We start from the raw sequence: 72,089 nt of genomic DNA, 5'->3' as shown, positions 1-72,089 counted from the left end.
GAAATTTTGCACAGTAGAGGAAAAATTTTCAGTGACTTTTGATTCTATTTTAGTCATTAAAGATGTTTAACGACCCTTGGTATCCGCAAGGAGAGAAATACTCCTCTCCTCACTAAGTTACTTGTATCTTTTCCTGAGTCTCCTAGCCCTTTCAGCTACTTTAAGAGGCAGAAGGAATAAGAAACAGATTATTTCCCTTTCACTTCTCACCCAAAAAGATAGGCAGCTTTCTCTATACACAAGGCATATATGCTATACAAGTCCTTGTATTTCTTTCAACATAAAGTACTTCTCATAACAGCTGACTTTCTCTCTTGACTTAGCCTCTGTTTCTCATTCTTTTGCTAATTATCCTAAAGGTAAGCCCCAGCTAGATGCTGCCAGTCCATCCACCATTTCTTTTAAAAGTCAGATGGGGCGGGGGTTGCTTGGGTGGCTCAATCTGTTGAGTGACTGGCTCATGGTTTCAGCTCAGGTCATAATCTCAGGGTCAGGAGACAGAGCATCAGGTGGGATTCCACACTTAGCACAGTCCACTGGAGATCCTCTCACTCTCATCCTCTGCCCCTCATCCTGTTTGTCGTGGGTGCAAGTACGCTAAAATAAATTAAATAAATAAATAGATAGATAGATGAATTCCTTAATTTTTTTTAAAGTTAGGTAGAGAAAGACAAATACTGTGTGGTATGACTTTTATCTGAAATTGGGAAAAACAAAAACTATATATATATATATACACACACACACACACACACACAAAATAATCGAATAGTGGTTACCAATAGCTGGGGATGAGGGTAGGGGAAATAGTACTCCTTTACCAACCTCTCCCTGTCAGTTCTAAGATGAGTAAATTCTGAGGATCTAATGTATAGCATGGTGACTGTAGCTGGTATTACTGTATCATATAGTTGAAATTTGCTAAGATAAAAGAACTCAAGTGTTCTCACCAAAAAAATAAATATCTGAAGTGAGGGACATGCTAATTAACTCAATGGTAAGATCCTCTCACAATGCATTTGGATACCAAATCATTGTATAATATACTTTAAACATCTTACAATTGTATTTCTCAATTATCTCAAAGCCGAAAAAAAGAAGTTGCTTACATAAGTACGAGGAACCAGAGAAATAGAAGCAAACAAATCAACGTCAAGAGTACATAGCAAATAAGAGAAATTATCAACACTGACATTTTGAAATTGAAGTTCTTGATAAACATCACATACTTTATTCCTTGGAGTGCTGTATTAACTTTTGAGTTATCACAGATAATTTTAAGACCAGGCTCCAGAAATGCACATATTCTCATAGACATATATAGTAAACATATTCTTAGGGGAGCTACATATGTACAAAATTAAAACTATGTACAAAATTCAATTAAAATTGAATTTATGCATGCAAATTATTTTTTATATTTAATAGTCCAAAATAATTGACATATGATGTTAAATTCAAATTCACAGTAAGAATTTGAGAATTTTTCCCTATTTTTTCTGATTTACATTATCAATTAAAATATTTAGTTTTAATTACTATGTTAAGTAGAATGTATTACTTCCAAGTAATGCTTTGTCTCCTAATCCTAATTTTTTGCTACTCACCATTCTATTTTAATGGATTTACTAGGACTTTGTTATTTAGGTTTATCTCAAATATAAATAAGATTTACAACCATCTATTTGGCTTGAGTTCAGGTACTTTGGGCAAAACTTTGACCCTAAACTTTCTTTTCCGCTGGGTCTGCAGCCATGGCTCACCATCATGAGTTAACACATGGAAAGTGACAATATGTCAATAAGAGATATTCAAACTTCTGAAGGAGACATTTTCTAGTCAAAAGCAATTAATGTGTCTCTAATAAGTTATATCTTCATATCTCCACAATTTTCTCCTAAATATTCACTGCACTACATGAACTCTATATACTTTGTGATCAGTATCATTTTATAGAGAAAAATTCAGATCAAGTGAGAACTCCTTCAGCTTCCTACTCCCATCTATGCATCTGCACTTATCCTCATCACATTAAAGATTTATTTCATTTCTCTTCCTCCTATTCTGTGCTTAACAAGTAAATCTTTGCCCCACAACCCAAACTGAATTGGTCTTATCAAAGTCTCCAGCAAATCAACTTTGTCAAATCTTATAGTCAATTCTCTTTCATTATCCTACTTGACCTTCTAATAACATTTGATGCAGTTAATCACTTCTTTCTTGAAGTGTCTTCTTGTCTTTCAGGATACCTCACTATTCTGATTTTTCTCCTATTGTATTGGTGGTCAATTCTCAATCTCCTTTGCTGGCTCTTTCTCCTCTCCCCACAGCTAGATACTGGCTTCCTTCCATTCTCTATCTATTCTCACTCATTGTGTAGTCTCTTGTAATTACATGGCTTTACACTTATCCTGATAACTAGAATCTCTATCTTCACCTTATTTCTTTGTTTGTATACCATACTCATATGTTGAACTGCCTAGTAGGCATATTTGCTTTTTTTTTTTTTTTAAGATTTTATCTACTTATCCTTGACAGACACACACAGAGAGAGAGAGAGAGAGAGGCAGAGACACAGGTAGAGGGAGAAGCAGGCTCCATGCAGGGAGCCTGATGCAGGACTTGATCCCGGGTCTCCAGGATCACACCCTGGGCTAAAGGCAGCGCTAAACCGCTGGGCCACTGGGGCTGCCTGGCATATTTGCTTTGATGCTTAACAGTCCTCTCTAACCCATGAGATCTAAGAACAAATATCCCCAAGATGGCCCAATCCTGTGCCTCTTTCAAGCTTTCATTACTTCACCTCCTATTCAATTTTCAGTTTAATAAAATCCGTTTTTCTACTCAAGTGTCTATTATCACATTTTGGCTCCTGAAATCTATTTGAATCAAGATTTCATTTAAGTCATCAAAGTTTTCCTTTTCACTTGCCATTCCTTCTGAAACATTATCTTACATGTCATTAAAGGTTAAGTTTTTTGCTCATCCTCTCCTTAGATTGGGCTGGTCCTTGATTATTACAGCGTGGTTTTCTTTTATTTCTTATGCCTTTTGTTCTTATCCCTTAAATATCAATATTCCTCCCAGATCACTGTCCCTCCTGCTACGCACTCAAAAGTTATTTCACTGTTATATACTTGGCTGATAATTTTGATTATAAAAATCCAATAGCTCTATTTCCTGATTTCTACATATATTTTCATATTGCTATATTACATATTGTATTTATATAATGTATTCTATGACTAGCTTTACTTCTTATAATCATTGCTGTTTTTGATCTTCTCTCTCACTGATTATTTGCCATAGTGTCTCCTTGTACTTGTCCAGATCTCCACATATGGTTTAAACAACTATCCAAGCATATAAGTCAAAGACTCTGATAGCATCCTCAGTTCTGTTCTCTCTTAAGACCACCTGGTTCCCTTTCTTTTTCTCATATAATGTTCAGTGGATCATTACACTCTGTCATTTTTTTATAGTAACAAATGTCTGAGAGATTGGTCTCTTTATATTTCTATTTCCATTGTTGAATTCTGGCCTGAGTCTCAAAGGATTTTTTAAGTATTTTCTTTGCCTCCAGTTCCCTGCCTCTTTCTCTGTGTTTCCTACTCATTTTCTGTTCATATGGCATTGATCTTACAAACAGGTAGGCCATTCTACTGGTCTCCCATTACTCATATGGTACATTATTATAGTGTCCAGATGTCTTAATATGTTGCATAAGTTCACATGTAAAAGCTCAGGATTTTCTCTTTAATTCTCCTACATTCCACCTTGCCACAGTGCTCTGCATATACTCTTTCCTCTGCCTAAAAGACGTCACTTCTCCTCTGGAACCACTTTGACCCTGAGCTAAACAGTCTCCACACAATTTCTAGTTATTGTCTCCTATTCCTTCATTCCATATTAAATCAAGTTTTTTTTTTATGTTTTCAATATATGTTGCTTACATAGTTATTTATGATAGTACTCATTACCATATTTTAGATATTTGCTTAGGTCCTCTCTCTTTAAGCTGAGATGTCCAAGAGATAAAGATAATGAAGAGATAAATTTCTGAATCCTTTATTATGACACAGTTTCTGGCACATGGCAGACATCAAGTATTTTCTAGTTATAAAGTAAGTGGTAGCACATTATGTTCTTTATCAGCCATTAACAGCCTAGCTTCAAATAGCTATTTCAGTAACTAGCCAGCTACTTAACAGGATTGAAAGAGTAGGAGACACAGTGTGGGATACTTTGAATGGAGAAAGGGTCTTGAATGTGAAAGAGTAGGCCAGAATGGAAGAAAAGTACAGGAGTAAAGGGTTCTGGTATTCAGAGATCAATACAATAGACGAGAATAAGGGAGAGAGAGAATACAGAAGAACAGGAAGGGAATCACACAGAGAAGGATGGAGTGGTGCTAATGAAACACTCAATGTGCTTTTTCTACTTCACAATCTCCCAGACTGAACTCAGTGGCCATCTTCACTTGAATTATAAAAGTCACAGTAGGTATCAGTGATTTACTATTCACTTACTTTTCTAATTCGTTGCTAACCACTGAGTTATGATTTATCAAGTCAAATCTAGATAAAGGCAAAGACATCACTTTTAAAGCTGTATGACTTTAAGAATGGAAAGACTGATACATCAATTGATGGATCTTTGGCTATAATCCAGTCCTCAAACTACAGATGCCGATGTGACAGATGGCACGCTGAAACTCTCTGTTAGCCATGCATCGTGGGTCACAGTAAGAACAGAGAGGTCAAGGCTCAGCATTTGATGAAGTACTGTGCTGAAGTGCTCGGCTCTACTCATTGTTCCATGAGCACTGCATGCCTCATTGATTAGTAGAGTGGCTACATTAGGTATTTGTGATACATTCTTTTATTTACCCATAGGATATCAGAGTTAGAAGAGGCCCCTTAGAGATTTTCCCCCCTTTTTGTTTAAAGATGAAGAAACTCATGCAGAAAGTTACATTTCTTATCCAATATTAAGGCCAAGTTAGGGCCAAGATGACAAGCAGAACAGTTGAAGCACAGTTCTCAATGTCATGGTCTCCCCATTGTTTTCATTTTCATTTATAGCATTCCACCATTTAGTTTCCTGTCTCACTCACCATCAGATCATTCACATCACATCAGTCATAATAACTATTCTCTAATCCCTTGAGAGCTTTTGGCTGCAATTCTGAAAACAGTACCTTGATACTGGCAATGTAAACTTTTCATTTTGAAAAGGCATTGAAAAACTTCCCCTGAACTTCAGTGTGTCATTTTTTGAAAAACTTTAATATGAGAGAAAAATTCTTTTTCTTTAAATTTTTTTTAAAGTTCTTAATTTTTTTAAATTTTTATTTATTTATGATAGTCACACACAGAGAGAGAGGCAGAGACATAGGCAGAGGGAGAAGCAGGCTCCATGCATCGAGAGCCCAACGTGGGATTCGATCCCGGGTCTCCAGGATCGTGCCCTGGGCCAAAGGCAGGCACTAAACCGCTGCGCCACCCAGGGATCCCTGAGAGAAAAATTCTAACATCACTGTCTAACAATAATACACCAAGGGCTTCCTAGATGAAAGAGATCCTAATTGTTAGAAGCCTTCAGAATTTTGGCCACTTGTCAGAGAATATCAGAGAAAACTTCTGTATTGGCTGAGGAATTTAACTTGATGCATATTCTCTGTTTAGAGATTCCATGGAGGAAAGCCATCCTCACCCAAGTCTCAAAATAAATTACTATTAATTCAAGTTAAGGTTATTAATTCAAATATGAATGAGGAGTAGGCAAGTGGTTCCTTCTCAGATGCTGTAAGGAATCTCCAAAAAATAGTCCTAACTTTAAGTTGGCTTTCATTTTTTTACATTCCTGTTATTCTGAAGATTCGGATAATTTGCATATTTAAATTAGGACTATTATTGGGAAATAAAATAAACCAACTTGATATGTCTTAGGCAAAATGGAGAAAGATGTTATAATGACACAGACCATGAAAGCCAATGACAGAAAATCATTTGGACCACAGAAGAGTAGAACCATAGAGTTGAAAATTGCAGTTATCTTTCATAATAGTATCTCTTGTATGCTTGTTTCAGTGTTCTTTGTCTCTATATTGGCTTTCTCTTGTCTAGTCCACACTGGGGAGCAAATAGTAGCTATTGATCATTTCCATGCTTTATTTACCTTCCTTTCTACAATCCCCAAACACTTTCCTAGGGAGAGAACTCTGAGCCTCTTCGGTCTAGTCCCATAAACTATAGCCACTGACTGAGTCAGGGTAAAAACTGGACTTAGAGCTATACCTGAGGTCAGGCGATAAGCTTTTAAGTAAGTTTCTTAGGATCCTGGTAGACACTCCAAACAGGTAACTTTACTCAGGCATAGTTCTTTTACCAGAGTATGCGTTCCAGATATTAAGCCAAAGTCTCTTACATACAGGCCCAGAATCAAAATTCTAAAGAAAGAACTTTCCCATGTTATTAATATCAACCCCTCACTTAAAACCATTAATATTTTTGTAAATTAACAAAAGAGAGTAGACCTAGAATTAATTCCATTTCTTATCTCAAGCACTCTGGATGTCACGGGTGAAATGAACCAAATTTATTGGGCTTACTATGGCATAACATTTTTTACTTAGAGATGATCATTTAGCTTACATGAATCTCAGACTTCTGTCTGTGCTTGGATCAGTGGTTAGATGGAGAAGATATGGTACTGCACTAGTACCTGTAAGAGTATGTTATGAGTTAATACAAGAAATAAAAATGCTCTTCTTTTTGCCACTGAAGTGAAGATGTCTCAATTCCTTGACATTGAATTCATTTTCTTTGATAGCATATGCATGTATGTATGTTAAAACCAAAGCATTAAAACAAACATATAAAAGGTAAACTATATTAATTTTGCCTGTTTGTTTACAGGGTTCTGTCTTGTAAATAGAAAATAATTCTTTTTTAAAGAAAGTCCATTTTAACACTATTTTCCCTAGAGTCTATTTTAAAAAGCCTTTCCACTTTAAAAAGCATATTTTAACATTTTTTAGAAACATCCTGAGAATAGTCTTTGAAGGTTAGAAAAGACATTAAGCTTTCAAGAGTTGGTATAGATCTATGCAAGGTCACTACTAATTTACTCAGAGTGGCAAACATTTAGAGCAGCTAAAGATGAATATAAACCAAGGTATTTATGTACAATATTAAACAAAAAGGAAGGAGAGGAACAGTTACTTTGCAATCTACCTCAAAATATAAGGATAAAATTTCAATTTGTGTAGCATGGTGATTTGCATAGGCTTTTGTTTTTGTTTTTAATTGACTGGGTATTTAGGGGTTTTTTTGTTTATGTTTTTTTTTTTAAATAAAAGGATAGGTATGTTATTTTATCTTATTCATCTCTGATTTGGAGAGGACCTTGATGTTTTCTGGTTCCATAATACTGTTAGCAATTGAAGGAATTTATACTATCATTTACTTTAAAATAATAAATCAAAAACCATAAAGCAGTACAGAAAATTCTAAGTTTATAATCATACATTTGTTCTAAAACTTAATTGCATAAAAAATTAGCATTTCTGATGATTCACTAAAGTTACTATGGTTTTGGTTCACACAGTACAAATGGTTCCTCAAATTCAGGGTGATAGCAACATTGATGACATGTATTACTGATAGAAGAACAAAGAAGACAAGTATCAGAGAAATATCCTGGGGCCTCAATTGTTTTGAGATTATTTTTTAGGCTGATTTGCTGGGTATAGAGGAATTCATTCTATCATCTATTTTTTGGTATGCTTAGAATATTTCATAATTTAAGAAAAACGTATTTAATTGACCCTCTACTCTGCCAAATAGAAGACTTATTTAGGCTTGCCATTGTGATTATTAGGAATGACTCAACAGGAGAAACTTTCAAGTTATAACTGAAGACAATTTAAAAGTCTTATTTTTATTTCTTTCTTGATAAACCACTTGAAAGTTCTCTAGCTATATTTTTAAAAGAAATTCTAATGCTCCTTTTTTTTTTAATAAGGACAGGAATTTGCATTATAAATCAGATAGTGAAACTTAACCCTTGCTACCTTCTCTGGGTTCATGTTTATTTCTTGGTAAAGTAGAATGGCCTACACTAAAATGATAATAGCTGCCATTTATTAGGGTCTTATTATGAACCAGGCCCCGTTCTTATGAATCATTTATCCTTAAATAGCCCTGTGAGTTAGATATTATTACCTACCTCTACAAAAGAATTAAACACACACATACACTTAGGCAGAAAAAATTAATTTTTCCCCAGATTTATACAACTAGTAGGTGACAGATCCAGTGCTCAAATAAAGACCTGTCAGATTCCAAAATTTTTTCTCTTCCCCTAATAGATCAAGTGTCCTACCTGTGCTAAAACACCAGTAAGACCAAGAAATAAGTAAACGAAAGGTTTTTTTCTTTTTTTCTTTTTTTCTACTGGTTACTATTGAGTTCCTGGATGATAACTTATAAGTGCAGAGTTTAAATAAACACTAAAGAGAAGCTCTATTTGGATTTTCTGGAGAAAATTATCCCATTATAAAAAAGAGGAACATTTTTACTTCCTAATACAACTGATAGAAACAGGAAGCCTTCCCTCATAGAAAGAATGAGAGTGACAACTTTACTGCTTACTGAGATTTTTCAAGTAGTATAATTCTGACTTTCAAGGATATATATCATTATTGTTGCACTAGCATTTGAGTATTGACTATATCAGCCACCATGTTTATTGCTCTACATAAATTATCTCATTTAATTTTGAGAACAACTCCTTATAGTACATGCCAGTACTATTCTCCTGTACAAGTCTTAAAGAGGACTTGGAAGCTACTCAAAGCCACAAATCTATTGAGAAGTGTAGCAAGGCATCCAATCACAAATATTCGGATTCCAAATCCATTAGTCTGAACCATTATGATGCATTGTCTCCCATTCTGCAGCAATGTATATAGATGCAAAGAGAAAGGCTTAACAAAGAGAGACAAAGATAAGAATATCCAGTTATTCAAGCTGTCTTTATTTACAAATCTGATTAAAGGCTACTGTACAGTGTTAAATTGTTTTTACTCTTTGATAACTCTGCTTCAAGAAATCTAGTTTCAGTTTGCCAGGTAACCAAAGACTACAAATGTATGCTGTGAAAATAATTTTAGATATTTGGAAGTTGTTGGAAACGGCCACATTCTTAGTTGTAAACTACCAATCTTTTTTTTTTTTTTTTTTTAACAAGGTAATAATCCTGTTGATATTTTCTTTGGAATGTGATATACTTCAAAAGGAGAGCAAAGTTAAAATTTAAGTTTCTCATACACTATGTCTAGATTTATTGAAATTCCTCTTTGTAGCCAAGTGAGAATTTAGCTATAATCATGTGCTGAAAAAAGGCTGCAGGTTTTTGAGTCTAGTATTGTTATGTTAAAATGTTTAGGTCCATTTTCATGACTATAATTAAAAATATATATTAAAAAATTAAGAAGTTTCAACTGCAATTAACTGTGGCTCAGAGCATAAGGCAGTGAAGGATTTCTTGTTCTTGTGTAAATGTTGAATAAATGTTGAATTCCTTGGGGAAATAACTTGAATATCCATTGATCTTACTAGTACAGTAATTAAATATATTCCCTACGGAAATATACTTTAGTGTATTGAGAAGTTGCTTATTGTCTGTGCATCTTGAGCCAGGTATCTATTTTCTGGTTGTTAGCCCTGGGATTGCTCACTGTCCCTACCATTATTACCTACAGATGAAGGAGCTATGTCTTCTTTTTCTCTTTGAAGTTCATCTGTTTTTCCCTAAACATCCTTTCTGCTATTCTTAACAATCATGATTTTTAGAGAAAAGGGAAAACACAAAATATAGTGTTTTTAGGATTTATATTAGCATTTACCAAGGAATTTCCTACTGATATTAATGATGGGAATTTTAAAAACTATTTAAAAGTTCTTAATAGTGCTAAATGATTTCCCCAAATGAGAGTATGTGTCTGCATTATTCTTCCTTTTCATTCCCCTGTTGTATCCTATCTCTAAAGACTTTCGATTAACTCTGTTATAACTACTACTGGGAGAAGGGCATTGATAAAAAGATGCATTCCTTCCTTCTTGATTTCATATTCTATTATCTAACATTCATCAGTTTTCCTATATTCCCGGAGCATAGATCCTCTGACAATAAGAGGTCATTTAACATTTAACATCATGATTATTAAATGCTGAGTTGATATAGGCTTTTATTCTAATACCATACTTCTTATCTAAATTGTTTGTGTTACCCCATAATAGGAAGCCTTCAATACAGAATTGATTATTGAATGCTGAAAATTTATGACAAGCACCAGCAATGTAATACATCCCTGCTTTTGGGGATATTACAAAGTGGATAAAGATATGGATTGGGGAATATGAAAGTACAGTGGAATTAAATAAGTGTAATCAAGAGAAAAGTAAATGAGAAATTCTGTAGGAGGAACTCCTCTTTTAGGAGAGATGGCCTTTTGGAGGAATATCTAAAAGAGCCTTTCATCAGAAGAGTAAGAGAGAGTGTATAATTTGGAAAGCCTATTGAAAAGGTTGATGGCAGGGTAACAAATGAGGACATGAGAGAATGTGCCACAAGAGGACAGAATATGTTCAAAAGCTTATAAGACTTCTAGGTTTTACTCCAGGGCTTAGAAAGCTACAAAGAGCATCCTATCTACTCTTACAACAAGAACTTGGACAAACTGAAAATTCATGACTTTTTTTTAATACACATCAGGGATCTGAGGTCACAAGGTAATCAACCACCACAAAAATCTAAAGAAAAGGGGAGACAGAACTTGAGCACTTGTTTATCCAGAACAAACACAGAAGTACTTCAGTTAACAAGTTAGTAAGGGCTAAGTGTGGAGAGACAATGTGGGATGGCTGGAGGCCACATAAGTAAAGGGACTTGGAATATTTTTTGCAGATCTTTTTGCCATCAACCCTCTGAGATGTTCACAAAAAAAAAAAAAAAAAAAGTATTGAGAGTTTGGAGAAAGCTTCTGAATTAATGCACACCTGGGTGAGGAGAAGAGCTACACAAAAATCTGCCCAGATCTTCTTATCTCCCCAGTGGAGAAATGGCCTATTCTCTGAGCAAAAGGGCATCAAAAACAGACAACCTTGGGCACTTATGAAAATCCAATGTAGCCAGAGGGGGAAAAAAAGAGAAAGGGAGAACACATAGGTATATATGCTGGGCCCAGAACTTGAAATTGAGGGAGAGTCGGAAGTAATGAGAAAATGATATGCAAATGGATAAGGAAGATGTGGTCTATATATACAATGGAATATTACTCAGCCAATAGAAACTACGAATATCCACCATTTGCTTCGCCATAGATAGAACTGGAGGATATAAAAAAAATAAAAAATAAATAAAATAAAATAATAAAATAAAATAAAATAAAATAGAACTGGAGGGTATTATGCTGAGTGAAGTAAGTCAATTGTAGAAGGACAATCTTATATGGTTTCACTCACGTGAGGAATATAAAAAATAGTGAAAGGGATTATAAGGGAAAGGAGAGAAAATGAGTGGGAAAATCAGAGAGGGTGACAGAACAGGAGAGACTCCTAACTCTGGGAAACGAACAAAGGGTAGTGGAAGGGGAGGTGGGCAAGGGGATGGGGTGACTGGGTGACGGGCACTGAGGGGGGCACTTGACAGGATGAGCACTGGGTGTTATACTATATGTTGGCAAATTTAACTACAATAAAAAAACATAAATATAAAAAATAATAATATACCTATTTATACTTGAAAAGAAAAGAAAAACAAAATGATATGCTTCATACCCAGGGACATGGTTTCTACCTAAGTCTGAATCAGAACACCAGGGAACGTGACTTTTCCAGTGTTGATTCATTATATAAATAGAATTTTTAAAATCATATGATCATTTAATGGATGAAGAAAATCATCCATTATCAATTTTTCAGCAAACTAAAGACAGAAAAAAATGTTTTAACCTGATAAAAAAGTATCTGTAAATCTGTAAAATATCTACAAGAGATGTATTTAATGGTGAAAGTTTTTTGCTTAGTTAGGAACAAGTCTGCCTTACTCTTCTGTTCAACATTGTACTAGAGGTCCTAGTGTAATAATGCAAGAAAAAGAAATGAGGTATTTACACTGGAAAGGAAGAAAATAAAACTGCCTCTATTTATAGATGACAGAATTGTCCATGTAGAAAATCTCAAAGGATCTACATTAAAAAGTTCTAAAATTAATGAGTTCTAAATTAAAAAGGTCTCAGGATACAAGATCAACATACAGAAATCTAGTAGCTCTAGTAACTACTACTTAATAGTTGAGAAAAAAATTAAAGTATCATTTACAGTTATGTTACAAAAAGAAGTATTTATCTATAAATCTAAGAATGCCAGGATCTATCTGCTAAAAACTACAAAACGTTGATGAAAGAAATTGAAGACCTAAATAATCAGAGATATGGTATCTATGTGACTCATAAGATTCAATAGTTTAAATGGAATTTTTTGGCCAAATTGATATATACATTCAACATAATCCCTGTAAATACTACAGCAGTCTATTTGTAGATATTGACAAGCTGTTCTAAAATTCACAGAAAGGAATTTTAGGAGAGCAAAAATAAAAAAAAAAAAAACAAGGAAGAAGCAAAGCTTGAAAGCTCACGGGAAGATTCTAAGACTTATTATAATTCTGCACTAATCAGAGCAAGTGGAAAAACACATGGAACAAGAGAACAGAATAGAGAATCAAGGAAGAGATTCACCTATTTGCTGTTCATTTATTTCTGACAAAGATGAAATTGAATGTGAAAAGAATAGTCTTTTCAACAAAACACACTGTAACATTTGCACATTTTTAACAAGCAGTACTGGAACATTTACATGTTGATAATAACAATAAACTTTAACTTCTATCATGTGTATCTCATATATCTTATACCAAAGATTAGCTCAAAATAAAATAAATATATAAAAGTATAAATATATTAGAAGAAAACATAGGAAAAGTATTGTAATAATCAGTTAGATAAATAGTTTTATCTTCTTCCTTACCATAGGATACCAAAGCATGAAAAGACAAAGACTGAAATAAATTATGTGCAAGTCACATTTCTAAAAACGTGTATATTTCCCAAATATTTAAAGAAGTCTGAAAGCTTAATAAAGACCATCACAAAAGCCATTAAAAAATAGGCAAGACATTTAAACAGGTATTTCAAAAAACGATAGACTAAAATAAACGTAGGAAAAGTACTCAACCACATTAGCAACTAGAGAATGAGAATCAAAACCACATTGAGATAGGAGAATTCACTTAATGGTTAAAATGAAAACTACCAAGATATGGCAAGGATGTGGAACAACAGTAACTCTCATATACTGCTGGCACAAAAGTAAAACATATGGCTACTATAGATAACCATTTGGCTATTTCTCATGAAGTTAAATACACACTTACATATTGCCAAACAGCACAACTTCTAGCTATTTACCCAAAGGAAATGAAAACTTATGTTCACATAAAAACCTGTACATAAATATTTATAACAGCTTTATTCATAATCACCCAAAACTAGAAGCCCATATGTCATTCAACAAGTGAATGGATGAACTGTGGTAGTAGCCACCAAATGAATACTAGTAAGTGATAAATTGGAACACATTATTAATTCATGCAACAATATGGATGAAACCTAAATGCATTTTGAAAGCTTTGGCAAGAATCAGAAAGTCATATAATGTAGGCTTCCATGTAGATTATATTATGGAAAGGCAGGACTGTAGTATTGAAAATAGTTCAGTGCTTTCTAGCATTGAAGATGGGGGGAAATTGGTTAAAAGCGGGCAACTCAGAATTTTGGGAGTGACAAAACTGTTTTGGTTCATAATAGTATTGGCAAATACGCAACTCCATGCATTTGCCAAAATCCGTAGGGACTGTGGATCAGAGTATATTTTGCTGTATGTAAATAAAAATAAAAACAAGATATAGAGATATAAAAGGAAATAAAAACTGTAACAGATGAACCTCACCATTACCTGAATAACAATGAAGGAAGTAGTGAAGAATATAATTGCCTATGTTTGAAAAACATTAATTTGACATCACACTGTAAAGATGAAAGACAAGAAGTGTATGCAAACATTGTACTCTTTTTTTGTCACTGTGTTTGTGTTAGTAATTCTAGAACTATTTTATGTGTATAGTAGATTTCAACATATATACTTATTTCCTATCTGCTGAATCAGAGGGACTAGAAGGAGTATCATTGTAACAATGAGAGTATCTAACATTCAGATATTGGTTTCCAAGTGCCATCCTCAATGAAGCAACCGAGGCCAAGTTTGAGAAGTGGTTGAATATAAGTCAAATAAAATGCAAGACAAATTTTTAGCATCATGTAAATGTTAGAAAGGAGAAAAAAATAATTCAAAAAAAGATAAGAATGTGGAAAAGACATAGGAGCCAATCTGTAGAAGTTGCTAGTGGCTAAAGCCCAACAACTATTCAACAATCTGAGCAACACATAATGAAACAACAGTATTGATTATAATCCCTAGAATAAGATAGACATCCATGAATTCATAGACCTATGAATAAATACATAGGTGAATAAGTGGAAAAGACAGTTTTTTAAAACAGAAAAAGTAATATAGGGTTGAGGAAAATAAAAAAATAACAATCAGAACTGATTTTTAATTTTTCAGGCAAGTTCCACCAGTGGATGTGAAAGTTTGTGGGCAAATCTTTGAGGAGCAATAGTATATTTGTAGTCTCAAAATCTCTCTCAGATGTTTATCTATTACAAATGGAAAACAATTACTTTACCATGAAAAAAATCTTTAACCAAACAACGTTAAAATATATCAACATCATGTACTCCTTCATGTGATGCACTGAGAAGGACACATCACTTCTGTGATATTCTTGCTGAGCAACATCAAATCTCAATTTTATGAGGACACACCAGAGAAGTTCAAATTGAATGAAATCCCATAAAATAGTTGACTAGTATTCTTATAGTATCACTATATTGAATGATATTAGAAGACTGAGAAATTGACAAAAATAGACAACAGGAACATGACAACTAAATGTAATTTGGGAATCTCGACCAGGTTTTGGAACAGAAATAGGGCATTAGTGTAAAAACTGGTCAAAACAGTTACAAATACTGTAGTTTCCATACTAGTGCTGTTAATTGCATTGCTTTAATGATTATGCAAGCTGTTAGCATTAGGGGAAGCTGAGGGAACAATATATAGGACCTCGGTACTCTTTTTGCAAATATTCTGAAAGTCTAAAATTATTTCAATATAAATAAGCTAAAGCCCATAGTCAAGAGAGCATGAGATGCACTGAAAGACCAGTGAAGTTTGACATAGTTGGAGTGTGAAGTGTGAACTAGAAGGTACGAAGAGGGGGATCCCTGGGTGGCTCAGCAGTTTGGCGCCTGCCTTTGGCCCCAGGGTGCGGTCCTGGAGTCCCGGATCGAGGAGTCCCGGGTAGGCTCCCTGCATGGAGCCTGCTTCTCCCTCCTCCTGTGTCTCTGCCTCTCTCTTTCTCTCTCTTTCTCTCTCTCTCTCAAATAAATAAATAAATAAATAAATAAATAAATAAATAAATAAATCTTAAAAAAAAAGAAAGTAGGAAGACATGAAGCTAGAGAGTTAAGCAGAGACAAGATTATACAAAAATATACTATACACTCAGGAATGAGGAAGTATTCAGGGAGTTTTTGCAAGGAATTAACATAAAATTTGCATTTCTGAAAGTATACACTTAATGACATTTACAGAATAATTTAGAAAGAGCCAGACATGATGATACAGAACCAATTGGAAATAAAGTTCACATGGGAGAAGAGAAGGTAGCAATACTGTCAGGATAGAGAAAACAGGATACATTTTAGGAGAATTTGGGGTAAAATAAGTAATATTTGTTGACTAAGAGAAAGGAAAGAGGAAGGCAAAGAGTCTAAGAGTCCATTCAACATTTCTACTTTAAAAGCATTAGGCATTTTTATGTGAACTGGAAATAATTATTTAATGAGTAATTCTTTTAAAAATTGCCCAATAATCTAAATTACAAATTCTCTTTCCATCTGGAGACAAGGTATTTATGCCTTCTCAGATATCTCTCCTTTTCTCAACGCTAGTCTCACTTCTAAGTTGGGACCAGAGGTACAATTAATGGTGTTCCGAGAGGCAGATAAAAATGAATTCTATGTACGACAACAACAAAAAATTACTCCCAGGAAGAAATATAGTTTAGTGTTTAAGAGTCTTGGCCCTATAGCTCAACAAGGCTCCAAGGATACTCCCTCCACCTAGTTCATTATTTATCTTTAGTGAGTTTCTCTCTCCCACATTTCCTTTTACATATCTACAAAATTAGGATAGTGAATGTAGCTATTACCTTTGCCATCTGAGGTCTAAATATATAAAGGCCTTAGATCAGTGCTTGGCACACAGACACTTGAAGTAAATTGTATTATTCATGCGGAAGTTGTTACTGTTAACTTGGTTGTATTTACCACTTTTCCTCCTAAGTGCCTGCTTAGTCTGATATTTCATTTATGTCTTGAAATAGTTTGGCTGGGGGAAGGGAGCAATAAAGGGACAGTGTTTCAGTCATCATGTAATTATTTTATCTCCATCCCAGACTGCACGGGAAAAAATGGGTTATGTTACTAACAGTGATGTTATGGATATTAGCACTATGTATACATACCTTACTGGTATGTAACACGGTAGATTTTCCTGACAGACTATTAAAAAAATATATATATATATATGTATATATGACATATTCTAGTAAAAAATACAAACAGAAAGATTCAAAAGCATAAAATCCAAGTGTGACTTTAAAGATGGAATGATGCAGTTAATATGTGTTATACACAGTTCTTGGCAATTAAAAAGTACAGATATTTCCTTTTCAAAACATTCCTTTTATTATCAGACATATCAGAAGATATATTACCCTGAGTAAAAGAAAGGTACAGGAGTAAACACAGATTTAGGGGAATTATTTAACTTTTAAGTATTTATTTTGGGATGCCTAGCCAATATTAGAATGCAAATATTGGGGAAGCGGTAGAAGGGGCAAGTCTAAATACAAGTTAATAAATTAGGTCAGTGGTATAGATTTAGAATACAGGACATAAAGAATAAATGCCAGAGATACCCCAGAATAGAAGGCAAACCCAAACTGCATGGCATTATCCCAAAAGGGTATGTACAATTAATAACAAGGTCTACAATAAAACCCAAATGCATTGCTAATCAAACATGAAAATAATTATTTTATAGAACTAATGTTCTATCTGGTATTATAAATAGATCCTAATTTAGTGAATTCCAATTATTTAGTAAATATGCAATCAGGAATAAGCTCATGGAATGTAATAGCACTTTATATCCCATATTAATAATTTGTTTTAAATATTGATATTCAATAAAATTTAGATGGTCATTCAACATTAAATTAAATGGCTCAATCTGGCCAACCTAGAAAATATCTGTGCTTTCCTAATACAGATTATTTTCTCTATTATTTTGCATTAGTGATTTGGTAAATTCATTTTTATCTTTCATGAGAGCCTAATAACTATTAGATGTATTAATATAGAAATAAATAGGCATTATATAACCCATACAAAAAAAAAAAAAACTTACTTTTCCAGGGGTTTTAATTGAGGTTTATTTCTGTAGCTCACCAATAATATTTTGAACAACTGGTGTTTTATAGGATTTTATAGTTATGGCCCTAACTCTTATACCTTACACCATTTGATTTGTTTTTTAAACTTGTTGAGCAAACATTTCTTCACATTTTCTTGTCCAGGCTTCACCTATCGGCTCACTTGACATTATCAGGATAGACTGAGCCTAAAAAGCTTCTTATTCTTATTAGTTGCTTTTAATGAGACTCAAAAAAGTAATATATCTGAAAACTAAATAACTGTTTGGGATTAAGACTACTTACAACTCAATCTTAACAAGGTGACCAGTCTGAATTAAGTCCTGGTATACAACTGTAGGAAAGACATTTCTGATCTTTTCTGATATCAGAACTTAAGATTTCCTACTTCCTAGGTTTAAATGAAACTTCACCAGGGTTAACAACACTTTTCTCCAAAATATAAGATTCCGGGATCCCTGGGTGGCTCAGGGGTTTAGCTCTGCCTTCGGCCCAAGGCGTGATCCTGGAGTCACAGGATCAAGTCCCACATCAGGCTACCTGCATGGAGCCTGCTTCTCCCTCTACCTGTGTCTCTGCCTCTCTCTCTCTCTCTCTGTGTGTGTCTCATGTATAAATAAATAAAATATTTTTAAAAATTAAAAAAATACATAAGATTCTCAGATTTTTCCTGAAGCTTATGAAAATGAAATGACCTTGGCATAGCTTTTACTTCTGGTGTCTAGAGGAAATGGCATTTTCTGAACATTAAAAAAACAACAGCAAAAAAATAAAATAAAAAAAAAAACAACAGCAACTTTATTGTGTTAATATCTATCACCCATGGTTGTTCATCTTTGGAGTGTTTGAACAAAATTTGAAAATACCGATGGAAATGAAGAGAAGATTCATGGCTCACTAATTTATAGCCCATGCCCTGAGCAGAATTACTTTTTGGAAATCTAGTCAAAGAATAGTTCTGTGATCTGAGAGGTCATATTTAATCATGCCACAAATTATATCATTGGTATATTTGAGAAACTATGGTGACTACTCCAATAATTTCCAAGGTGTTTTGTGTGTTTTCTTGGTTAGAGTTTCCTGATGTTCTTTATCTTATTTGCATCCTATAAATAAAAAGTGTTAGGGCCCTAACTGCATATTAAATCTCTGCAGAGCACTGAGGGATCAAGGTTTACAGAACCTTGATGTTATCAAGTTTGCTAGCAGCGGGAACTGCCGCAGATTGTGGCATCTCAGCCATGCTCTGTGAGAGTTTCACACTGCTACTTCTGAAAGGCAAATACGATCATATCACTCCCTATTTAAAATCTTCCAATTCTCCCTACAGCTTTCAGGATAAACTCTTAACATGACCTACCTACAAGACATTTCACAATTTGGCTTTTGCTCACCCCTTCTCTCATCTTCCTTTTTCACTCCATTCTAGCCTACAGATATGCTTAAATATTTTCAGGTCCCTGAGCAACACCATGTTATCCTCTCTGATTTGGGCCTTTGCATTTGCTGTTTGTTTGCCTGTTTTATGCCACCTCTAACCTTGTCTCGGTATGTTCTGTTTTTACCTTACAGCACTCATCATCCAATACTAAAGTACATGTTCATAAGTCTCTACCCCCATCTGGAAAGACAAGGGTAATATCTTTCTTCTACAGTCATGCTAGCACTAGGTCTGAAACAGTGCCAAACATTTTAGAACATTTTCACAAACACTCATTCACCTGTTGAATGAATGAATCAATACATGAATGAATTAATAAAGTAATTGTCTCCTGAGTATAGGTCCCAGACCTTAACCTTTCCAAAATGCTATTGATCACATTTTGACCTACCCATGCCCAAACTCATGCTGGCTCTATCTTAAACCAGCTTTAGCATTTCATTCTTAGGGTAAGTCATCCATCCATCCACCTGGATCACATCAAAGCACAGAGGTGGGTTACAAAGTCTTCCCCAATCCATCACAGCAAAGCAGCTTTCTTTAGGTTACTATATAAAAGCAAGCAAGCAAGCAAACAAACAAACAAACAAAAAATAATTCTATAACTTAAAAGCTGATATTGAGATAGGCTCAACTTTTGACCTTTTGAAAATCTGAGGGTATGTTGTAGTACATGATCTGCTCTTAGTCCAAGTGATCTTACATGATCACTTAAGAAATCATTGCCTATTTTGAAGGGAGAAAAGTTATTTTCTTTCTTCAGATTAATTCTTTGGAAACAAACTTCAAGATGAGGAGTTGTATGCAGAAAGTTTATTGGGCCTTGTTCTAGAGAGGAACACCTAAAAGAGAGTTTCTGTTTCTACAGTATTGGGTAGAAGGAGAGGTTGAAATGTGGTATGGTTTCCACAGGTATCTCAGTTGATCTCCATAGAAAGTCCTGGAGCTGAGATGATCCTTCCTAATGCTCTCAAGTTGAGGAAAAGTGTCCAGGTCTTTGTACTCCCTCACCAACCATGTTTTTTGTTTTTTGTTTTTTACTTCACTTGAGTAAAATGCTAACTTTTGGAAAGGCAGCACTCTTCTGCTAAGGACAATTCTAAAACAGAAATTAACAGGATGCCATCAGCAGCTAACACCCTCAAGCATCGTGCTGGAAAATTTCCCAGATGGAGCAAAAATACATGAAGCAAATGTACTGAGAGTCGTGGGTAAACTGTAGTGGATACTGAAGTGGCTGCCCACTTCCCTCCTTTAGGGCAAAGACACTCATTCCAGGTGCTGTAAGCCATGGCAATTCAGGCATAAATATTTTACCTTGTACAGGTCATTCATCCCTCTAGTACTATATTAGCAGCATCTCACAGGGTCCTTGCCAAGGTGGTATATCCTGTTTCACGAAGGACTGCTGTGTTATTGTAGCAATAGAAAACTAACAAGTCTCCAAAACCTAAATATCTTAAACAATACAAATTTATTACCTTACACTTGCGGATAGAGAGCAGAAGTCTAAAATGGGTCTCAGTAGGTTAAAATTGGCCAGACCTGTGTTACTTTCTGGAATTTCTAGGATAGAACTTATGTTCTTGCTTGTAGCGTTCAATAATTCATCAGTTGTGTATAACACTGAGTGCTCATCACATCATGTATCATTCACATCTGTATTCTTAATGCCCATCAGCCAGTTACCCTGTCCCTCCACCCACCTCCCCTCCAGTAACCCTCAATTTGTTTTCTATAGTTAGGAGTCTCTCATGGTTTTTTTCTCTGCTCTAATGACTTCCCATTCCATTTTTCCTCCCTGTGTGTGTGGTTCTTTTTAAAGATTTTATTTATTTATTCATGAGAGACACAGAGACACAGAGAGAGGCAGAAAGAGAGGCAGAGACAGGAGAAGCAGGTTCCCTGCAAGGAGCTCAATGTGGGACTCAATCCTAGGACTCTAGGATCATTCCCTGAGCTGAAAGCAGATACTCAACCACTGAGCCACCCAGGTGTCCCTCTCTGTTTTGTTTCTTAAATTCCACATATGAGTGAAACCATATGATAACTATCTTTCTTTGATTGACTTATTTTTGTCAGCATAATACCCTCCAGTTCCATCCACTTTGATGTAAATGGTAAGTATTCATCTTTTTCTGATGGCTGAGTAATATTCCATTGTGTACATGTACATATATATATATATATCACATATGTGCATATATATCACATCTTCTTTACCCATTCATCTGTCAGTGGACATCTCAGCTCTTTCCACGGTTTGGCTATTTATTTTAGAAAGATCAAGAGGGAGGGAGCATGTGTGCACAAGCAGGGGTAGGGCAGAGGGAGAGAATATCAAGCACACTCCCTAATTGGGCTCCATCATGACCTAACCTGAAATCAAAGTCCCATACTTAACCAGCTGAGCCACCCAGGCACCCCCTGGCCTCTTTATTCATCTGCAAAGCAAGCAATGCCAGGTTGAATCCTGCTTAGCTGGCATCACTCTGATTGAATCACATCTCCTTTTTGACTCTTGTTTTCTACTCCTCTCTTATAATGCTAAGAACTTTTATTGAAACAATCAGGATAACTTAGAATATCATCCCCAATTTAAAATCAGCTTATTAGCAACCTTTATTCTATTTTCTATTTTTAATTCTTCTGTGAGAGACACCATGAAAGAGAGATGTGAGAGACATAGATTAGGAAATGGAGGTTTATGAAGGTCAAATGAGGGCACTATTTTGCCTATCACAACTGCTAATATGTTCACACAAACAAAATCTCTCCCTTTGAACCGTCTTAATCCAGACCTTCAGGACCTATATATACTTTACCTGGCTCCTGACAGTAACTTTTGTCTCCATCCTATAGTTTTTTAGGGTGGGGGTATTCTTTTTCCTCATTTTGTAGGTCCAGCACTGCTCCACTTGGGTTATGATGTGACTTGACCCAAGTTATCAGTATGGCAACCAAGAGTGGAAGTGGGGATAGAAGCAGAGTGTGTCTGAATCCACTTTATGTAGGAATGGAACACTCAAGACAGCAGTGGATCATTCTCAAAGGGCCCTGTGTATTTAAGTACTTTGGAAATTCAAGTGCATTAATCCAGTTCTTACCTTCACAGTGTCCCATGCCTTTCTAATTAGGACTTTAACCTTAAACACACTTGCAGATTTCAGAATTTGAACTTTTCTAGAGCTTTTTTTTTTTTTTTAATTTTCACTTATTTATGATAGTCACAGAGAGAGAGAGAGAGAGAGGCAGAGACACAGGCAGAGGGAGAAGCAGGCTCCATGCTCCATGCACCGGGAGCCTGATGTGGGATTCGATCCCGGGTCTCCAGGATCGCGCCCTGGGCCAAAGGCAGGCGCCAAACCGCTGCGCCACCCAGGGATCCCTAGCTTCTTTATTCTTATGATTAAGTGATGGGCTTCATGCATAGCTGTTTTTACCTGTCAGTGATGAAAATAACTTTATGCTGCTTACAATGTCATCTAGCTTTCCTACTTCACTTAAGTTGGTAATTAATTATCTCTAGTCTTTCTTTTCTTTCCTTAATGCATTGGATAGGGCACTACCCAACAAAAGAAACTGATTTCAGAGCCCTTTGAAATACTACTTTCTCTGAACTCACAGATGTCTCTGACATGTTGCAACAGCCTGTACATTCTCTTCCACGATGATTCAATCCCAGTTGGACACTAGCGAAAATTTCAAAGTTTCACTGCAACAGCATACCAGGGTTTCGAATTGTACCTACCTCCTGTTATGTGGTCCTCATTTACAGCCAGGCAGTAGATAACACAATCCAGAATACATTTTAGTATGTGATTTCCAAGGTTATTTTTGGTACAAACTTTCCCCAATGAAACAGCTTCTGAAATAGAAATTTATGTGCAGAGATTTTACTGGAGAGCATTCCTGGTTGCAAAAACTCAAAGGGAGTAAGAGAAATAGGAGTAACCAAAAGGAGGAGTTGAAAGTTTGTACCTTTATGACAGGGGCCACTAGCAATTCCATAGAGAGATCCATGGAATTAGGCTATCCCATTCCAAATCAAACAAGAGGCTGGGTTTTTAAACCCTGCATTGACCAGCCAATAGGTATCTGCTGCTCATATGAAGGAGGTATATGCTTGGGCAAATCATTGCTCTCCAACTGAGAATAATGCTTGGAAAAGAACTTATCTATGAGCTGCCACCAGCCAAGATTCCTTGCAGCTGGGACTCTTGTTGACTCACCACATACTTCACTATTGTTATTTATTTTCTTTCCATGATGTATGTCTCTAGTTTCATTATTCACCAATACCTAGCCCAAAGATTCATTTTCTAGTAAAGTTTCTGAATTTCTGTTTGATATAGCATTAAAATTTTATGCTACATTTTATTCAAGAATTGTCTGTGTGCAATCTCATTGACTATTAAGTATGATGAATAGGGATATGACCTCTGGGCACTATTCAATAACTGATGATAAACTGTGGATAGGATAGACAATAATAATACAACTCTTTGCCAGGCACAATAATCTGTTGAAAGTCTACCCTATGTCAGGTGCCATTCTAGGTGTTTGGATAGTATCAATGAATCCAGCAGATACAGAATCCTGGCTGGGATTCATTTTACTGTGAAATCAGTGGCTAAATGAACATTTACTATAATACACAAAGCAAATAATATAATCCATTAAAAGTTGATAAGTGTAACGGAAAAAAAATCAAAGATAAAAGTGAATGGAGATGGGTAAGATAGATTGTAATTTTAGTTTTTGTTTGTTTTTTGGTTAGGGAGTTTTTTATTGTAATTTTAAATAGATGATAATGGTACGAATCAATTAAAAGATACCAGCTAAGCAAAAAATTTAAGGAGATATTTGAATTAGTCATAGATATTCTTATCATGGGGAAGAAAATCTCTTGGCAGAAAAAAAAAAAAAAAAAAAAAAAAGGTGTGTAAGTCCTATGGCAAGAATGTGCCTGTTACATTAAAGGAAGAGCAAGAAAGCTAATATGGAATAAGGAGAGTAAAAAAAAGATGATAACAAAAAAGTAATGGGGACTATATCATGTTGGGTCTTACAGGCCATTGTAAGATCTTGTCTTTGACGTTGAGTGCAATTGGGTGCCACTGCAGGTTTTTGAGCAGGTCATAACACAATCAGGTTGCTAAAATGATAAAATCCTTCTTTGTACAGAACGCCGTTGGAGGACAAGAGTGAAAACAATGAGATCTCTTAAGAGACTAAATTAGCCATTCAAGTTCATGGTTAATAGGAACAGTGTGATAGGAGATGTGATCAAGTTCTAGGGTTACAGAATTTCCTGAAGGATTGGATATGCAGTGTGAGATCTGAGTGGCTGGAAGGATGAAGTTTCTACCAACTGAAATGGAGAAAGCTCCATGCAGATGGAGCAGGATTTGAGGGCAAAATCACATGTAGCAAATTGAATTTCAATTTTGAGATTTCTAATAAACATCCAGCTTTAGAGTAGGTACCTAGATAAAAGTGGCCTGTGCTGTAGATATAAATCTAAAAGTCATCAATATATAAATAGTGTTTAGTGCCAAGACTGAATACAATCACCAAGACAGTGAACACAAATTTAGAGGAGGACCAGGAACTTAAACCTAAAAAATTACCAATGCTGAGAAAAGGGCCAGAAATGAGAAGCTCAGTAAAGAAAACAGAGTAGCCACCAGTTAGATTTTTTAAAACTATAGTATACTGTAAGCCAAATAAAAAGTGAATCCCAAGGAATGTGATTAGCTTTGATAATGCTGATAAATTAAAGGATTGACTCCTGGGTTCAACACCAAAAGCTTCTATAATAGTCAACATACGTTGTCTTGAATCCTCAAAACAATACAACTAATTTAAGTAGTACTGTATTTATTTTCAGATGTAAATTTTAATCTTAAATTAGTTAAATTGCCTGGGTGAATATCAGCTTATAGAGCTAGATTCTGTGGACTACAAAATGCATGCTCATTTCACTCAAATATGGGTAATTTTTTAGTAGTATCATTGAAAGCAAAATCATCTTTTCAGGGCAGCCCTGGTGGCACAGCGGTTTGGCGCCGCCTGCAGCCTTGGGTGTGATCCTGGAGAGCTGGGATCGAGTCCCACATCGGGCTCCCTGCTTGGAGCCTGCTTCCCCCTCTCCCTGTGTCTCTGCCTCTCACTCTCTCTGTCTATGAATAAATAAATAAAATCTTTAAAAAAATCATCTTTTCATATGGCACTATTGAGAGTTCAAGGAAGAAACAGCTGTCTGAGCATGTCAGCTGGCTGTTCTATGACCTTTAATGGTACCATTTTCATGATTTTAGTTTCTAGATTTACATATTCAGAAATCATTTTTTCTAGTATTTGGTAGTTGATTATTTAGAGAGGTCAATATGTTGAACAGACACATGGATGAATATCAGAAGATACATACTTACTTTATAATGGAGGATATAAAATTTTTCTCTTTATGGCAAACTCTCTTCTCTGTGACAAAATACCTGGGAGATTAAATTACATATTTGAATGTAATTAGTCGAGTTTTGATTGATAACAAAAGTAATGGGATGACTTTGGAGATATTCTTAAGTCCTAGGGAAGTCCAGGAACTATTATTTCCTTTTCTTAATACAGACTTTTTTTTTTTTTTTTTTTTTTTTTTTTTTGTGAAAGGTATCAGGTAGACAAAGAGTAGAATCACATCGCAGTCAAGAACATTAGCTCTAGAACCAAACAATACTGGTTGAAATCTGAAACCATCTACTTGTAGAAATTTGAGATTTTTTTTTCCTTCAATGGTTCTTTGCCTTTGTTATATAAAATTAATACAGTTATTGTACCTTGCACACAGTATTACAACAAAGATAAAAGTAAATACTGTACATAATACATTTGCAAGTGTGATTATTTGAATTGGCTTGATAGAATCCAGGAGATTTCTTTCTCTGAGACATTGCTAGATATTCACTGACCAATTTCTTTTAATCTCAATTTTTTCTCATACTTTCAGATACAATGTCCCTCCTTTATTGGGACACTGTGTTTTATATATGTAAATGTGTTAAAATGTTTTTTTTTTAATTTTTAAATCTAAGGAAACAATTTGCCTATCACCACTTTGTTTTGAATTTGTAAATTAAGTTAGGAAAATCTTTTAGTTTCTTTTTCTAGGACTTTGTGCCTACAAGGGAGATGAAACAAGAGTCCCGACTAGAAGTACACATAAAAATAAAAAAAAAATAAAAAAAAAAAAGAAGAAGAAAAAGAAGATTTGATTGAGGTTAAGTACTGGGGTTTTGTCTTTGTGTCAAGTGAACGAATTAAGTGTAGAAAGTGAATTGCTCACCACACTAGAAAATATTTTAAAATATTCTGTAAAGAGACCGTTATGAAATAACCAAGGAGAATGACAGTAGAGATTCTTTAGATGATGCAATGAAGATTTCTATGAAGCTTTTCTGCATGTTTTACAATGTCAACCTTTTTTTTTACTATAAAAATGGGAGTAAATTATATGTATCTCTTAGTGCCTGCAGCAGCAATTCAATAAACTTGAACTGAAATAAATACATTTTTTCCCTAAAACAAGAATTTATACTGACTTTAGTCAGTGGCTTGAAGATCCAGATTATTCCCTCTGTCTCCTCCATCATTTTAATATGATCCATGCCATCCTCATGCTGGACTACAAGATGATGGCTCATACTGACATTGAAAGCAAAGAATGCTTGATAGGGGCAGAGATGGGAAGGAGGGGTGGGTGGAAATGCCCCTTGTGTCTCCTCTTAATTAGAGGAACAGATCCTTTCCCATGATCCATTTCTCATTTTTACCCATCAGACTTTTGCTTAGGCTTCATTGACTAAAATTAGGATATCCTGTCCATTCCTAGCTACAAACAGGGCTGGGCAAATAGGCAACAGAAAAGAATTTGAGTGTAAATAGTATTCTTCCAAGCTAATTACTGAAAACACAGGTAGTGGACTAAGGCGGTGAGACAAAGAAAAGAAAGAGATCCATGAGGAGTACTTATCAAGCAAGTTATCACTGTGGGCAACTGAAGCTCTATCCTGCCAGTGATCTGTGGAAGACAGTGTAGAACACATATCAAAGTTATCCTAACTACCACAAGGATACCAGGGTCTATATCTACCACTGATTGAGAACTGCTTATAGGAAGCACTTCTCTGTTTTGGGGTCCTCCCAAACTCCCAGGGACAGGTAAAAGCCCACAGGCAGAAAGCCAAGGTGTTTGCAGTAAGAAGACTATGTAGGCATTGCTGCTATAAACATGGGGGTGCAGGTGCCCCTTCGGATCACAATGTTTGTATCCTTTGGGTAAATATGCAGAAGTGCAATTGCTGTGTTATAGAATAGTTCTATTTTTAACTTTCTTAGGAACTTCTATACTGTTTTCCAGAGTGGCTGCACCAGTTTGCATTCCCATCAACAGTGCAAGAGGGTTCCCTTTCTCCACATCCTCTCCAACATTTGTTATTTCCTGACTTGTGAATTTTAGCCATTCTGACTGGTGTAGGGCAGTATCTCATTATGGTTTTGGTTTGTATTTCCCTGGTGCCGAGTAATGTTGAACATTTTTTCATGTGTCTATTGGCCATTTGCATGTCTTCTTTGAAGAAATATCTGTTCATGTCTTCTGCCCATTTCTTGACTGAATTATTTGTTTTTGGAGTGTTGAGAATTTTTTTATAGATCTTGGAAAAAAAGTCCTTTATAGCAGCAATGTCCACAATAGCCAAACTATGGAAAGAACCCAGATGTCCATCGACAGACGAATGGATAAAAACAATGTGAGATATATGTGTACATAATGGAATATTACTCAGCCATAAAAAAGGATGAAATTTTACCATTTGCAACTATGTGCATGGAACTGGACTTATGCTAAGCAAAGTAAGTCATTCAGAGAAAGACAGTTATATGGTTTCACTCGTGGAATTTAAGAAATAAAGGGATCATAGAGGAAGGGAAGGAAAAATGAAACAAGCAAAATCAGAGAGGGAGACAAACTGTAAGAGACAACTTAGGAAACACACTGAGTGTTGTTGGAGGCGAGGGGATTGGGAGGGTGAGGTAACTGGGTGATGCACACTAAAAAGGACACATGACATGAGTACTTGGTGTTATATGCAACCCATGAGCAAGTGAACTCTACATCTGAAACTAATGGTACACAATATGTTAATTAATTACATTTAAATAAAAAAATAAGCCTATGTAGATAGTGTAGAGTGCCGAGAGGGTATGAGATTGATATCTCTTAAGCTTAAAAAGAAAGGGTTAGAGGTTAACACTGAATAGGAAGCTGATAAATCTAGCCACATTAGAGCATGTTATCAATAAATTGTGGGTGCAGTCTGTTGGGAGATGGTTACAGAATTGGACTTCAAAGTGTACATGGGGTGAAACCAGAGACTATGGAGGGACCCCTGCTACACTTGAGTTGCATGAATTCAAGATGTTTTGAAAGATGTAAAAGCTTTGTCTCCATTTTAATATGCAGTATATTTAGTACCAATTTTGGGGGGACATTCAGACATGTCGTAAGCATTTATCTATCTGAGATGATTTAGGCCTCACAGCTGGTTCTACAAATACAGTATTTTATTAAATAACATAACAAGTATGTTTATAGCCCAATGATTGTGTAGCCTGCCAAATTTCTACTCAAGTAGCAGTTGTAATTTAACAAATCTATTTTTGGAAATGTTTGGGGGGAATTTGTCTCTCTTGAACGTTGAAAGCAAATTCTTAGGTTCATCGATTTTTAACATGTGATGTTGAATTTGCTTTTGTAAGAAGCCAGTCCCTGAAATGCCTGGGATTTTGTAGAGATGATACTTAAATCTCCCTTACCTATCATTTTATTTTGTTTGATTTATATTGTGTGTGATTAAACTTAGAGGTGGCTCAGCGTTTTAGCGCCATCTTCAGCCCAGGGCCTGATCTTGGAGACCTGGGATCAAGTCCCACCTTGGGTTCCTTGCATGGAGCCTGCTTCTCCCTCTGCCTGTGTCTCTGCCTTTCTCTCTCTCTCTCTCTCTCTCTCTCTCTCTCTCTCTGTTTCTCATGAATAAATAAATAAAATCTTTTTTAAAAGCCTGTGAGGGGTATATCTCATTGTGCCTCAGTACACTTCACTGATACAATCAATTAGTGCTTTTAATAAATAATTTTAAAAATCATTGATACTTCCATTTTGCCAATGGAAGCACAGATAAACCAGATTGTTCACATATACCATGTATGTGTAGAGGAGCTGAAGAACAAATGGAAGTACATAACAACCTGATCTTTGTCACATACTGGAAATGCCAAAGACATATTTCTAGCTTTGATCTTTAAAAAGTATACTTCAGCATTAAGCAAAGGGAAAATGTAAAGTTAAACCCATTGAATCCATAATCCTATATATTAGACTATTCAATGTTGTGGATTTTATATATTAAATATTGTCAAGGGAGAAATTGCACACAACAAAGCCAAACAGACAAGACTTTATTCACATCTGCTTCAAAAGGGGAGAGAAACCAGAACTTGCTGTGAGCTCAACTCCATTGAAAAAAAAAAAAAAAAGGGTTGAAGGATTTCTAAGAGCTGGAGTTGAGTTAAGGATAGGTCATCTGTGTTTGCTAATTAGCCAAAGGAAAAGTAAACTTTCCACAATCTTCTTGAAAGGGGGTAACTTAATAACTTGAAGCAAAGGGTGCATCAAAGTTAGGCTCCTACCCTTCCACAGAGACTAGGAGGTAAGGACACTCTTTTCTTTTTTTTTTTTTTTTTTTTTTTTTTTTTTAATTTTTATTTATTTATGATAGTCACACAGAGAGAGAGAGAGAGGCAGAGACACAGGCAGAGGGAGAAGCAGGCTCCATGCACCGGGAGCCCGACGTGGGATTCGATCCCGGGTCTCCAGGATCGCGCCCCGGGCCAAAGGCAGGCGCCAAACCGCTGCGCCACCCAGGGATCCCAAGGACACTCTTTTCATTGACAATTAAATTTCAAAGCGATGGCTCCCAGATCATTGAGAAAGACTGCCCTGGGTTCTAAAACCAGGCGCTTTTAAAAAGACTTACATCGGCACAAGGGCAGAGAAAGAATTTGCAATTGCATTTTCTAAAGTAAATGCTCTGTGGAAGAGATCAGGGACTGGAGGCAGGAAGAAGTCTGTCCAAAGTTTGATCAAGCTGAGAGAAATACTAAGGCAATCTTGATCAGTTTTTAACTCTATAATAAAATTAGAGAATATTAATAATCTATTCATCAGATTGTTTCATTTTGTACTTAAAAAATATACAAGAAAAAAATTTATTTAAATATACAAGAGATGGAATTTTATTCTCAACAAATTAGGTTGTTTTAAGTCAGTTAAAGTGATATCTGCTTTACTTCTGAAACTGAGAATTTTTTTTAAAAGATAAATACATAATATCAAAAGATTTTAGTAAACCAAAGTAGATAATTTTTATATTCCTATTAGAGGTCAATTTGTCCAGAATGATTTAACAAAACACCAATCACTTGACTTCACCAATTGAAATATAAGTCAATTAGGTGTCATTTAAATGTATAGAATGGAATAAGAAGAGAAAATAAAACCAATAATATTTGTCTACAGCCAGCCATCTTCATCTTGGTGCTTTCTCCTCCTTTAGACTTTGGGAATCCATTCGTTCTTGTTTTCCATCCAGGTAATCTGCCTATTCTTTCTCTGTCCTCTTCTGTTTTCTGACTTTTAGATCACATATTCTGCCCTTAGTACATTTCTCATCTCATTCTAAATGCAATTTCCTGGAGCATGGATCTACTTCAATAATTGTAATTATCTCCTATACACTAGTTGACTACAAGACGCATATAAACACTACCAATATTTATGGATTTATCTTTTTACATTTTGTCCATTTATCAGACCTCTCCACTAGTGTATCAACTATGTAATTTAATTGCAGCATACATAAATATGACCTCTCTGTCTTTTGTCCAGCTTTTCATTTTCCCTCAGTCTTCAATTATGACCCATATAAAAAGTTATCATTGATAGAAATCTTAGAGTCATTTTCAAATTCCTTACTCTTCAAATCTAATTGATCTCTAAATTTAAATATCTAGATAGATGGATAGATAGATATCTTCATCTTGGTAAACCTTATATTTCTTTATTATTTCTCCTCGGGACTGTTAAAGTAATTGTCTTCTGCATTATAGGTAAAAATATCATTCCAACTCAATTAATCATGACACGTTCTTGCATAAAGACCTTTGGTGGGGATCCCTGGGTGGCGCAGCGGTTTGGCGCCTGCCTTTGGCCCAGGGCGCGATCCTGGAGACCCAGGATCAAGCCCCACCTCGGGCTCCCGGTGCATGGGGCCTGCTTCTCCCTCTGCCTGTGTCTCTGCCTCTCTCTCTCTCTCTCTCTCTGTGTGACTATCATAAATAAAAAAAATTTTAAAAAAAGACCTTTAGTGACTTCGTGTTGTTGACAATAATTCAGGTTACTTAGCATATTATTAAGTATCTTTTACAATCTGTCTCCAAGATTTTCCTCTTCTATCTCCCTCTACTCCACTTACCGCATTTTACTGATTCCCAAGTTCAGCCACATAAAACACTCATCTATTACTCTCCTACCAAACACACACTGAACCACACATATTCTATGAAACTCTTAAGTCACACCATAAAAGATATCTACCCTTCAAGTCTTCTTTTACTCTACATGCAGCAAGGACTGTTCTATTTCTTCTTTGGCTGTAGCACTAAAATGGCATGATCATATTTAATATAATGAGTTATTCTATGACTATTTTTTCTTTGTGGACAGAGATGATATTATATTTGTTTTGGACCCATCTCCCTAACCTCCTCAAAGACTCAAGTGTACAGCACCATGCTACCTGGTGCCTGCTAATTATTTAATTGACATAATAAGAGTGTATTGTATCCCTGGCCCTCAAAGAGCTTCAAATCCTAGTAGGAAAACATTTTTCTTCTCAATTGATTTTTTTATATAAGATCCCAACATTTTTCTTTTAGGATGTACCTACTTTACACATTAATTATAGTATCCTCTGAATTTTATTGTTCTGGTGGTAGTGGTTCCTACACAGAGGATGTTTTTGTGTCCATTCCTTCCTGTAAAATCTTTCATTTGCTTTGTTCAAATTTTATTACTTTAGCCTCTCAAAGACAGTTTTAATATTTGGAATTATCCATTTTTATTTTTTATTTAAACTTCATTTAAGGATCACTTCACTGTTCTGCCCTACGTTACTCATTTTGTCTAGTTTCTCTATATTTGATGGTTAACTAAAAGACAGTTTTACATTTAAGTTATGTAGTAAATGTCTGAAACAGTTAGATAACAAAATACCAAAGGACTGTTCCAAGTAAACTCTGTATTAGAAATCTTGCTTTTATGGCTTCCTTTTAAAATTGTTTATTTTTAAAATTTCTGTTATTTCTAAACTTATAAAAAGTTGAAGCAATTATTTGTATTTATTATAAAACACTTTACTGAATGCCTAGTATAGTCATATTGTATTTTAAAGTCAGGATTTTTGTTATCACAAACAACCCTCTAACAAATTATAAGGATTATTTTTACTTTTAACTCTATTCGTTTATTTGCATTGGTATATTTAGCAGTTAAGCATTCTCTGGATGCAGGCAGTTCAATTGTACATAATGGAAATTTATTGAAATGCTAATAATTAGCTCGGAGAATCAACTAGATGACTAAAAAACTGTGGCAAAAACCTAAGAGAAACTAAGGAATGTCCAAGTGTCTGCACATCATAGTCACTGGAACTTCTGCATCAGAAATCACTACTGAGGGGCACCTGGGTGGCTTAGTCAGTTAAGCAGCTGCCTTCATCTCAGGTCATGATACCTGGGTCCTGGGGATGGAGCCTGAGCCGGCTTCTCCCTCTTGCTATGCACCACCCCTACCGTCCCTCCCCCATATCCCACTCATGCTCTCTCATGCTCTCTCTCTCAAATAAATTAATAAAATCTTAAAAAAAAGAAACCACTACTGACATGAATGAGCTCTAAACATTCTCCTATCATTGCTTCATTACACTCATGTGTCTTGATCTAGAAAAGTTGGTAGGATTGGTTTATCATCGATCATGAACCCACTCCTTGGTTAAAGAAGAGCAGGATTAATATCTCTTGAACCTACTCAAATATTTTTACTATCACTGATTACTGTCCTTACCCTGATCCAAGCCTTCATTATTCCTCTCTGAGTTTGCTGCAACAACCTAAGTAATCTCGTCTCTGATGTTAGAGAAAGCTTTCTGAGTTAAAAAATGCAATTTAAAATCACTCCTTCATTAGACACATAAATCAATGGTACAAAATAGAGAGCCTAGAAATAAACCCATGCTTATATGGTCAATTAATCTATGACAAAGAAGGCAAAAATATGCAATGGGGAAAAGACAGTATCTTCAAAAAATGGTGTTGGGAAAACTGAATAGCAACATGCAAAATAATGAAACTGGACCGCTTTTTTAATGCCATACAAAAATAACCTCAAAATGGATTGAAGATCTAAATAGAAGACTTACAATCATAAAACTCAAAAAAAAAAAAAAAAAAAAAAAAAAAAGGCAGTAAACTCATGAAAATTAGCCTTAATGACATTTTCTGGATCTATCTCCCAAGGCAAGAGAAACAAAAGGAAACATAAATAATTGGGACTATATCAAACTAAAAAGCTTTTACACAACAAAGGAAGCCATCAACAAAATGAAAAGGCAACCTATGAAATGGAAGAAGATATTTGCAAATGATATATCCTGTAAGGGGTTAATATCCAAAATATATAAATAAGTCCTATAACTCAACAACAACAAAACAGTAATCAAGTTAAAACATGGGCAGAGGATCTGAATAGTTTTTTTTCTAAAGAAGACATGTGAATGGCTAACAGAACATGAAAAAATGTTCAGCATCAGCGATCATCAAAAAAATTCAAATCAATACTGTGAAATATCACCTCACACCAATCAGAATGGCTAGTATCAAAAAGACAAGAAATAACAAGTGTTGAAGGGTGTGGGTAGAAATGGGAACCCTCATGTACTGTTGATGAGTGTAAATTGGTATAGTGACTGTGGAAAACACCATGGAGATTCCTTAAAAAACTAAAAGGAGTGGGATCCCTGGATGGCTCAGCAGTTTAGCGCCTGCCTTTGGCCCAGGGCGCGATCCTGGAGTCCCGGTATGGAGTCCCGCGTCGGGCTCCCTGCATGGAGCCTGCTTCTTTCTCTGCCTGTGTCTCTGCCTCTCTCTCTCTCTTTGTCTATCATGAATAAATAAATAAAATCTAAAAAAAAAAAAAAAACTAAAGGGAGAAGTACCATATGATCCAGTAATTCCACTTTGCGTATTTATCCAAAGAAAACAAAAACACTAATTTGAAAAGATATATGGACTCCTATGTATACTGCAGCATTATCATAATAGTCAAGATATGGAAGAAACCTAAATGTCCATTGATAGATAAAGAGGATATGGCACAGACACGCACACACATACACACACACAGAAGAATATTACTCAGTCATAAAAAATAATAAAGTCTTGCCATTTAAAACAACATGGATAGACCCAGAGGGTATTATACTAAGTAAAATAGACAGAGAAGGACAAATACCATACAATTTCAATTCTAAAAAAAAAAAAAAAAACTAACAAGAACTAAGAAGAGAAACAGACTCAAATATACAGAGCAAACTGGTGATTGATGGAGTGGGGGGATGATGGAGAGATAGACAAAATAGATTAAAGGCATTAAGAGTTACAAACTTCTGTTTATAAGAAACAAGTTAGAGGCATGAAAATACAGCATAGAAATCTAGTCAATAATATTGTATTAATTTTGTAGGGTGACAGATGGTACTTACACTTTTTGTGATGAGCTTTTTTCAGTGTATATGATCACTGAATTACTATGTGTACACCTGAACTAATAAAATACTGTATGTCAACTATACTTTAATGAAAAGAGAAGAAAAGAAAAAAGAAAAAAGAAAAGAAAAGAAGAAAAGAAAAGAAAAGAAAAGAGAAAAGAAAAGAAAAAAAGAAAAGAAAAGAAAAGAAAAGAAAAGAAAGAAAAGAAAAGAAAAGAAAAGAAAAGAAAAGAAAAGAAAAGGAAGGGAAGGGAAGGGAAGGGAAGGGGAACCACCATTTCACTAAAATTCTTCAATGGCTTCCAATATCTTTTGGCTACTGTGCAAATTTCCTTAGTATTCTGTAATGGGCCCTTCATGACATAAACTCTGTTTAAATCCTCACTCTCTACTCTCATCCTCATAGATTTAGATTCTACTGAAAATTAAGGGTTTCTCTTCCTACATCTTCACATGTGCTTTCTCTTTTGCATGGATCAGCCTTTAATGACTAACTCTTCCTGATGCTTTAGGAATCAGCATCACTTCTTCCAAAGTGTCTTTCTAATATGGGTACTGAACTTGATACCCCATTTTATTTGTTCCCATAAAACCTTGTAATTACCCATGTCCACTTTTCTCACAGCATTCATTTTTCATTTTAATTATCTTCTTGCAAATTAGAGAGTAGATATCTTAGACTATGGATCATGTATTTTTCATTTTTGCATTTCTAATACACATTTTTGTATTTCTAATGCATAGTAGGGCCTCAGTAAATCTTTGTTAAGTAATAACTTTTTTGAAGCCAAAGTGTTTTGTAGGACTTGGCCCTTTTATCTTTCCAAATTTCATTACAATATATTCAAGAATCTTGATTACATAGGTCCCTATAACCAGCTTAAAATACTGCTAATATTTTGTTATCTACAGTTTGGATGGGTACAAATGATTGACAGGTTTTGTTATCACTCTCAATAAGAGTGGTTCATATCCACTCCCAAAAATATTTCCTCAAAGGAAAAGCATGTAAGTGATGTTAAAGTAAAAAAAGAGGCGGGGGGGAGGGTGCAATTTTAGATTTCTCCTATAAGTAGCATCATGCAGTATTTGGAGCTAACAGTTATGTTTATGACATGGATTGTAGTGATGGTTTCAGAAATGAATACTGCTCTCCAGATTCATCAGGTTGTACATTAAATATGTACAGCTTCTTGTTTGTTGGTAATATCTCAATGAAGTGTCTGCTTTTTGTTTTTTTTTTTTTTGTTTTTTTTAAGGAATAAAGAGATGTTAGAAGATAAAAATAACAAATGTCCTAGTGGTCTGACCCTTCATCCAATTTACTATAACCAAGTTTTATTCTGGTTTATTTGATTTCCTCTTTTGATATATGAGAACAAAGGAGAAAATTACAGAAGGCCAGTTTGTAAAGGTTTCTGAATCCCTGGAACCCTCCAATTTCTAATCACGTGGCTCTACATAGACTTAATAAACTGTAAACACTTTTTTCCTTGATTTATACAGTTATTTTAGTGTTTTATCATACATAACCTATAGTGTTAAAAATAAGCACATAGATAAAATTTAGGGAGAAAGTAATTCACTACATTCTCAAAAAATAATTTAAATAAGTTCACGTCTAAAATAATTTGATAATTAATCCAAACCCCTTATTTAACAACAGAGGACACTAAAAACAGCATGGGATCTGTAATATGAACTATAGTATTCTTCAAGTAAAAGATGGACCCATGAGCTGCTACACTAAGCAAGCCCAAATGGTGTAGTCTTAATGCTCAAGGCTATATACTGAACCCTGCCTGCAACCCAGGTCTCTGGGCCTCCGTTCAATCTCTACTGCATGTTTACTGCATGTAAAAGTTCTCAAACTTTCTCAGTCTAAACTGTGTTCCATTCAAAACAAACATCTCGTAAACATATTCCATATCCAAGATAACTCTTTCTGTTTTGAGAATCAGTAATGTGCAAAAGAAGTAGAACTTGCTTTATGAACCCACTTTCTAGACTTCATCTTTAAAAAATAGTGACTTTTTCTTTATTTCTAAATATAAAATTATATTGTCATATTGAATATGCTTATTTGAACTTTATACATCCTTCCAGGAATGCTGAAATATTTCTCTTCATCATACTGACAGCCTTAAAAATTCTCTGCAATATATAATGGTACTGCCTATTTAAAATCTTTCGATGCTTTAAACTGTAGAATGCCATTTGAAGTATGTGCCAGTTTGTAGTTAGCATTTTATTTCATATTTCATAAAACATAAAGTTAATATCTTTGGACATTAAATGATAAGTAGACTTTAACTATTATTTTACAAAACTGGTAGCTTCAATGTGTGCATTTTATGTGGTCAACAATGATTTCTGAAGGTGATCTGGGGCATGTGTCTAATGCAGAACTGATCTTGTTATAGGTGTGAGATTATCTTACTTTAAAACCCAAATCCTGCCATTAAATCACCGACAAAGCTTTCATTTCAAATGTAGCCTCTAAATGCATAACACAGCAGAAGGACAATTAAAGATAGTCATAGTCTATTATCATTGCCATTGGTTTTGCTAATGAGTTCTGTGACTTGTTTCAGAATCAAAATGCTACTCCTGAGAAAGCTTATCAACCTAAGTAAGTGAGTCTTTATCACTTTGCCCTTAAATAGATAGTGTTCTGCGCCTTTGAGTTTGGGGAGCAGTGCTAAAAGAAACTCTTTATAAAAGAGCTATTAGTCTTGTGCAGTCTAGGATTTGACAGCTCATGAGGTTACACAGACCATTACATTACCAACATCATTTCCAATTCCTTAGGCATCTCCTCCAGCACCTCTGGAGAAATACTTCAGCTCGCTTCTTTCTTTTCTTTTTTCTTTTCTTTTCTTTTCTTTTCTTTTCTTTTCTTTTCTTTTCTTTTCTTTTCTTTTCTTTTTTTCTTTTCTTTTTCTTTTCTTTTTTCTTTCTTCTTTCTCTCTTTCTCTTTTTCTTCTCTCTCTCTCTTACTAATCTAAACATCATTGAATAAAAACATACAATCTTTGGAATTTTTCCACCTAAATGTCTATTTTTATACCTTGTATAATAACATTAGTATTTTAGTTGAAAAAGGAACAATATAAATAATAAAAAATAAATTATTTAGTTTGCTTTTACAAAGAAATCAATTGATTATGTTTATTTATTGAAATAAAATTGAGTGCTTATAATCTTTTATGTAGCACTGTTATTATTTGTAATTTTAAAAAATCACTTATGTAATAAGCTTCTGAGCTTCCAAAGAGGAATAAATTAGGCACTGAAGTAAAATTTGAATATGGGCATTTTTTAAAAGGACAAATAGCCTAAGTGTATTTTTATGATAAAAATGACAATGTCTGACATTATATTTAGTATGATCTTATTTTTATTTTTTATTTTTATTTTTTTAAAGACTTTTTTATTTATTCATGAGAGACATACACAGAGAGAGAGAGAGAGTGAGAGAGAGAGAGGCAGAGACACAAGCAGAGGTAGAAGCAGGCTCCATGCAAGGAGCCCCATGTGGGACTCAATCCGGGTCTCCAGGATCACACCCTGGGCTGCAGGCGGCACTAAACCGCTGCGCCACCAGGGCTGCCCTGATCTTATTTTTAATACTCTCTTATGTATTTCTAATAAAATGTCATCTACAGAGAGTCCCGTAAGTTTAACATTTTAAAACAGCAGCAATATATTTCCTATTTTATATTTGAATTTTGTTTGGGGATATCATTGTATCAGAACATGTAGAATCTGGGTAAAAAATGATATTCTAACTGCTGTCTGTTGTAATTATTTAAGGGTATGTTTATTTCATTGAGCAGAAGTTTTCACTAAAATTTTGTGCAATTTTTAAAGAAAAACTGGATATGTATTATTCACTGTGGTGTGGCCTTTCCTACAGAACAATGTTGTCTGTTATGATATAAAGTTTATAGATATGCTATAGATGTAAAAGTGTTTAGAGGCAATGTGAAAGCTAATTCAAGCCAAATTGTGTAGTAATCACATGACTTTCCTTTTCTATCTTCGCTCACTCTCCCTCTGCCCAATGCCAAACATTTCATTACAGATATTTTCAAAATTGTTGGAAATATACTTTTTTTTTAAAAGATTTTTGTATATTTGAGAGACAGCACAAGAGAGTGGGCAAGCATGAGTCGGTCAGGGGAAGGGGCGGGGGGAGAGGGAGATGCAGACTCCCCGCTGAGCAGGGGGCCCCACCCAGGGCTCCATCCCAGGGCCCCAGGACCTGAACCTAGAATGTAAGGCAGATACTTAACAAAGTGAGCCACCTAGGCACCCTTCGGGAGTATACTTTTAAGAACCACATAGGAAAATAGAGGAAAAGCAAAACTTCAATGCTTTGTAAGTTTCCATGGTATTGTGCTGCTAAACATATATCAAGTATGTTGAGATGGCGAAAAGTCAGAGATTCAGAAAGATGGTTCTACACTATATCTTCTTATAACATTCCAAACTTTTTTTAAAAATTAATTGTGACAAGAACAAATAGCATAAGATCTACCCTCTGAATAAATACTTAAATGTATGGTGCAGAATTAGTAACTATAAGCTTAATATACAAGCAGATTTCTAGAATTTCTTCATTTTGCATGACAGAAATTTTATACACATTGAACAGAAATTCCTCATGTTACTTTAAGGCTATTAAAATATTATCACTTTAATGTAGGAGAGTTTAACTTTTTTTTAGGGGTATTCAAGAAACTGACTAAATGTCCTCATGGCCCAAAAGGAGAAACTCAAATAATGGAGTTTTATGTAATCCCAGTTGAGGGAAGGTGTTCATCTCTGCGTTCTCTTTTGAAGGTTGCTTGGATTTATTATCCTCCCTCTTTTGGTTTTTATGTCTTGGATTCTTATTTCATGGATCAAAGATTAGTGACGTCTTTGTCTCCAAGCTCCTATGGTGGCAATAAGAAATGTTTGTGATCTAAGAGAAACCCTAAGGAAAAGAAAGAAAAAAAAAAGAATCAATCAGAATATCTTTAAAGGAATAAAGTCCTCATAATTGTATTCAGTATTTGAAAATTATATTTTTTCTAAAAAATATCAAGATAAAGCAATGCATTATTAGTATCACTTTATAATTAAGTATCCCATTGAGACTAAAAGTAAAATCAGTATATCCTTAGTAAATGTCATATCTTTATGTGGGATTTTCATATTGAAAGGAAACATTAACTCAAAGCAGAAAGAATGAACTATTTTAGTTTATCTAGGATTCTTCTCCTAAAAAGTTAGTTTAATCATTCATACTTTAATTTTGTGATTTTCTATGTATTTGTATTCAAATTTGAAGAAAAAGAAGATTAAATCCGAGATTTTGTAAATTTGACATATGGGTATCCATATCTTCTTCTTAGAAAACCTTAATTCCAATAAGCCAGCTTAAAAAAAAAAAAAAAAAAAAAAAAAACCACAAACTAGCAGCTAGATTCCTTCCATTTTTTGGAAAGCAAATACATCAAAAAGAGATTACATAATTTCCTTCATATGTTGAAATTTGAGGCAAATAGTTTTTGAAAGGTAATTCAGAATGCTTCAGATTGACTAATTATTGACCTTGGATCTATTGTGGTTACTTTTATATTTAATTAATATTTCAGGAAAACGATTAGAGTTACCTATTTTCTAACTGATAAATATTCCTAATACAGATCAGGACATCTCATAAAGATTACTTTTATCTTTTTATTTAAACTAACACTCCTTGTTGTCTACCTGGTTAATGCATGACTTTCTAATGATCTTTACTGCAACATTTTTATGAGTTTCTTTTAAGGAAATCCAAACAGACTTAAATTTTTTAATGTCTATTCTGAATTTACTATAAAAAAATAGCCACCATCATTTGGATTTGGCAGAGACATGGGCAGTCAGAAGAGAGGAAAAGATTTATACTGAAAAAAAGAAAGGCTTCAGGTAGGCTGATTGGGAGGCTCTTTTCTGAGGAAGCTGGATTGTGGACTAAGTAGAAGTAGGCATCCAATTTGATTGGTTTGGGCTACATACTTGGCTTTCTCAGGTTGGTCCTAAATCTGAAATAGGCACAAAAATTAGGGAAGTTTCATTTATTAATCAAGTCTACCTATTTAGACCAATTGTTCCAGAAGTTATTGTTCAGCTTCTGGATTGTCCCTAGATATAACAATCTGAGCAGGCTGGCTTCCTCAACTCAATATTGCAGATAAAAGGGTTCATTTCCAGGGCAGATTGTGCAGGTTGTGAGTCAAAGTTATATATATGATCTGACCCTTATCTATATGTATTCAGTCTCTCCGTGTAATAAGAGCTTGATTAAGAGAAAGAGATTGGATTAAATGACCTACACCAAGATTCTATGACCTCCTTTTATGAATACAGAGAACATTGATCTGAAGCTCACATTAATTCATAGATCAATGGCAAATATAAAAGAATGAAAATGAGTTATTTTCTTTACTACAAAGATTAAATTATTATTCAGAGCATATTTATTTAAATAAAATTAATTTCACCAAATATCTCAACTACTCAACATCTGCAAGTAAGTTTTTTCTTCTTTTCTTCCATACCACTGATCTCAGAAATAGTAGAAATCATGCTATTAAAGACTACTAATTGCAAGAAGTCTTGAGTTGTTTTTTAAACACATTTTTCAAAAATCCAACTAAATGGAAATAAGTATTCATTTTTTAAGACATTTATTTAACATGTGCCATAGGAAAGACACTGTGTACACAGCAACAACAAAGTAGAAATCATATCTGCTCTCAGAAAAACTATATTTTAATGATGAAAGGCAGACGTTAAATAAAGTCCATAATGGATGTCTATATAGTTATGACTAAATTGATTATGTTAAGAATAAGAATGTTTATAAATTGCAACGTAAAGCTTTTAGATATATTTAACTTATTCCTTCTAATTTAAAAATATTTCATCAGTTTGAACTTTATTGACATGTGACTTTAGGTTTCCTTTTCACAATATTTATTTGGCTCTCTTGATTGAGATATTTTTCAAGTAAAAGCAACACAATTCCAAACTACAAGTATTTTAAATAGTAAACACCTTCATTTTCTCAAATAACACAAAATCTGGAAACAGCTATCCAATCTGTTTTTATTCAATGGATCAATATCAACATCAAGAGTTCAGGTCTTTCTAGGGTCACCTGGTGGCTTGGGTTAAGTGTCTGCCTTCCTCTCCAGTCACGATCTCAGGGTCCTGGGATTGAGCCCCCATGAGGCTCTGTGTTCAGTGAGGAGTTGGCTTCTGCCCTTCTGCCCAGCTCATGCGTGCATGTGTGCTCTTTTTCTTTCTCTCTCTCTCAAATAAATAAATAAGATATTTTAATAAAAATAATTCAGGTCTTTCTCTTTGATTCTACACACACAGGGGAGTGTGGAAGATACAGTAGATGGCTCACTCAGTACCCCTCTCAAGAATCATTTCCCTACTTTCTCTATAATAGAGGCTGGAAAAAAAAAATTTTTTCAGACTCTTTTCCCATGAAGAGTGCTTACGTGAAAAAGTGTTTTGTGTCTTAGTGAGTCACCACACCTCCTCTTCAGTCCTGCTTCCTCTTTGGACTGCTTTGATATGGAAATGTTGTCTGGTACTGTAATAACTTTCCTGTAATAAAAAGCCAAAGTAATTTATAAATTCTTGTCTTGATATCTTTAGAATTGCTGTCCCAAAGGCAGCAAACACCAACTTTCAGATTTTTTGTTGAATGAAAAAAGTAAAACTTTCAATATGTTTAGTTCTTTGTTTCTGTTATTTACAGAAATAAATATGAATGATATGAAATAAAGACAGAGCTTCTCTCTTTTACAGTATGTCTCTCTTCATGGAGACAAAATGGCTGCAACAGTTCCACAATCACATGAATATGTAACATTATTCAGGAAAGAAGAGAGAATATGTTCCTGTGCATCTCTCTTGCAGTAAGAAAAATCTCTCACAACAGTTCGTCAGTGGAGTTTTTCTTATTTTGCATTGATCAGGACGTGGTTACATGACAATGTATAAAATGTCCACTGCCAGAAGAAACAAGACCACAATGATTGGATTGAACCAATCATGATTTATTCTTGGGGCTGGAAATAGTGTCACCATTCTTGAGCTTATGGCCTTGCAGTGGATGAACATGATAATAATAGGCTCCTAAGAGCAGGTAATAGGCAGGCAAGCAACAGTTTTCATGGTGACTCAGGATATAGAATCTCTAATAATAAGGTCATAAAATTCCAGCACAGTGGTAAGGCCAGACTTGGCTTGACTAAATGAGGGCACTCTATTTGGAATTCAAAGTACTTATTGAAAGATGGGCATATCATAGAAAGAGATAGAAAGAGAAAAAGAGAGAGAGAGAGTCCAAGAGAAAGAGAGGAAGAAGAAAAAAAAAGGAGAGAGAACCTGAGTTGTTTTGAATGTAACAAAATTATTTGAAATGAACAAGTACAGAGAGTTGAGTTCTCTATTGCCAAGTTCTCTTCCGTATTTTAAAAACCATGGAGGGGCTGGGGAGGGATAGAGAAAGAGAGAAAGGGAAGGACAGAGAAAGAGAGAAGGATGAGCTTTTCTACTCCATTTCTATTATAACAATTATATTTAGTGTCTTAAAGTTTTGGCTTGCTGTTACTGTTTCCTTTGAACAAAGAAATTGCAGGGGGAAAAAGTTGTTTTTTTTTTTTAAGACTTTATTTATTCATGAGAGGCAGAGAGAGAGAGAGAGAGAGAGAGAGAGAGGCAGAGACACAAGCAGAGGGAGAAGCAGGCTCCACGCAGGGAGCCTGATGTGGGACTCGATCCTGGGTCTCCAGGATCACGCCCTGGGCCAAAGGCGGGCACTAAACCGCTGGGCCACCGGGGCTGCCTGGAAAAAGTTAATAATTCACTGAATTGCATTGCCTCCAAGTTCCCTTCAAAATGAATCTATAGTTCCATAAATTCCTAAAATAATCTGAACTTCTTCTCTGGGTGAAATTTGTGACTTTCACATATATATAATATATATTATATGTGTGTGTGTATATATATTTAAGATTTTATTTATTTATTCATGAGAGGCACAGAGAGAGAGAGAGAGAGAGAGAGAGGCAGAGACACAGCCAGAGGGAGAAGCAGAATCCATGTTGGAACCTGACGTGGGATTCGATCCCAGGTCTCCAGGATCACACCCTGGGCTGAAGGTGGCGGTAAACCACTGAGCCACCCGTGCTGCCCTATATATATTTTTATACTGTAGACAAACTCATAAAGTTAGCATGATTCTGAACTATACTATACTAGCATATGCAACTTCCTGGATAAGTATTTGGAAGTGAGGTGCAACTCTTAGATGGCTATGTATGAGTAAAATATTCAATTTAGTTTGGATTATATGAATAGGTTCTTTGACTAATGACACCAGTTAGCTACTATATGTTATTTCTATTTAAAAGGAGAAATCATCTTCTACCCATCACTATATAAAACAGTTTTTTAGAATTTACCCAAAAAAGTAGAAACATTTTTTTTTCTTAAAACATTGATGCCCAGTGACTGGTAACAGTATAATTTATACTACTGGTCTTCTTGTGAAACTTTATTCCTAATTTGTCAGCTTAGTCAGCTCTGCTCTTCAGAGCTGTGCAATAAATTACAATAGATGCTCAGTACATTAATCAATTTGACATTTGTCCTGGAAAAATACAGAGAAAAATTGATAAGACTTTCCAGGTTTTAATGTATTAATAATAATAAAAATATAATTACTGATATTCTTCTAGACTTCTATGTTTTGGGAAATAATATATAATTTTTATCTTAATGAACACAATGTATTTAATAGAGAATTGATAATTCACAATGGACAAATAATTTAAAAATGGAGGTTAAATATTCTTTAAAAATCTAATAATTCAAGCTCTTTATTGTGTATTTTTCCATTATTAATTAAATATATTTTATTATAGAAAATACTGGAAGATAGAGGTATCTGTGTGGCTAATTTCGTTAAGCATCAGACTCTTAGTTTCAGCTCAGGTCATGATCTCAGGGTCCTGGGATTGAGCTCTGAGTTGGGCTGAGTGCTCAGGGAAGTAGAGAGCCTGCTTTAGGATTCCTTCTTTCTCTGTCTCCCTCTACCCCTTTCCCCACTTAACTTGTGCTCTCCCTCTGGTGCTCTCTCTTTCTCTGCCTCTCAAATAAATCTTTAAAAAAATATATGGGAAGGTAAATAGATGACAAATACGATTATCTGAAATCCATTCACTAATATAACTTTCCAAGATTTTCTTCTAGCTTTGTTTTCTATGGATGCTATTTTTGTCCTTAGCCATGATCATTGTGTTTGTGTGTGCATAGTATTGTGCCCATGCATGTACCCACGTGTGTCTGTGTATTTAATAGCTAGTAAAGAAACATTGTGTGTCTCTGGGCATACATGGTATGTTTATAGTACCCTGCCTACTTTAAAGTGGTGAGACCATGTGACTTGGCCACTGGCTAGCCCCTTTGATGACCTGTAATTATACCTATAGTATAAGTGAAAATTTAATATTTTCTGTGTTGAGAACACAAAATTTGGAGACAGTGTGTTATGGTATCATAGTAAGGCCTACTCTGGCTGATATGTATAATATCCTACTTCTTTCCTCAACATCAGGACCATGGTAATTATGTTGTTATTTAAATTCTTCATTAAAAAAATATTAGCTCAAACATAATTCACTTAAACAACATCTTATATTGAAAACTTAAGATCTTTTTTTACTACTAAGAATCATAAATTGATAGACATCCTTGTGAAATGGTATGTGTGTGTGTGTTACTGTGTTTGTTGTTTGTCTTATTTTTATTTCTTTAGGGATATTTTCCAGTTGGGCCATTATTGGGTCATATGCTTCCTGATGCATACTAGATAACTGCTTTCCAAAATACCTTACTGATTTTCATTTGCAATATCATATTTTACTCAATAGCATTCAGTCTATCCTTTTCAAATATTTTAGTGGCTTGATACATGAAAAGTACTAACTCATTGTTTAAATTAATTGTGGTTTTCTTTTAAGATTGTTCTCAGTTATATAAACCCATGGTTTAATGGCCTTTATGCACATGTCCTTAAATAAATTAATTCTTAATTTTGAATTTATATTAATTATCTGACAAAACTATTGTAATTTTATTTCTTCAATGCCATTCCTTTAGCAAGAGTTATCTGTCCAAATTTTTTTAAGTATGCTTTAAAAAAGATTTGCTTCTGTATACATAATCATTGTGTGGCTCAGAATAAGTTACACTTCAATCTCACTGTGTGTTAAAAGAAATAACTATAATATATGATATTGTAAACTCTATGGAAATTGATCCTAAAAATTAACTGTCTCTTTAAAAAAAAAAGCAAACCTAGCTATGTGAAGATAAATTATCTTCTTAAAATAAGATAGATGATAAATTCAAGGTAGAGTAAGTAAGATATTATTAATCATAAAGTAACCTATAATGACCTATTTTATATGAACTTTACAGATATCAAAAATAAATTAAGTCTCCTTTTATTGGAACCTTTGGCATTGATACTAAATAGCTCACAAATAAAGTGATTTTGATGAATTATCTAATAGTTCAGCTTATAAATTAGCAATCCTAAAACATGAACAATTACTTAATCACAAGAAAGCTTAGTTTCTTTATTTATAAAATGTAATTAATAATTGTACATATTTCTAAGTATGAGCTTGAGGATTATGTATAATGGTGCAAGTCAAGGACTTAGCATCATTTCTTTTTTTTTTTTTTAAGATTTTATTTATTTATTCATAGAGACACATAGAGAGAGAGAGAGACAGGCAGAGACACAGGCAGAGGGAGAAGCAGGCTCCACGCAGCGAGCCCGATGTGGGACTCGATCCCGGGTCTCCAGGATCACACCCCGGGCTGCAGGCGGCGCTAAACCGCTGCGCCACCGGGGCTGCCCCTTAGCATCATTTCTTAGAAGAATAAAAAGTTTGGATCTTCTGAGAAAATATTTTCCTTGCTATTGTTCAGTTTTAACTATTACATCTACTAGAATTTCTTTTTCTTCATGGCTATGTTCTATGGACATTGCTTCAAGAATCTTTAAAAATAATTATTTTCATTAGTTTTTCCATTAGCGATCATTTGCATAGATGATTGAAATGAGTCTTCACAATGCATATCCTTTTGTTGTTAGGTGTATTTTCCCATCCTCGAATATAGACCTATTTTGTGTTTTGCTTTGAACAACTGAGTATGGCAGAAGTCCATGGATTCTATGCCAAGGCCCCTAAAAAACAGTATTGCTTGCTTTTTTAAAAAGTGGTATCCTCATTGAGGTAGCTTTGGCTAATGTTATGTGCAGATATGTTGAAGTCCTAACTTCCAGTACTTCAGATTGTGATTGTTGAAGATAAAGTTTTTAAAGGGTAATTATGGTTAAATAAAGTCATATAAGTGGGCCCTCATCTGGCCTAAATGGTATCCAAATAAAAAGAGGAAAGTTGGTCACATAAAAATAGACATTAGGATTGCACAAGCACAGGGGAAAGACTATGTGAGGACACAGCAAGAAGGCAGCCATCTCCAAGCCAGGGAAAGACCTCAGAAAAAAATCAATCCTGCCACATCTTGATCTTGGACTTTCAGCTTCAAGAATGTGATAAATAGGGCAGCCCGGGTGGTTTGGCGGTTTAGTGCCGCCTTCAGCCCGGGGTGTGATCCTGGAGACCCGGGATCGAGTCCCACGTTGGGCTCCCTGCATGGAACCTGCTTCTCCCTCTGCCTGTGTCTCTGCCTCTCTCTCTCTCTCTCTCTCTCTCTCTCATGAATAAATGAATAAAATCTTTAAAAAAATAAAAAGAACTGTGAGAAAAAATAAGTTTCTGTTGTTTAAACTACCCAGACTGTGGTACTTTGTTATGGAAGTTAATATAACTATCTTTTTGGAAAGATACAACTACCTAGAGTAGATGAGCCATTACAGCAGGAAGAAACCTGTAGACCAACTATTCTCCAAGTCAACACCCAGATGCTTGCAGAAAAACCATCCAACTGAAAACAGTACAAATTGCTGACATACAGAATAATAAGCCATTAAAATGCTGGGTTTTTTTTAAAGATTTTATTAATTAATTTATTTATTTATTAATTTATTATTTAAGATGGCAGAGGCAAGGTAGGGGCAGTGGGAGAGAATCTCAAGCAGACTCCGTGGAGTTGAAGGTAGGGTTCAATCTTACAACATTGAGCCAAAATCAAGAATCCAATGCCCAAGTGATTGAGCCACCCAGACACCCCAATGTTGGTTGTTTTAAATCTTGGAGTAATTTGATAAATAATAATTAGTAAATATGATATTTTACTAGGGATATGTAGCATCATTTTGGTTCCTTGAGCTGAGTCTCTCCTCTCATTCAATGATTATTTTTTCAAACCACAAACTTTTTTTGAATACTAACTATATGTCAGACTCTGAAGTCAAAAAACTGAAGCTACAAAATTAAAATCTTAATTTTCTAATTCATCTCTTATTTTCTTCTATTTTAAAAATACTTTTCAGTACTTCTGCAATGGATGAATTACTATAAAAGGCCATCTTCAAAAAGCATGTGTGTGTGTGTGTGTGTGTGTGTGTGTAGCATGCTAAAGATATCAAAAAAATACCATATACCCCAGTACTTATAACAACTACATTCATGAAAAGAAAACCACCAAATCATTACATTTCAAAACAATAAGAGGCATATTAGAGGCCTGTGTAGATTAGTATGGGGGCAATGTGATAATTTTCAAGAGAGTTAAGACAACTGAAAATGAAGCAAATTTAGATATCAAATGTTCTTTTTCAGATAAAGAGACATGAGCTGGTCATACTGAACAGTGTAAAATAATTATATTCAGTGAAATGAGTGGTGAATGTACATAACATGTTAGGAGATAATAGGTATGGTTCAGAGAATGGATTCTCAAGACATTAACATTGAAATGTAGACTGGGTCAGATTGGTTCCAAGTGTCTTCATTAAAGACCGATGTAGTAAGTAAAAAAAAAAAAAAAAAAAAAAAAAAAAAAGACAGATGTAAGTACACTATTTTATGAATGAAGACACTGGGGCTCAAATAATGTGAAAGGGAATCTAGCATACTTACCAGTTAACTAGTGGCAATGGAGTAACACTTAGCATATGAAGTTCTACATATAATTTCATGATGAATAATATCATTATGGATCAAACTAATATAGAATTTTAGTACTCAATCTCTAGAGATTGAAACATGTAAGAATCCTTTAGGAGTAGATAATATACAACATCTTTAACTGACTTTGACTACAAAAAATGAGTAAGAGAAAACAATTCAGGGATATTTCTGACTTCGGTTTAAAACATAGGCTCAAATGCTATCAAGATATCTCTGTTTGTCTCTGCCTCTCTCTATCTCTCTATCTCTCTCTCCCTCTATCCCTCTCTCTCTGTCTCTCTGTCTCTCACCTCACCTATCGCCAATTTGAAATTCTTCTGTAGGCATGACTTTATTTTTTAAGAAGCCTTCCCAACATGGTTTCATTGTGGCCTTCTGATCTCTTGATGCTATGTTCTTCCAGGTTCAAAAGCATGAGAAAAATCTTTAAGTCCCCACAAGAACACCTGAGGGGTATTCATTACACTGAGGTAGTACATTTACTAACAGGCTTTGTGCCCACCCTAAGGGCTGGAGCTGAAATCCATATTTACAACTTGTCCTGACGGTGAGGTTAGGGGTAGTTTCCTCTTGTCTTAGCTCAGGCTACTATAACAAAATATCATAAAGAGTGGCTTAAACAGGGGGCATTTATTTCTTATAGTTCTGGAGGCTAGAGTCGAAGATCAGGGTGACAGTTGATTCAGTTTCCAGTGAGACTCCTCTTGCTCCCTATGTAGATGGCTGTCTTTTTGCTGTGTCTTCAGAAGGTAAGGCAAGAAAGAAGGAGAGGAAGTGCCTTCTTATGAGTACTTTCTTATAATCTTATCATAGGAGCCCACTCTCATGACCACATCTGAACCTAATTACCTCCCAAAGTTACCATCTCCAAAACTCATCACATTGAGTTAGAGATTCAACATATAAATATTGAAGGGACATAATTCAGCCCATAGTATGCTCAAAATATAGAGAAACTCCAAAGTGACAGGAGAAATAGAAAGGGATATAACAATATCTAGTAATGAGATGATCTAATGAAAACTATATTTTCTTAGGACAAAAAGATTTTTAGATATAGAGATTTTAGTAAGTCTCTACTGTGGCAGAGATAGAACATGTCCTGGTACCCAGTCCAAACAAATTTTCACATAAATAGACTGTCTCTCTATTAGAAGCTCAGTTTTTTGGGGAGTATCTATCATGTATTAGGTACCATATTAAACATTTCTACTACTAAATAAAAGTAGATGTTTTTGCAGTCTTTTAGCTCTATAAAAATATGATTTAATGAAAAGTTTTCCCAAAAAATTTCATTTAATGGAACATTGATAACAAGATTGGGTTAGTAAATAGTAGATGGTCCTCTGCAGCAATAATAGTAAGCATATGAGAGGTGCCTCTATTAAAATTTCTATAACATACTCATTGACAGATATTAATGTATTTTTTAAATCAGGTGAGAATAACATAATATCCAATAACTCTTTAGTATAGTGATCCTCTCCTTCACTCCCCTCAAAAAAATTTTTTTTCAATACCTCCTCTTATAACTGAAAAGGTCTCCAAAATGTCTCCCTTTTTAATGGCAGAATACCAATTTCACGCTAAATGCATGAGAGCCCTCATTCCATGGGAGCACATATCTATTAATCTTCCTTTTTTTCTTCTTATTTTTTAAACAGTAGGTCCATTTTGCATTGGATTTTCTTTTAGAAGCTTTATAGTTTTATTTATAAGTTTTAGTTATTTATAGTTTTAGTTATATAAACCTCAAATATATTTACAATTATACTTGACATGTTATTTCTCTATCAGAGTTAGGAAGATGGCTAACACAAGCAACTTTCTGGCCAAAGAAATGTACAAATGGAGAACAAAATTGTTTCCTGAAATTATTTGCAAGTGATTGTGCCAAAACAGAATATTTTTGCATCTTCTTTTAGGGATTGTTCCTATGGTCCTGAATCATCATGCATGTTTCATATTTCAGATGATAGCCTGGGAGGGCTGGAGGAATGAGATTCTCCAACATTGGTCTTGGTGCTACTTTACTTTCTGCCCTTGCTTTTTGTTTACTAGAGATCCCCAACACCATTTCCTCAATTCTTTTCAAGTGAGAACTCCATTGCGAAGTGACGGAGTGGCAGGAGAATCAGGGCTGTAGTCCTAATGGGATGAAGTAGAATGTGGTTCTCTCATTTTTCTCTCTCTTAAGGGTCAGTGTATGATGCATACACAGTAGTAGTCAGTCATTTTCTCTAAGAGGCAAGATAAACTGAAACTCATTGTGAAGTCCTAGTTATTGCAATGAAAAAAATCTAATTTGCAATTTGGAATGTAAAGTGAAACTCTTCAGGGGAAATTGCATCAAAATGGAGGAGGAAAAGAGGTCTGTTAATGCCAAATTTAAAATTTCCAAACTCATAGTAGTATACTGATTATTGAAAGCTCTTAAAAATACCCTTTTTTATGCCCTTTTATTTATTTATTCAAGCATTCATTTTCAATGCCCCAAACTAGACTAGTGAGAGAAACAACATGGAACACTAAGAAATAAAAATATCTCTACAGAGACAACTGGAAACTATCAGGGCAAAAATTCTCCTGGCCCAACCTCACCAATGCTCCTGCATCACCTCTCCAAATAACCACACTATCTGCTCTCTCAACTTTATTGAGGTTCTGAAACTCAGGGGTAGGCTATGGATGTGTCCTGTAGCCCATCTTGGAAAAAAAAAAAAAAAGTTTTATTGTGCCATAACCCCTCCCATTGTTTATGTACTGTCAAAGGCTGCTTCCATGCTACAGTAGCTGAGTCAAGTAGTTGTGATAGAGATCATAAGGCCTACAAAGCCAAAAACTAAAATTACTATTTATCCTTTTACAGAGAAATTCTCTTAGCTTCTGTTAGATTATCACCTTTGAACCTAATTCCACAAATGATATTATTTAGATAAATTTGGTTTCAAAAGCTATGTAGCATAAAGTACAAAATTCTTCACATTTTAAAGACAGAGATTCTGGTGGGAGAAGGCATTTAATCTATAGAATTTATTGAACAAGACAGAAATATATAAGCATCCTTTACATATAAGACTATGTAAAATAGGAAGGCATGTATTATTTTATGGTTAAAACTCTTGAGTAATCAGAAATCTTATGGATATGCATTGGTGACTGATGGCTGTATGCATTACACCAAAAATAAATATAAGCAACCTGAATACAGCAATAACCTGATTATACTAGGATCTCACAAAGTTGTTTATTTTAGAACTCAGTAACTAAACATGAGAAATAAATGTAGGAGTGATGGACAGTTAAAAACCAATATAAAATTATTAAAATTTAATTATCTGTAGTTTGTAAATCAATGTCACATATTAACACTCATAGTAAAACATGTATGGGTAAGAGGAAATTCAAAAGAGAAAAATTTGAATCATATATTAACAACAGCAAAAAAGGTAGACAACTTTGGGAAAATGCAACTTGTCTAATACTCTATGACTTGCCCTTAAGCCTTGCCAACCCTAGACTGTGCTCTAGAAATCCCTCAGGCACCACTTTCCCCTTCATCACACAGTTGTAATACAGAATGTTAGCAGAAGGCCAAGATTGTAAACTAAAAGGAATATGTGAACTTATCCTCACCTCAATACTCTGAAAACCATAAGACAAATAGTTTTTCATTCGTTTCTTGAAGATTCCATTTCTTCCAATCATGTGACATTGTGTCAACTCCTTAACTTCCCTGCTTCAATTCAACATCCATGAAATAGAGAAAATTATAGTCCTAACTCAAGAGATTGTTGTATTAAGTGAGAGAATACAGACAAGGTGTTTATAAACTCTCTTTCCCTCAAGTTCAACAAAAGTACTTCCAAATGTGCTTAAATTAATTTTGTGATAGAAATATGAATATTATAATATGTATTTTTCCTGTTGACTGTTCCATCCAAATGTTCAAAGCATACATTAGTATCTTATTGCTTGTGTAACAAATTACAACAAACTGAGTGGCTTAAAACAATACAAATTTATTTTCTAACAGTTTTGGAGGTCAGCAGTCCTCAATCACGGTGTCAGTGGGGTCATTTCTTCCATCTCCTTCTGTAGGTACTAGGGAAGAATCAATTCCCTTGCCTTTTTCAGTGTTTATAGCACATCTGCTTTACTTTGCTCATGGGGCACTTCCCTTCCCTTCCTTCTAAGTACATCTCTCCAAACTCTGCTTCTATTGTCACATCTCTTCTCTTTGACCCTTTGACTCCTTCTTACACAAACCCTGGTAATTATATTGGGTTCACTCACATGATCCAGGATATTCTCAAGACTCTAACAATTATATCTGGAAATTCAGCTTTGCCAGGTGGGGTTACTGTGATGGTAGTTTCATGTGTCAACTTCACTGAGCCACTAGGAACTCAAATATTTGGTATTTGTCAAATATTTTTCTGGATGTTTCTGTGAGGAAGGTTTTGAATGAGATTATCATCAGTAGACTGGGTAAGGCAGATTGCCCTCCTACTAATGTGGGTGGCCATCATTCAGTCATCGGAAGGACTGAATAGAACAAAAATGCTGACCCTCTCCTGAGTAAGGGAGAGTCCCTCTGGCTTGGCTGCTTTCAAATTAGAACAACAACTTTTTTCTTGCCTTCAGACTTGAACTGAAACATCAGCTCTTCCTGGTTCTTGAGACAGCCAGCCTTTGAACTGGAACTGTGCTATCAGTTCTTCTGTTTCTCAGGCCTTTAGTTCAGACTACAACTAAACCTTTGGCTCTGCTGGATTTTCAGCTTGCCAACTCACTTCGCAGATCTTAGAATTTGTCAACCTCCATAATTGCATGAACTTATTCCTTATAATCAATTTCTCTTTCTCTCATAGACAAAACACACACACACACACACACACACACATTCTACTGGTTCAATTTCTTTAGAGAATTCTGTCTAATAAAGAGAACACAGAGAATAGGTATGGACATCTTTGGGAGGCCATTTTTTTCTCTCTGATTTTAAGAAATGTCAGGGTTATTTCTCATGTGCTAGCCCCTGCAAGACTTTCATTACAAATCTCTAGAGTCCTGCCACAGAAAACTATTTCCCTCTGTCTCAACTTCAATAGGTCAACAACTTAACCAATCACCCACTTCACAAGTATGAGCACTCTTGTGCTCTGCACTGAGTATACCATTTCCATTAAGTTTCTTGGATCATGATTCTCAATATCGTTATCTTTCTCTCATTTCTTCTTCCAGAGAACTAGTGAATCCTCTCTAATCTAATCTTTTTTTGATATGATTTAATATTTAATGTTATCTATCTCTTTTTCTCTACTTCTGTCATCATGTTATTCCCATCTTTCAATATCTGCTATTAGTTACTGTAACAGCCCCTGATAGGGTTGGCTCCATTCATTATTTTTCTCTCTCCATTCTAGTCTTCACAGCATCGTTACAGTGATCTTTTGACAATACAAATATAACTCTATCACAAGGACACAAATATAATTCTATCACCTAAGGCTTATAATCTTTTAGTGGTTACTTATAGTTTCAGTAAACTATTTGAGCCCTGGATGCCTGGGTGGCTCAGCAGTTGAGCGTCTGACTCTGTTTGGCTCAGGGTGTGATGCCGAGATCCGAGATCAAGCCCCACGTTGGGCTTCTTGCATGGAGCCAGCTTCTCCCTCTCCCTGTGTCTCTGATTCTCTGTGTGTGTGTGTGTGTCTCATGAATAAATAAATAAAATCTTAAAAAAAATAAAATTTTTGAGGTCTTTGGCTTGACACACGGGGTCCTTCAGAATCAGTCACCAGCCACTTCTTGAGAGTTATGCTCTTGTAATTCTTGCTCACCCATAACCCATGCATCCCTCATTCTATCCACACTAAACTGTTTATAATTCTTTCAGTGAGTCATGTCATCTCTTATTTTCAGGTTTCAGCACACTTTACCTGTAATACGCTTCCTATACCACACCTTTATCTGGCTAAGATTAACTCAAACACCTCCTTCTTGGAGAAACCATTTGAGACTGTTCTAGGATTTCCTAGTTATATGTCTTTGTGCCCCCTTAAAATCCCATTATATAAGTATACTTTAATATTACCTTTGCTTAGAAGACCTTTAAAAATGAAACAAACAAGCAAAAGCCTGATACAAATTAACTTAGATAATGAGTAAATGAATTATTTCACATAAAGCCCCACAAAATATGTTATTGTCAAGTCTCTGGTTCTTTCTTGGGGCAAATAAATGGGTTTTTGCATGCTTCCTTGTGTTGGCTTTATTCTCTGTACTGTCCAATGAATCCAACGTAATTGCAAGAAATAATGAAGCAAAATGTCTCCTTATTCAAGTCTAAAGGATGAGAGAGAAAGCCTTTTCCCCATTATTCTGATTAAACCAACTGGACCAATGGCAGTTGCTAGAAGAAAACTATAATCTCATTCCCGAATTACTAAATCATAAGGTTACTACCCTCAATTTAGACTGGGGATTCTCAATGGTGAGAGCACTGATATTTCAGACCAGAAGATTCCATACTTTGTGCATCATAGATTATTAGCAACACTCTTGGATTTTATGCATTACATGCATCCCCCAGTTATAACAGTGAATAATGTCTTCAGAAATTTTCTAATATCTCCTGATTGGCAACACCACTGCCAATTGAAGAGCACTGGCTTGGGCTCGTGAAGGCATACTTTGGATCACTAGCCTTTTGGAGGATTTATGGATAATTCAAGAAAATTAAAGTTTGATTAGAAAAGGGAAGAATGGATGTATAGTACCCAACAGCTGTATTGTAATTATCTTTTGTCTTTGACCCCTACTAGAAAGGACACTTCTAGAAGTTTTATTTTGTTTCTTGCTTCTCCTATCTCAAGGACCTGGCATACACTGTGTTCTTAATACATTTTTTTTGAATTGATATATGAATTATGCATTGGAAAAAGGATCTCTTTAGTGCTTTTTCACTTCTGCTCAACAAGCATTATAACATTGATTCTACGAGTATCTATGCTTTCAATGGCAGAATGCTTTCAGGTTTATAACCAAAGATATTGAAAACACATTTTCCACCTATGGGGATAAAGGCAGAGCAATGAAGTAGAAGTGAGGGGTGAAGGAGAGGTGAAGTTACTATTTTTAAGCATGGAAAACTTGTTGTCTAAGGAAAGAAAGGGAGAGCAATTACCATGATGGATGTATAAATAAGAGAAGGCATCTGTCTAGACCAGTCACTTGCAAGTTTCTCTGATTTAGGAAGCAAAAGTTGAAACTGTGGCTTGTGACACAATATGCCACTACTGATTTTTCCCATGAACAAACTATTTCTAAATCATTTGTCCCAAGTCAAATCTTGCTGTATTTGGACACCTTGGACTACATGAGTAGTTTCTTCATTTCAATCTGTAACTTAAATGTAGACATAGCCAATAAACTATGAATCACCTTTTTCCTGGAGATTCACATTGAATCTAGTTTTTTTTTTTTTTTTTTGAATCTAGTTTTTCTAGTAATAAGGCAATCAGTTTTCATTCTCAGGTTTTGAATTTAATTAAAAGGTTAGTACATGACAAAATAAACTATAATTTTATAAATATTTATATTTATGCTGTGAATATTAGCTTTGTGGACATTTAAAGAAAAACTGAAATTCATTATAATCTCAGAGAAGAAATTCATATAAATGAATGTAATGTTAAGATTGTATATCATATTTAGTTTATTCTAATTGTTGAATTTCATAAAATTTCACAAAATAATGCAATTTCATCATTTTGGCCAAGCTTCTGTCTTGAAACCTAAAGCCATGTTGGCTTTCCTTCTAGGTATCTCTCTGGATCATTGTTTATGTGCCAAGCAATTTGTCACATCTCGAGTTTCCGCTTTCATTTAATAACTGAAACCTAAATGTTATGATCAAAAACCACTGGTCTGTTGCGCAGTGATCCATGTGAGAACAGTGAACTTATGTCTCTGTAAATTTGTTAGTCATCTATGAGGAAAAGCAATGCTGACCTCGTAATGTCAAATCCCATTTACAGTTGGTGAATAGGTTGGATAAGGTACTTGATGCCTTTTGAGTTGTATTAAGAAAAACACTTCAGTGTAGGGGGATAAAAGCCTTGCTAAATTAATGTGGAGATTGTAGCCTATCCAAATAATTTATAGTTGAATCCTATCTTCCAGAAGAAAAGAACACAGTTAATAAAGGTTCTGACTTGAGTAAACAGCTTCAGGAAACACATGTTTTTTAGTAAGCACTTGAAGTAGTAACCGTGACCTTCTACCTTCACTGTCTCCTACTTATAACCTTTTCTAAAATCTTATTAGTTAGAAACTGTTTATGGTTTCTGTCACTAGCAGGAATCCCAAGCTCACTGAAAGGACACAAACTGGATTTTAAGATCGTTTCATGTGTCTAGGTCAAAGAATTAGGTTACATAGCACTTTTTAGCCTGTTTTTTAAAAGCTATATTCATCAAGTCAAAAGCAGCATTTTTAGGTAAAACTACTTGTTATGCATTTTTGTGTTTTAATGTCATCAAAGGATAAAACAAGATTTGGCTTGAATTTATTAACTGTTTGCCAAGTTTGCTCCTGTGGTACATGTCAGTACATGATCACTCCCTCCATAATGGGAAAAAGGGTATTTCCCCCAAAATTGCAACCATGACATGTTTTAGAGTAGGAATGTCAAGAGAACAACATCACTTGATGCTGACTACAGAATCTGGGCTGTAGATAATTAGAAAGAAATAGTGTTATGTATAAATACTGTTTGATAGGGTTTCTATATTGAAAACCTGAACTGGGGATCCCTGGGTGGCGCAGCGGTTTAGCGCCTGCCTTTGGCCCAGGCCGTGATCCTGGAGACCTGGGATCGAATCCCACAGCAGGCTCCTGGTGCATGGAGCCTGCTTCTCCCTCTGCCTGTGTCTCCACCTCTCTGTGTGTGTGTGTGTGACTATCCTAAATAAATAAAAATTAAAAAAAAAAAGAAAAAGAAAACCTGAACAGAAATGTCTGTTTCCATTGCCTGAAGGCTCTCATAACTTCTCTGTTAGATAAATGCAGTATCCTGTCTTCTGTTTCTTTTCCCTCCAAACCATCCTATACACTTACTGTGATTAACCTTGTGATTTGTAAATCCAATTGTCTTACTTTCTGTTTTAAATCTTTCTGAGGGTGGCTCAGTGGTTGAGCATCTGCCTTGGGCTCAGGTCGTGATCCAGGGGTCCTGGGATCGAGTCCTGCATCGGGCTCCCCACAGGGAGCCTGCTTCTCCCTCTGCCTGTGTCTCTGCCTCTCTCTCTGTCTCATGAATAAATAATAAAATATTAAAAACAAATCTTTCTTTGGTTTGGTAATGGCTTCACTTGTTCCGGTTAATGTCCAGACCTTTCTATGATCTGACTTCTGCTTTCTGTTTCCCTCTCACCATCTGTCATCGGTGGGCAAACTGAACCACTCTTCATTCTCCAAGTGCACCCTGCTTGTTTATGCCCCTGTTTGCTCCCATAGTTCTATTGGTCTAGATGGAAATCCCTTCATTCCTGTTCTTCTCTCAAAGTCAGATCAAGTGGCCTTCCAAATATTCTCCTTGGGCCTCTTATATATACATTGTGTACACACACTTATTTTGGTGCCAGGTATCATAAGGATTGAAATTTTTTGTTGTTCTGTCCAACCCATTAGTCAGTGAGCCCCCTGAGGGCCTGGCCATAAAAGGCAAATGCTGGTTAAATGTTTGCTGTGTGAAGGAAAGAACAAACCACAAAATGATGGTTGTGTGCTTTCCACATGTGCTTTTCTTCTCCTGTCGATGATCTCTCTCTAGTCAGTGGGAAGCCACCACATAGCCTTCAGAAAAAATGATTATAGCAGAAATGCTTATTGTAATGTTCATTTTTAACTGCGAAATAGACTCTTAAAAATGAAAGAGAAATGTTTTGAGGAAAGCCAGGCAGAGTTTATACCAAAACATTAGATTGGAGAGAAATTAGAGGAGGAGATAAACTACATTATCCACAGGCCCTAAGAGGACCGCATAGAAGTAACCGGGGATGAAGATGGAAGGTGCACAGCAAGGGAAGAGGGGTGTGAACATTTGGGAACTTGGAGCGAGGACTGAGCGTGTAGCTTGGAACAAGTCATTTGGGCGGTGGGGGGATTGTGTTGGAGAGACAGGAGGCAGCTCTTCCATTCCTGCTCTTCTCTGCTCTCATTCTGTCCTTCCTGGGTCTGTCTCTGCTGCCCAGTTTCACCCCTTCACACAGAAGGCAGCTGTGGTATTGACAGGAACTCTCCTAACATCCTTCCCTGGGAGGGATACAAAGAGTAAAGTACACTTGTTTTATGCTAAAATGCAACACTAGGGAAGCATAAAGGAATGCCTCAACATGCGAGGTTGGTAGCATCTAATTTATATTTCATTATCTAAAAGGAGATCTAAGAAGGAGTTTGAGGTTGACATTTGTCCTAGATGGTGTTAGTTGGTTTTTGTTCCAGATTTTAAGATTTGGACATTAGAATTATTACTGAAAGATTGTCAATATTTGCAATTTAAGCCCGAAGGCCATTGAGAAGGGTGGGCGCAGTCCCTTTCATTGCTTGGGAAAATAGGCTCAAAAAACATGATAACAAGGTGAACACTGGAGCAAATGCATTTGTATCCTCTTTATCTCAAGCACGGAGCCAATCTGGAACTCTAATTCCTTGAGAAGATGATAAATGTTTTCTGCCAGTCTTTCCAACTGAACAAACTCTGTTTGATTGGTATTAATCACTTCTGGCAGGCGATGCTCAAGCCTGTTCACTGCAATCTAGGTGAAAAGCTTGTCATCAGTATCACATAATGAAATGAAAGAGTATGAGACAAAGGAAGGAATATTTCCATTTACCTAGTCATCAGAGTAAGTGTCAACTTAAATAAGATAAGAAGTATTTATTTTCACATGAACAGTTTAAAATGCAAACCTTTAATAAAATTATTTTTTTTCTTATTTTTTATTTAAAAAGAAAAATTTTTGAGGAAATCCTTTCCTTATTTTTTTATTTAAAAAGAAATATTAAGCCAAATAATAATCTGATTTGTTTATGGTAAAAGGACATTGCTTATTCTTCCAAACACTCTGTGGCTTTAGAAAATTATCCTAAAACTAAATTTCCCATGATCCAGAATACACATGTATAGAGAACATATGAACAAAGAAGGACCATCAAGGGCAGGGGTGATCTGGAAAATAGTCCTCTGTGGAACAGGTATTTGTGAATCCCCATATTCATTTGTTGACACCTATTTCTCAATGCGATGATATCAGGAGGTGGGCTCTGAGAGATAATTGGGTCATGAGGGCTGAGCTTTCATGAATGAGATTAGTGTCCATATAAAAGGGGCTCCAGGGACCTTCCTTGCCCTTCTGCTCTGTGAGGTGACAGCTGGAAGACTGCCTCAGACAAACTGGGAAGCTGGCTCTTCCTAGATACCAATTCTGTGGGTGCCTTAATCTTGAATTTCCAAGCCTCTAGCACTGTGAGAAATAGAAGTCTCTTTTGTGAGCCACCCAGTCTGTGGTATTCTCTTACAGTAGCCCAAGCAGACTAGGATAGACTTTCAGATGGTTAAGTAAGATTTAACAGTCTACAAAGGTATCTGAGGGACACCTCGGGGCTCACATGACCCCAGGGTGCCAGGATCGAGTCCCGCATCCGGCTCCCAAGCGCAGCCGCTTCTCCCTCTGCCTGTGTCTCCACCTCTCTGGGTCTCTCATGAATAAATGGATGGAATCTATAAATAAATAAAGAAATAGATAAATAAGTAAATAAATAAATAATAAAAATGTATCTGAGTTCAAAACATCTCTTTGTCATGATTTGATTTTTTTTTCATTATGCTGTGTCATATTCTCTGTAAAAATCTGTCCATTTAAAATGCAAAAGCCCCTGGGGCAGAGGGGTGGAGAGTGATTCAATCTTAGAGTGATTCAATCTGATTGTCATCCTCCTAATACCTAGATAACAATAGCTAAATTGGAAGAATAAGTTTGCTTCCTGGAGCAAAACTCAGGCAGAAATTGTAGCATTTTATTTGATAAATCAATTTACTTTTCCATCTTCTGTCAGAGAACTCATATATATATTACTCTTTGAGTTAATGATTACTTTAAATTATGGGTTAAAGGTGATTTAAGTGCATTCATTAAAATTGATATTTTCAGGGAGGAATAGAACATTTCTTAAAATAAAAACAGTTAATTGATGTTTAATAGGTACCTCTATTATTTTAGTGATTAATTAACTGTATTAATTCATAAGGTGTACCTTGAAGCTGTCACTCACATTTGCAGGTTAACTCAAGGCAATCCTTTTGAAGCCAACTGTTTTGAAGTGAATGAGAAACTTAGGCAACCCACCTAGGGGACAGAAAAAGCAGTTTTTCGAGGATACTATAGTGAACTCAGCAGTTAAATTCAACCTCTTCTCTAAAGACAACATTGGGGTTAGCCTTACGGTGTTGACAGATTTTTAAATACTAAGTGTATGGAATTATGAATGTTAAATAATAAGAAAAACTTAAAAATCTAAGAACAACAACAACAACAACAAAAAAAAAACCAAAACCCAAAAAACTAGATTTCACTTCTAGTAGAAAATAATTGTTCAAGATACCTTTTATAAGATTTCAGCTATCAAAAAAATAAAGATTTCAGCTCTCAGTCGTATGACTTCCTTCGTTCCTCTTGGCCCAGAAAGGACTTCCCTTTTCAGCATCTGACTTTCAGACATGCACCATCACCATTGTCTTAGGGCATCTCTATCTCCGTGTGGAAGTATTGGTGGCCCATTTTTAACCTGTGAAACCAGTAGGAGTGATTCTCAACCACCAAAATTTCAAGTTTTTCAGGGACCTGTTCTTACACTTGAATTATTTTATGTTTGGATAATTCACTGGATAGAGTATTATTTTTAAAAATGTATTCATTTGTAATCTAAAGTCTAGATCTAGATTCATTTACACAAGTATTCCTGAGGATTACAGGAAAGTTCTGGCAGGTACTAGAGATATTGCTTTGTGAAGAAGTTAAATGCTGTAAGGATATCTATGTAAGGGCAGACTGACATATTAACACCATAATTAACGGTGTAGCCATCCAGGAGAGGGCTGGGTCTGTGAAGGACAGAGATTATTGTATCACTTTAGCACACCCAAAAAACATTGACGTGGGAAATAGAGCAGCAAGACTGAAGAAATCTGGGTAGCCCTGGTGGTGCAGCGGGTTAGCACGGCCTGCAGGCCACGGTGTGATCCTGGAGATCTCGAATCGAGTCCCGCGTGGGCTTCCTACACGGGGCCTGCTTTTCCCTCTGCCTGTGTCTCTGCCTCTCTCTCTCTCTCTTTCTCTGAATGAATAAATAAAGAAATCTTAAAAAAAAAAAAATGAAATCTCACAGTGTGGTTTCCAAACACTTAGACTGTTCCTCTAAAAATCAAGACTTTTTTTTTTTAATTTTTATTTATTTATGATAGTCACACAGAGAGAGAGAGAGAGAGGCAGAGACATAGGCAGAGGGAGAAGCAGGCTCCATGCACCGGGAGCCCGACGTGGGATTCGATGCCGGGTCTCCAGGATCACGCCCGGAGCCAAAGGCAGGCGCTAAACCGCTGCGCCACCCAGGGATCCCAAGACTTTTTTTTTTTTTTAAATATAGTTTCTGAGATTGAAAAAAAAAGAGCCTTAATAAATTCATAAAGTTAAGGAAGTGCTTTTGTTGTTTTTAATATCTATCTGGTTTTGCAACTAATAGAAATTAATAATAAATACACAAGTCCTATGAAATAATAAGTATTTATCATTTATCTATTATATAATGGAGTATATTACAGGTTTCTCCCAGTATTCAAAAGTACAGAATTCCTAGGAAACCTTTCATAAGCCAAAGTGGCATAAAGCAAAGCAGTGTTCATCCTTAATTTTTAGGAACAAAATTTGAGCATTCCCAGACCCCCAAAAAATAACCTTTCTTAGGCTTTTATGATACCTTAGGACACATCTTGCTAACAGATGCACAAAATAGATTAAGATAAAGAACATCTGCTCACAGACACAGTCCAAAGCTATGGTAGCTGAGATACTGAGTGTAGTTCCCAGAGAAGGCTCTTCTTGGTGGGGCCAGTCTTGCTGTTCTGGCTCCTTCTCCCTCAATCTTCACCTTTCACTACATCTTACAAACCACTTTCAATCAATATAAAAACTGAATTCTAAAATGTCTCCCTATAATAGAATGCATCATTGTTTCCTGGAACACCCATCATTTTTTATCACATGTGCTCTCCTTGGGGAAATTTCTTTTGACCCCTGCCTCTGCCAAAGTAGAAACAAGAAAAACCAGCTTCCCCAATTTTTGTGTCTGGTACCTTGTCTGCAACAATTAAGTAGACTTGTTTGAAGGTCTGATTTAAAAATAAGCAAACTGAGGAGGGAAGTTCCAGACAGAATCAATTGTGTTCATTAGAGAACATGTCAGAGGTGCCTAGCAATAATTGTATGGTCAAGATCCTGCAAAGCAAGTAGCAGTGGCTCTAAACCCTAGTTCCTGGCAATACTACTTGCTACATATCATGACTGTCCGCAGCTTCAGTGGAAGAGGACTGTTTTCTCATTTGGTCAATTTGGTAGCCAGGTTCATAGCACTGTTACTGAAAGCTCACCTGGGAATCTGTTAATGGTTTTCTAGCTTTTTCAGTTCCTGATATATTTTTACAAAATTGCTTTCCTGCTTAATCTGCTGGTCAGTTTTTGTAGTTCCAATCTGAAACACATATTAAGGGTTTCCTAAATACAAGTCTTCTCTCCATCCCTGCTAATGAAGGGTCCTGATTCCTCCTATCATCTCCTGATTGGCCTCCTTCTAGGTTCTTCCTCTTCTCCATTTGTCACCTCAGTTAATTTTCTAAATATAAACCTTATCACATCTATGCTTTTTGATTTAATACAAGCTACTATAATAGTTTGACAACATTTTCTCATTTGATTCACTTCACCAATGTAAGAATCTCTCTCTCTCTCTCTTTCTTTTTTTCTTGTATTTGCTTTCAAAGTCGATTTGGAGCAAGTAGTTGGCCTTTTGGTTGCAAAGGTATGTCTGCAATAAAAGTTTGAGGTTGAAAAATACAATAATTGAGGCTTATTTTTTATACATTGGGTTTGTTAGGGGACGCCTAGGTGGCTCAGTGGTTGGGCGACTGCCTTCCACTTAGGATGTTATCCTGGATCCTGGAGTCGCTGGATCGACTCCCGCATCAGGCTCCCTGCTTGGGGCCTGCTTCTCCCTCTGCCTGGGTCTCTGCCTCTCTCCTTCTGTGTCTCTCATGAATAAATAAATAAAATCTTTTAAGAAAATTAAAATAAAAGTGGGTCGTTGAGGAAGAATCCTGGGGAAAATAGGCTGGCATGATAAAGGGCTCAGCCCTTGATCTTCTAGATTTTATACCTGACCTTGTCTTTGTCACACAGTATATTAGAATGACAGATGCCACCAGAGCAAAGATGACAGGAGACTGATCATAAAAAAGCAGAACGCTAATTTATTAATTTAAATGATAAATAAAAATGCTGAGTGAAAGAAATATTTTCAGCTTACATATCAGCACATTCTCTCCCTGTAGGCAACCTTCATGGAAGGCATGACAGAAGGTTACTGGCTGAGCTTCAAATCTGAGCAAGAACTCCTATCCCAGTAATTCAAAGATTTTCTGGTCCCAGACTCTGACGACAACATACATGCTGACAGACTGTCATGAAATTAGATAATTGATTTCTCTCAAAGAACTCCGTTTCCCCAGATGGTACGTTCAGAGGCCGGATCAGTGTTGGTTCCTTGGAATTAGCACTTCTTGTTCATTTCTGTCTCTTTAACGTGATGTCTGGCTATCTCAGTGAGGACCCACAATGTGCTGATTTTAAAGTTTAATTTTCAAACAACATTTTACATACTCTTCAGTTTTATTCTTGCCACCACCTGTCCTAAGGACATTAGCAGTTTATGTTTAGTGTTCTAACAGCTGCCTTCTAATATAGTGTCCATTGCTTGTAAGTTCCTTTTTATGGTTATTCTTTACTTTTTCTTTATATTCGTATAATTATGTAGCTTACTAGAAGTTAGTTGTCAAAGTTAGAAGATAGGGAGAGGAGGAGGCAGGATGGCGGAAGAGTAGGGTCCCCAGGTCACCTGTCCCCACCAAATTACCTAGATAACCTTCAAATCATCCTGAAAACCTACGAATTCGGCCTGAGATTTAAAGAGAGACCAGCTGGAATGCTGCAGTGAGTAGAGTTCACGCTTCTATCAAGGTAGGAAGACGAGAGAAAAAAGAAATAAAGACACAAAAGGCCTCCAAGGGGGAGGGGCCCGCGAGGAGCCGGGCTGAGGCCGGGGCGAGTGTCCCCAGGACAGGAGAGCCCCGTCCCGGAGGAGCAGGAGCTGCACCGACCTTCCCGGGGGAAAGGGGCTCGCGGGGAGGTGGAGCAGGACCCGGGAGGGCGGGGATGCCCTCGGGCTCCCGGGGACACTAACAGGCACCTGCGCCCCGGGAGAGTGCACCGAGCTCCCTAAGGGCTGCAGCGCGCACGGGGGACCCGGAGCAGCTCGGGGGGCACGGGGGGGCTCCGCGGAGGGGGCTGCGGGGCGGGAGCAGCTCGGGGGGCTCGGGGGCGGCTCCGCGGAGGGGGCTGCGGGGCGGGAGCAGCTCGGGGGGCTCGGGGGCGGCTCCGCGGAGGAGGCTGCAGGGGCGGAGCGCGAATCCACCAGCGCAGGCCCCGGAGCACAGGGCGCCGGGACACAGCCCAGGATCCGGCCTCCCCCGGGACAGGCAGAGGCCGGGAGGGCCCAGGACAGCGAGGACGCTCCTGCCCCAGCTGAGCAGATCAGCGGCCCTGCCCAGAGCCTCCAGGCCCTGCAGACGGAGAGCTCCGGAGCTACTGCGGGGGCTGACTCCAGGGCTGCAGAGCTGGCCCCGCCACTGCGGTGGTTCCTCCTGGGGCCTCACGGGGTGAACAACCCCACTGAGCCCTGCACCAGGCAGGGGAAGAGCAGCTCCCCCACGTGCTCACACCTGAGAATCAGCACAGCAGGCCCCTCCCCCAGAAGACCAGCTAGACGGACACGTTCCAGGGGAAGTCCAGGGACTTAAAGTACACAGAATCAGAAGATACTCCCCCGTGTTTTTTGTTTTTTTGTTTTTATTTCTGATTGCTTGCCCCAGCCCTTTTTTTTTTCCACCTTTCTTTTTCTTTCTCTTTTTCTTCTCTTTTTTCCTTTTTTTTCTTCCTTTTTTTCTTTCTTCTTTTTCTCTTTTCTTTCCTTCTCTCTCTTTTTCTCCTTTTCCCAATACAACTTGTTTTTGGCCACTCTGCACTGAGCAAAATGACTAGAAGGAAAACCTCACCTCAAAAGAAAGAATCAGAAACAGTCCTCTCACCCACAGAGATACAAAATCTGGATTACAATTCAATGTCAGAAAGCCAATTCAGAAGCACTATTATGCAGCTACTGGTGGCTCTAGAAAAAAGCATAAAGGACTCAAGAGACTTCATGACTGCAAAATTTAGATCCAATCAGGCAGAATTAAAAATCAATTGAATGAGATGCAATCCAAACTAGAAGTCCTAATGACGAGGGTTAATGAGGTGGAAAAACGAATGAGTGACATAGAAGACAAGTTGGCAAAGAGGGAAACTGAGGTATAAAGAGACAGACAATTAAAAGACCATGAAGACAGATTAAGGGAAATAAACGACAGCCTGAGGAAGAAAAATCTACGTTTAATTGGGGTTCCCGAGGGCGCTGAAAGGAACAGAGGGCCAGAATATGTATTTGAACAGATCATAGCTGAAAACTTTTCTAATCTGGGAAGGGAAACAGGCATTCAGATCCAGGAAATAGAGAGATCCCCCCCTAAAATCAATAAAAACTGTTCAACACCTCAACATATAATAGTGAAGCTTGCAAATTCCAAAGATAAAGAAAAGATCCTTAAAGCAGCAAGAGACAAGAAATCCCTGACTTTTATGGGGAGGAATATTAGGGTAACAGCAAACTTCTCCACAGAGACCTGGCAGGCCAGAAAGGGCTGGCAGGATATACTCAGGGTCCTAAATGAGAAGAACATGCAACCAAGAATACTTTATCCAGCAAGGCTCTCATTCAGAATGGAAGGAGAGATAAAGAGCTTCCAAGATAGGCAGAAACTGAAACAATATGTGAACACCAAGCCAGCTCTGCAAGAAATTTTAAGGGTGACTCTTAAAATTCCCCTTTAAGAAGTTCAGTGGAACAATCCACAAAAACAAGGACTGAATAGATATCATGATGACCCTAAATTCGTATCTTTCAATAGTAACTCTGAACGTGAACGGTCTTAATGACCCCATCAAAAGGTGCAGGGTTTCAGACTGGATAAAAAAGCAGGACCCATCTATTTGCTGTCTACAAGAGACTCAGTTTAGACATAAGGACACCTATAGCCTGAAAATAAAAGGTTGGAGAAACATTTACCATTCGAATGGTCCTCAAAAGAAAGCAGGGGTAGCCATCTTTATATCAGATAAACTAAAATTTACCCCGAAGACTGTAGTGAGAGATGAAGAGGGACACTATCTCATACTTAAAGGATCTATCCAACAAGAGGACTTAACAATCCTCAATATATATGCCCCGAATGTGGGAGCTGCCAAATATTTAAACCAATTAATAACCAAAGTGAAGAAATACTTAGATAATAATACACTTCTACTTGGTGACTTCAATCTAGCTCTTTCTACCCTTGATAGGTCTTCTAAGCACAACATCTCCAAAGAAACGAGAGCTTTAAATGATACACTGGACCAGATGGATTTCACAGATATCTACAGAACTTTACATCCAAACTCAACTGAATACACATTCTTCTCAAGTGCACATGGAACTTTCTCCGGAATAGACCACATACTGGGTCACAAATCGGGTCTGAACCGATACCAAAAGATTAGGATCGTCCCCTGCATATTCTCAGACCATAAAGCCTTAAATTAGAACTAAATCATAACAAGAAGTTTGGAAGGACCTCAAACACGTGGAGGTTAAGGACCATCCTGCTAAAAGATGAAAGTGTCAACCAGGAGATTAAGGAAGAATTAAAAAGATTCATGGAAACTAATGAGAATGAAGATACAACTGTTCAAAACCTTTGGGATGTAGCAAAAGCAGTCCTGAGGGGGAAATACATCGCAATACAAGCATCCATTCAAAAACTGGAAAGAACTCAAATACAAAAGCTAACCTTACACCTAAAGGAGCTAGGAAAAAAACAGCAGTTGGACCCCACGCCCAGCAGAAGAAGAGAGTTAATTAAAATTCGAGCAGAACTCAACGAAATCGAGACCAGAAGAACTGTGGAACAGATCAACAGAACCAGGAGTTGGTTCTTTGAAAGAATTAATAAGATAGATAAACCATTAGCCAACCTTATTAAAAAGAAGAGAGAGAAAACTCAAATTAATAAAATCATGAATGAGAAAGGAGAGATCACTACCAACACCAAGGAAATACAAACGATTTTAAAAATATATTATCAACAGCTATATGCCAATAAATAGGGCAATCTAGAAGAAATGGAGGCATTCCTGGAAAGCCACAAACTACCAAAACTGGAACAGGAAGAAATAGAAAACCTGAACAGGCCAATAACCAGGGAGGAAATTGAAGCAGTCATCAAAAACCTCCCAAGACACAAGAGTCCAGGGCCAGATGGCTTCCCAGGGGAATTCTATCAAATGTTTAAAGAAGAAACCATACCTATTCTACTAAAGCTGTTTGGAAAGTTAGAGAGAGATGGAGTACTTCCAAACTCGTTCTATGAGGCCAGCATCACCTTAATTCCAAAACCAGACAAAGACCCCACCAAAAAGGAGAATTACAGACCAATATCCCTGATGAACATGGATGCAAAAATTCTCAACAAGATACTAGCCAATAGGATCCAACAGCACATTAAGAAAATTATTCACCACGACCAAGTAGGATTTATCCCCGGATGCAAGGCTGGTTCAACACTCGTAAAACAATCAATGTGATTCGTCCTATCAGAAAGAGAAAAACCAAGAACCATCTGATCCTCTCATTAGATGCAGAGAAAGCATTTGACAAAATACAGCATCCATTCTTGATCAAAACTCTTCAGAGTATAGGGATAGAGGAACTTTCCTCGACATCTTAAAAGCCATCTACGAAAAGCCCACAGCAAATATTCTCAATGGGGAAGCACTGGGAGCCTTTCCCCTAAGATCAGGAACAAGACAGGGATGTCCATTCTCACCACTGCTATTCAACATAGTACTGGAAGTCCGAGCCTCAGCAATCAGACAACAAAAAGACATTAAAGGCATTCAAATTGGCAAAGAAGAAGTCAAACTCTCCCTCTTCGCCGATGACATGATACTCTACATAGAAAACCCAAAAGCCTCCACCCCAAGATTGCTAGAACTCATACAGCAATTTGGTAGCGTTGCAGGATACAAAATCAATGCCCAGAAATCAATGGCATTTCTATACACTAACAATGAGACTGAAGAAAGGGAAATTAAGGAGTCAATCCCATTTACAATTGCACCCAAAAGCATAAGATACCTAGGAATAAACCTAACCAAGGAGGTAAATGATCTATACCCTAAAAACTATAGAAAACTTCTGAAAGAAATTGAGGAAGACACAAAGAGATGGAAAAATATTCCATGCTCATGGATTCGCAGAATTAATATTGTGAAGATGTCAATGTTCCCCAGGGCAATTTACACGTTTAATGCAATCCCTATCAAAATACCATGGACTTTCTTCAGAGAGTTGGAAGAAATTATTTTAAGATTTGTGTGGAATCAGAAGAGACCCCGAATAGCCAGGGGAATTTTAATAAAGAAAACCATATCTGGGGGCATCACAATGCCAGATTTCAGGTTGTACTACAAAGCTGTGGTCATCAAGACAGTGTGGTACTGGCACAAAAACAGACACATAGATCAATGGAACAGAATAGAGAACTCAGAAGTGGACCCTGACCTTTATGGTCAACTAATATTCGATAAAGGAGGAAAGACTATCCATTGGAAGAAAGTCTCTTCAATAAATGGTGCTGGGAAAATTGGACATCCACATGCAGAAGAATGAAACTAGACCACTCTCTTGCACCATACACAAAGATAAACTCAAAAAGGATGAAAGATCTAAATGTGAGACAAGATTCCATCACAATCCTAGAGGAGAACACAGGCAACTCCCTTTTTGAACTCGGCCACAGTAACTTCTTGCAAGATACATCCACAAAGGCAAAAGAAACAAAGCAAAAATGAACTATTGGGACTTCATCAAGATAAGAAGCTTTTGCACAGCAAAGGATACCGTCAACAAAACTCAAAGACAACCTACAGAATGGGAGAAGATATTTGCAAATGACGTATCAGATAAAGGGCTAGTTTCCAAGATCTATAAAGAAGTTATTAAACTTAACAGCAAAGAAACAAACAATCCAATCATGAAATGGGCAAAAGACATGAACAGAAATCTCACAGAGGAAGACATAGACATGGCCAATAAGCACATGAGAAAATGCTCTGCATCACTTGCCATCAGGGAAATACAAATCAAAACCACAATGAGATCCCACCTCACACCAGTGAGAATGGGGAAAATTAACAAGGCAGGAAACCATAAATGTTGGAGAGGATGCGGAGAAAGGGGAACCCTCTTACACTGTTGGCGGGAATGTGAACTGGTGCAGCCCCTCTGGAAAACTGTGTGGAGGTTCCTCAAAGAGTTAAAAATAGACCTGCCCTATGACCCAGCAATTGCACTGTTGGGGATTTACCCCAAAGATACAGATGCAATGAAACGCCGGGACACCTGCACCCCGATGTTTCTAGCAGCAATGGCCACAGTAGCCAAACTGTGGAAGGAGCCTCGGTGTCCATCGAAAGATGAATGGATAAAGAAGATGTGGTCTATGTATACAATGGAATATTCCTCAGCCATTAGAAATGACAAATACCCACCATTTGCTTCAACGTGGATGGAACTGGAGGGTATTATGCTGAGTGAAGTAAGTCAGTCGGAGAAGGACAGTGTATGTTCTCATTCATTTGGGGAATATAAATAATAGTGAAAGGGAATATAAGGGAAGGGAGAAGAAATGTGTGGGAAATATCAGAAAGGGAGACAGAACATAAAGACCCCTAACTCTGGGAAACGAACTAGGGGTGGTGGAAGGGGAGGAGGGCGGGGGGTGGGGGTGAATGGGTGACAGGTACTGAGGGGGGCACTTGATGGGATGAGCACTGGGTGTTATTCTGTATGTTGGTAAATTGAACAGCAATAAAAAATTAATTTATTAAGAAAAATTAAAATTAAAATTAAAAATTAAAAAATCTTTATTAAAAAAACACAAATATGGAAAAAATCAAAGAAGATAAAAATAATATACCTATTTTTACAAAAATCATGCATTTTTTAAAATCTTTTTTTTATTTTTTCCATTAATTTCTAGTGCTAACCAAACAATTCTGGAATTCCTTTTCAAGAGAGGTGAAATTTAAGAGAGTTTTGATGAGTTTTGATTATTTGCCATATATTACCTAATTAAATTATCATGGACCTTTTTAGTAGTAGACTCCACTATAGATGAGATCACTT

The sequence above is a fragment of the Canis lupus genome, chromosome 31, assembly GCF_003254725.2.
Source record: "Canis lupus dingo isolate Sandy chromosome 31, ASM325472v2, whole genome shotgun sequence".
Lineage (NCBI taxonomy): Eukaryota > Metazoa > Chordata > Mammalia > Carnivora > Canidae > Canis > Canis lupus.
This window is presented reverse-complemented; position numbering follows the sequence as displayed.